The 72,089-nt window shown below is 39.7% G+C and overlaps 1 protein-coding gene across 1 annotated transcript; it reads right to left on the reverse strand.

Moving 5' to 3' along the window:
• Positions 1–476: 476 nt before the first annotated feature.
• On the reverse strand, positions 477–30,740 carry MIER3 (MIER family member 3). Its single transcript, XM_030843605.2, has 13 exons — positions 30,699–30,740; positions 29,230–29,254; positions 26,118–26,263; positions 17,610–17,744; positions 16,286–16,406; positions 15,255–15,340; positions 14,991–15,063; positions 13,076–13,227; positions 10,553–10,634; positions 9,112–9,206; positions 4,809–4,936; positions 4,583–4,725; positions 477–4,470 (listed from the first exon to the last, which is right to left on the reverse strand). Exons 1-13 carry the CDS (start codon positions 30,705–30,707, stop codon positions 4,013–4,015), a joined length of 1,653 nt encoding a protein of 550 aa, XP_030699465.1. The 5' UTR covers positions 30,708–30,740; the 3' UTR covers positions 477–4,012.
• Positions 30,741–72,089: the final 41,349 nt, after the last annotated feature.

Consider the following 72,089-nt stretch of genomic DNA (forward strand, 5'->3'; position numbering starts at 1 on the left):
AAATTAGGCTAAGGTGAGATATTTAGCTTGAAAAGATGAAGACTTAGGGAAGATATTTCTAGAGTCTACTAAACTATGAATATTATGATAAGGAAGACTAGTTTACTATAAATATATTGTCAAATAATAACATCTGATCAAATTTCAGATTTCATGTCTTCCTAAATGACAACAGTTACTGAGAAACTTGTTTGAAACATAACAGACATTCAATAAATACTTCCTGAATGAAACTAAAAGTACGTACAATCCCCACTTTGGGATAACGAGAATTTTATTATAGATGGAAATTTATTTTAGAGGAGTTAAAGAAAACTTATTTTATCTACCAATTTTATTACTTACCTATCAAATACCTTATTTACTACATCTAAAACCAACTTAACAGTGGTTAAATATCTACCCATGTGTTATAGCTTAAGAATTATTAAATAAAAATCTATTTGTGGCAAATACTCACACGAACCAAGAAAAAAAAAGATTTCCAGATTTTTATTTCTGGAACTGTACACCAGGTATTAAAGTACAACAAATACAAAATAATGCTCAAAAAAATCAGTGTTTATGTACAAATATTAAAATCAATGCAACAATAGCAACTTCCTCTTGAACATCTGATACTAAAACTTGTTCTGATTGTCACTAATCAATCTCATACTCACAGCGTACTTATTTCAAACTGGGACAATTGGAATCACTGGTCATCTAAGAGGAGTTTTAATATCTACCATATTTAACAATAAAACTAATAGTTTCCTCCTTTTAGTGAAAAAATTAAGAACTTTTTAAAAAACATAGTAATGTCAATATTTTTATAAATTATTTCGATTTCCATTTGTAGACAATGTGCTTTGAAACTCTGGGCAAACAATCTCCTTGGTGGTCAGGTTTATTTGTTGGTTTACATTCAAAGTTGAAGTATTCACTAGACACTTTGGTTAAATTAAACAGTATCACTATGCTCTATTAGATCTGACGTTCTCAAATATTATGACCCTCAATTGTAAAAATTAAAAAGGAAACAATTGCACAATTCTTTGACCTAATTGTACACACTTTAGTATTGTTTAAACAGTATTCTACATCCTTCAAGTAAATTCAGCAGTTGACCATGACAAGAGGAAAACTAAACACTGAAAAAGCTAGCATGAAAAAGTGGAGTACAACTAACAAAAGTAAAGTATTGCTATAATCACAGCACCAGTTTCACTTCTAAATGAATCCGCTGTCCTCTTCAAACCCCCTGTACATAAAAGACACATCAGCCAACACTGCAACTGCTCACCATGGATTTTTGGTTTGTTCATACAAAAATAATATGGCAAAGGAAAAAGAAAAAAGAATTTATCACAGTTTGTTATAAGAATTGTGCTTAACACTTGATAATAAAGGCATTATTGTTTCTTCTTATGACTGCAAATCAGTTATTTTCATGCTCTCAAACGCAATTCTTCTAATAAACAGTAACAAATTCTCTGTTAAGATGCTTAAACGGAAAGGAAAAAACCCAGTAAATCCAGATTTAAAAGGAAATTCAATAAATAGCTATTTTACATGAATAAAGTCATAGTGGTACAATTTATGAATGTCACATCAAGCATGCACAAAAATGGTATTATACATGGAGGAAGCAGTCAGAAAATATTGAATTAGATCTAAAAAGAGATGAAGACTTTACATATATATACAAAAATCTTGCAAATTATTGCCTCATTTTAACAAGGAATTAAAAGTAAACGTTACCAGCCAGTTAGCGCTCTCTAAGAGGCTAAAATCAGATTGGCGTTTAAAAATCCATTAAACTAGCTGGAAATTATTTTTCTCTCATATCATTTCTGGATTTTGGTCAAAAATCTTTATTTAAATAACTAAAGTGTCCATTCAACTTGCTGATAATCAAAACTTCAGATAAGAAACACTGTTTCCATCTTATATCAAGATCCCAGCAATGCATAGATAAACTGAATATATTACTGCATCAGCTACTGAGAATGGGCATGTTCATTTAAGTGCAACTGGTATTAGCATTCAGTCATCTTTGTGTAAATTATTTTATACAGACCAGCCACTGTAAACCCAGAGTAAAAATTAAAGTTATAACAATGGAAGATTATGGCCAGTATCTTACTAAATTATAGGTGTATTCATTTTTAACAAAAGAAATTAGGTTCAAAGTTTAGCACAACACCACAGCAATAAGAAGCTGACAACTTGGAAAAAAATATCTGAAAGCAACATAGAACCCAGGCTACCCATTATTTACTGTGTGCATACAGGAATGCTAGACTTTAGATGTATAAATTAGAGACTGACTTTTAAGTTATTAATTTAACTACTTTTCGTCCACTGTGCTAAACTAACTTTTATAGTAAATGTGCTAATGCGTAAACACTTCAAAGCAATCTTCATTAAAATGCTGCAAAGAAAAGAATACACATCATCCAAAACTAAGGATGTCATTGCAGTTCACAGTTTGTATAATAAATACCCTCCCTTTCCATCACTACTAAGGTAACTACATTCTATCTATTCATCAGCACAACCTTGAAGCGACTTATACTTACAAATATCAGCAATGTAGCCAAACATTTAAGTTTCTGCAAAGCAAGACAACTAGTAGAAACTGAAAAATTTAATTGACAGTGCAAAAAAAAAAAAGTAAAATTCTGTGTTTTAACTGAACTATAAAAGCAAAGCTTATCACATTCTAATACTGCATTACATATTGTTTGAATTCACCTTATAACTTAAAGATGCATGTCTATACAGCAAAAATGGCCTAAGTTTAAGACAATGGCTTCTCATTCACAATGTTTGGAATAAAAATAAAACTGAGTTTGAGATGCAACTGAACGTCAATCACTTTTTAAAACTTAAAGTGGTAACGTACCATTCTATTTCAGATAGGAACTCACATTTTTCTTGCCAGTAACTGTTCAAGCTAAACAGAAAAGTTTAAATATACTTCAAGGTTCTACTGCATTTTATGTCTAAAATCTAGAAATCCCTCCTAAATATTAACACTTTGAACTGCACCACTATAAAAAAAACCTAAGAGGTGTTCCAAAATGTAAACCAATGAGTGGCAACATCCTAGGCTTTGTAGACTGTGCCCTGCAAGTCAACTGCCTCAGGATAAACTAAATTATCAATGACTGGTATGATTTTTATGATTACAATCTTGATAATGGTGGACAAAACCCCATCTAAATACCACACCTTCAAATGCCAAACTTTTAGCCAATAACTGAAGTTACACAGAAATCTTCCGGCAGTAAAATGACCAATTCTGTGTAAGGTAGCCCTGGTCTAGAATTCTGAAACAGGATCCAAGCAAGCGTCTTCATAATTTGCACGCAGTTCCTCGTGCTGGCTTCCATAAAGATGGACTTGCTGTTTTGTAAACTGAAGTGCTCTAGTTGAACAACATGAGAGAAGTTTCCATTTTTAAAAAAATCCTTGCATGTTTGTGCAGTTTAAAGAAACCTACCCCTGCTTTTATTTAATTAAGAAAATAAAACCAAAAAATGCTACATTGAGCAGGGATCAGGATCGGTACCTGTAAACATTGTTATTCCACTGCATCCATTACGGCAAAAGGAATTTACATGAATAGAAGCCACTCCATTCAGTTCAGAACATCTGTGCTGGTTTTGAGCTGGTGGCCTCTGTCTACAGGTTTTAAAATTGGGAGTGAGGGCAGTGGGGAACAGAAAATAGAAAAAGAAGGGAGTGGGGAAGAGGTACTGGGGATGAGGAAGAGATAAGCAGAGCTTAAAGCTGCACCACAGAGTTCAATCTTAGTCCCCAACTCTGCTGATCATAGTTCATTTCCACATTTATGGATTGAAAATGAAAATACTCTTGATAAATCAAGATATAGTTCTATACATACTGACATCACTGATGTCATAGTGAAAAAAGTTCAAACTTCCAGTGAAAGACTAAGCAAACCTGATACTTTCCTGGTACTGGTACTGCACACCCACTGTTTCTGGGCCCCTCACTCACGTCACTCAGAATGGAGGGCGGCATGCTGATGCAGAGCGTGGGCACTGATGAAACCATTGGTCTCGTTGGCAGACAGACTGCCAAAGTCAGCCACAGACACGGCCATTTTGGCACTGGTGATATGATGTGTGTGATTTTCAAAGTCCACACCCAAATTATTTGCAGAAACCTCATTCATAAAGGATTCAGGAACAGCAATGCCCATTTTCAATCTCTTTGCTGGTCTTTCTGACTCTTCACTGCACATGTTCATGGGGTTTAGCTCTGAGTGATAAAATCCAGTCTCAAATAAGTTAAAACAATCACTTTCCCCATTGCTGGGCAGGGTGAGTAACTCCTCTGTTCCAACAGGCACGTGATTGACTTGTCCACGGGGCGTGCTGCCCAGTGGAGGAAAGCTATCATCCAAACAACTCACATCCGCTGGATCGCAGACGGTCGCTACACTGCTGGTCAAAGCTAAAAAAAGAGACGGAAAATGGTTTAAGTAAGCGGTCTGACGTCATGCCACAAAGAGGATATAAGTTTGCCCCAAGCTATGGTAAAAAATGCAAAAAGATGCTCATGTTACCTGTCAAGTCACTGGCAGTGAAAGAGCTGAGAATGTTCAGCTGTTGATCAGGAACAGGCTCAGGTCGGTTAGATGTTAAGGCTGAAGGATTTACTGTCCCACCCAGAGCTTCTGTTTCATCTACCAAACGATCCATATAGTCCCTAAAAAACACACCCCAATAATTTTATGACTGCATATCACAGTTAAAAACAAAAATCCCAGAAGTCAATCCCACAGTACTTACGTAACTCCAGGGTGATGGTTATATCGTTTCTTTCCAAATCTTGTCTGTTGAGCAAAGTAATCATAACGTTCAGATTTCTTCCACATATAGTAGAATGCTACACATTCAGCAACTGTTCTAGTTCTCACCTAACAAAAAAAGTTGCATTTTTTAAAATCAACATATTCTATGCATTTTTTAATAACTATCATTTTTTACAACCCATAGGTCTTATTTTCTATCTTCCCAATTATGAAATTCTGAACTTTTTATTAGTGAACTGCCGTTACATTTACACTATTTAATAATGAGGCTGACTTCAAAAGCCCAAGGCTTTTTCTTTAAATCAGAATGTAATAATAATAATAAATGCGTATCCAGAAATTACCTTTTTTTACACCTTTACCGAAAATCTTAAAACACTGACATCCTTTACTTTTCTTCACTGAACTTTCACTGTGATGCTGACTGTAGCAGGGGTCCTTCTTAACCCTGAGGGATCCATGAATGAGCTTCGTTGGGATCTATTAATTCCCCAAATTTCATGCAGGTATACTTTTCTGGGGAGAAGGGTGCAGCTTCATCAGATTATCAAAGGGTTCCATGGCCCAAAAGAGATTAAGAACCATTTGCAAAGGGATCAGTACTCTACCGCATCTGAAATTTAAGATGATTGCCAGATAAAGGCAGAATTTTTTCCTTTAACATGCACTTGGCTCTTAGCGCCAACAGAGTTTGGTAAGAACAACAACAACAATAAAATTTGAGCCTCGTTCAACTTGGCTCCACATGCAGACTAGGGCTCTTCTAACTATATATAGGTAAAGGTATGAGTTCAGATGTACAGACAAAATTCTGTATCTTTACCCAATAAACACTTTCTCCCCTGCTTAATCAGTACCCAATAAGGACATTTCAGAATCTCTATCCTGATTAGTGAGCATGTTGTGATATAAGATCATAATATAGGAACAAGCTTTTTAAACCAAGAAATAAGGTATACCTTTCAATAAATACATTAGCCATAAATAAGTCTTCAAAAAGAATATAGGCTTCTTGGGAACAGAGACCTTTCCTGTCTTATTCACTGATGTATCTCTAGAGCTTAAAATAATATCTGGTAAATGATAAAGCTTATTTGTGAAATAAATGAATATATTTCATAAATTATTGCTAAACTGAGATTTTATTTTGACTTAAAAGGGCAACTGTTTCATCTTTCAATAAATTAAACACTTAATCTCATCTGTGAGAAAACAATAGGTTTTCATACATACAAAAAAGCACTGAAGTATTCAACATCATACTGGAAGATCTAGCTAAATGCAATAAGAAAAGAAATAAAAGGTATACAGATTGAGAAGAAAGAAATAAAACTGTTCACAGATGACATGATTGTCTATATAGAAAATCCTAAAGAAGCAACAAAAAACCCTCCTGGAACTAATAAATGATTATAGCAAGGTTGCAGGACACAAGGTTAATATGCAAAAGTCAACTGCTTTCCTACATACCAGCAATGAGCAATTGATATTTGAAATTAAAAACACAATACCATCTACATTAGCGCCAAAATGAAATACTTAGGTATATACCTAATAAAATACATGTAAGATCTATATGAGAAAATCTACAAAATTCTGATTAAAGAAATCAAAGAAGATTTAAATAAATTGAGAGATATTCCATGTTCACAGATAGGAAGACTGATTATTGTTAAGGTGTCAGTTCTTCCCAACTTGATTTATAGATTCAGTGAAATCCCAATTAAAATTCCAGCAAGTTATTTTGTAAATACTGACAAATTAATTCTAAAGTTTATATGCAAAGGCAAAAGACCCAGAATAGCCAACACAATATTGAAGGAGAAGAACAAAGTCGGAGGATAGATACTACCCAACTTCAAGACTTACTATTAAGCTATCGTAATTAAGATAGTGTGGTACTGGTGAAAAAATTAACAAATACGTTAATGGAACACAATAGAGAGCCCAGAAACAGACTCACACAAATATAGTCAACTAATCTTTGACAAAGGAGCAAAGGCAATTCAATGAAGGAAGGATCATCTTTTCAACAAACAGCGCTAGAACAAGTGGACATCTATATCCACCTTTCACAAAAACTCAAGATGGATTACAAGACCTAAAAGTACACTACAAAACTATAAAAGCTCCTAGAAGATAACACAGGAAAAAACCTAGATGACATTGGGGATAGTGATGACTTTTTAGGAACAACAATATAAACACAATCTATGAAAGAAAAATTGATAAGCTGCACTAATTAAAATTAAAAACGTCGACTCTGCAAAAGACACTGTTAAGAGAATGAAAAGACAGGCCAAAGACTGGGAGAAAATATTCAAAACTCACACATATTTTTTTGGACTGTTATCCAAAATATATAAAGAACTCTTGCAATTCAACAATAAGAAAACAAACCACCCAATTAAAAAATGTGCTAAAGACCCTAACAGACACCTCACCAAAGAAGATATATAGATGGCGAATAAGCATATGAAAAAATGACCCACATATGTCATCAGGGAAATGCAAATTAAAACAAGATACCACTACACATTTTAGAATAGCCAAAATCCAAAACAATGACACCACCAGATATTGGCAAGGATGTGGAACAACAGGAACTCTCTCATTCATTGCTGGTAGGAATGCAAAATGGCACAGACACTTTGGAAGACAGTCTGGCGGTTTCTTACAAAACTATCCATACTTGCTTAAAGAAAAAGAAAAAAAAAAAACATTGTAAAGCAATTATACTCCAATAAAGATGTTTAAAAAAACCCAAAAAAACAACAACAAAAAAATATCCATACTATTACCATATCATCCAACAATCACACTTACTGGTATTTACCCAAAGGAGTTAAAAACTTATGTCCAAAAAAACCCCTGCACACTGATGCTTACAGCTGCTTTACTCGTAACTGCCAAAACTGGAAAGCAACCAAGATGTCCTCCAAATGGTGAATGGATAAACAAATTGGTACATCCATACAATGGAATATTATTCAGTGATAAAAAGAAATGAGCCACACTAAGACTCCATGCTCCCAATGCAGGGGGCCCAGGTTCGGTCCCTGGTCAGGGAACTAGATCCTACCTGCTGCAACTAGAAGTTCACATGCTGCAACTAAAGATATTGTGTGCCGCAACTAAGACCAATATAGCCAAATAAATAAATAAATTTTTTTTTTAAAAAAAAGCGAGAGAAATGAGCCACAAAAAAACATGGAGGAACCTTAAATGCATATTACTAAGTCAAGAAGCCAATCTTCAAAGGCTACATACTGTATGATTCCAATTATATGACAAGGGATTTTTTGATCAGTGAAACTATTCTGTATGATACTACAATAGTGGATAGGTGTCGTTATAACAACAGAGTGAACCTACTGTAAACTGTGAACACTAGGGGATAAAAACATGGCAAAGTAGATTTACCAGTTGTAACAAATGCACCACTCTGGTGGGGGGGCTGGTGGGGGGAAGCCGTGTGTGGGTGGGAGCAGGAAGTACATGGGAACTCTCCATACTTTTTCCTCAATTCTGCCGTGAACCTAAAACTGCTCTAAAAATAAAGTCTATTATTTAAAAGTGTGTGTATATTCTAACAGTTTGGGATAATTAAATCTCATTAAAATATGCTTTGCTTATTCTTTCTTTTTGTCCTAAGGAACACAGGATTCTAAAATATTTAGGTGGATAGGTCAATATTCTATGCCTACTGCTTTTTAAAAATTTTAAGTTTATTTATTATATTTATTTGTTTTTGGCTGCATTGGGTCTTCGTTGCTGCACGCAGGCTTTCTCTAGTTGCGGTGAGTGGGGGCTACTCTTCCTTGCGGTGCAGAGACTTCTCATTGCGGTGGCTTCTCTTGTTGTGGAGCATGGGCTCTAGGTGCACAGGCTTCAGCAGTTGTGGCACATGGGCTCAGCAGTTGTGGCATGCAGGCTCCAGAGCGCAGGCTCAGTAGTTGTGGCGCACAGGCTTAGTTGCTCCGCGGCATGTGGGACCTTCCCAGACCAGGGCTCGAACCCATGTCCCCTGCGTTGGCAGGCGGATTCTTAACCACTGCACCACCAGGAAAGCCCCACCTATTGCTTTTTAAACTAGATTTTATATTTCAGAGCAGTTTTGGGTTTACAGAAAAATTGATCAGAAAGTAACAGAAATGTTAATAGCAGGGGAGCATTAACAAGTTATAGCTTTTATTCCCTACCCAAGAGGCTCATAAATTAGTTGCTTATATTCATTGTAATTACTAAGCAATTTCTCTATACTAATTTGCCTAACTTACCTTATTTTTCTGTATAAGATGAAAATCTTTTCCAAAAAGCATGAGTGCATGTTCAAAGCTCCGGCATTCTTCTTCTGTCCATGCAGTCATTCCTTCTAAAGAAATTTTAAAACAAAATAAATTGGCCTCAAAACTCTTATATATATAAATGACTGATTTACTTTCAGTATGTTTTCCTAATAAAAAGGCTATAAACTTCTACACACACACACACACACACACACACAGAGAGACAAGTTCTTTATGTGGAGATTTTAGTTAGTAATCTTAACTAAAAAAATCTAGAATACCAAAATATAAACAACTGGGTTTTTTTCCTCTGCATGATGAGACAAGAATTTTATATTTTCTTCTATAATTCAAGCACATTGTTTTTCTGATTTTTTTAAGCAATGAGCATTTTTTTAATTAGGGGAAAAAAAAGGTTATTTTCTTTATAGAAAAAAAAGCCTTCCTTTGGTCTTATGTCAAAACCATAAGCTCTTTAATTAGAGACCATAAATAATGAACACATATTTATTCAGAGTCAGTTTGCAAAGTGCTATACTGTAGGAATATAAAGGGAATAAAAAACAGCCCATGCTCTCAAAAGACTAAATCCCATTCAACTTCCTGGCAGATGTCAATGTTGATGAATCAAATCTACTTGGGGCAGAGGAGACTTGAAGTGCCTCACAATGGGAACCAGGTCCCCAAAGCCATTAAGAGTAGCCCACCACGAAGGTGAAAACTTTGTTCAGAGTTTTGAGAGCTTAAAGTAATTTTTTTCAAAGAAGCAGCTTTTACACGGAAACATTTCAATAGACTATCTCACCTACAAGTTTAAATGCATTGTTTCCAGCTTCTATATTTTTCCAAGTCATTTATATAATATTAGTAAGCATTATTTCACTCTATATATACTTAATGAAAGCTATGGTGCATGCAACTGATTTATATAATGACAAAAATACTGAAATTAAATTTAACCATTTTCCTTGACACACACAAACCAAAACCTAAGCACTGCAAAAATGTTATTACATGATTACTAAACATACACTTCTTGCAATAAATTGAGTGGAATATATTATACATGTTTCTTTTTTTTAATCTTTAATCTCCTTTTCATTTCCTGTCTGGTTTAAGAAAAAGAAAAAACAACTTTTTTCCCCCAATGAAATCATAAAATCATTCTTATTAATTACTTTGGATATATTGTCATCTCTGGGGTCTGCTTTGTTCTGGAGGTGACAGGGGGGTAACTAATTTGTATTTGAACAATCTCTGGTACGTCTAAAAATAGAGGGCAAGAAAAGGAAAAAATTATTTGCTATGAAGATAAAAATAGATCTTATACAAAAGTGTTATAGGATTGCTCCGTCCTTTATACTTTGCTTATTCTGATCCCCAAATGACCATCCCCTATCATTTCCCTCTCTTGATCCCAAGTGTTTCTTACCTTGAGAGGCCTTTCCGTTGCAGCAGTACCTTTCAATTGCTTCCTTTATATTATGGTTACACTTGAGAAGTTCATATAATGCCTTAGGGCAAGGGAAAAAAAACTATTCAATAAAACTTACCAAAAGTTCATACTTAAAAAAAAAAACTCAAAAACAAACAAACAAACAAAAACAGGTGTATTGTAAGAGTCCTGACAAATACTAGCTGAAGTGCTCTCTAATTTCAGGACATTTGAAGCGTATGTTTGCCCAGACATTTAATCTACGTAACTATCCTGTATATTGACTCTGGTATCCGAAGAGTTTGTTCATTCTGATTCTACCTCTCAGAAGTTATCTACCAGTATCATTCCTCACTTTTTTTTTTCATTGCCAGGCCTTCTGAGCTGGGAGAATATCCCTATTTTAGATGATTATTTCTAGTCAGGAAAAGTCAAGAATTATGGTCTTCTCTCTTGATAGCACCTTCTGCCTGCCTTTTAGAGTTTTAATAAAAGAGAATAGCAGCAGGTCTAGAATAGAAGGATGGATATTTTAGTGACTGGAGTTTATAGTTATTTCCATCTACTATGGAAGATATCATTTTTTAAAAATTAGAATTTCTTCCCATTAAACCTGTTTGGAATTATGAATATACTAAATAGCAGCAGACAGAACTCAACTGAAAGTTAAATAATAATCCACCTTCCCAAGTACATTTCAAGAAAGGCAAGGATATTGGTAAACCTATTAATACATCAATAGGTTAATAATCAATACATTAATAATCAATCATTAAAAACAGCTGCTAAAAAAGCTTCAGATAAATCAGTACCCATTTCTATTTTTAAAAAGACAAAACCTGTAACGGTTATAAGTAGATGGATACTACCTTACTATAAGAAAGACAGCCTGTATCAAACCAAGGCTGGTATTATTCTTTTTTTAAAATTTTTGGCCACACCCCGTGGCATGTGGGATCTTAGTTCCCTCACCAGGGATTGAACCCGTGCCCCCTGCATTGGCAGGCGGAGTCTTAACCACTGGACTGCCAAGGAAGTCCCAAGGCTGGTACTATTCTTAATGTAAAAACCTTACATGTATTATCTTCCATCAAAAGCAGGCCTCAAACCACTGTAACTACCAAAAGTCTCTGCGAGTTATAGCTAATGCAGTAAAACATGTTCTAGGAATAAGAGATATAATAATGGTAAGGAAGGAACAAACGTATAATTCAGTAATGACTTTAAAACTAGAAAACCTAAGAGAGACAACTGAAAAATCATTATACTAAATTAAATAGTTTCAGTAGCTTGAGAAAAAAATTTTTTAATTTATATTTCTCTAAATCAACATATACAAATACAAATATAATAGTGATCCCATTTACAACAGTGCTAAATACTGTATTTAAAAATAATGAGGAATTAATTAAATGCATGTGATACTTAAAACAAGTAAAAACATTTGAGTGATTAAAAAAAAAGTCAAATACATAGAGAATCAGAACATGTTCTTGAAGTAGGTTTTATATTTTAAAGGTACTAATTCTTCCAAAATTAATTTATAGTTTTAATGGAATATCAATAGGAAAAGCCAATGGGATTTCTTTTTGACAGCTGACAAAACTACTTTGAAGTTCAGCTAGTTTGACTTCTCTGTGTTATTCGGAAATTCAAGTTTGAGTCCACCTATCTCTGGGCACTCATTAGCTGGGATTAGCTAGGCTGGAGATAGAGTGTAAAGGTATATGAGAGGGGCAAACAACATCAGAGAGAAAAAACCCTAATAGGCAATACTTCCACCCTTAACCCACACACCATCAGGAGCGTACTCCATCTACAAGCACACAGTATTTAACGAATGCTCCTAAAGCAAATTTATACACTGTTTTTTTTGTTTGTTTGTTTTTGCGGTACGCGGGCCTCTCTCTGTTGTGGCCTCTCCCGTTGTGGAGCACAGTCTCCGGACGCGCGGGCTCAGCGGCCAAGGCTCACGGGCACAGCCACTCCACGGCATGTGGGATCTTCCCGGACCGGGGCACGAACCCGTGTCCCCTGCATCGGCAGGCGGACTCTCAACCACTGCGCCACCAGGGAAGCCCTATACACTCTTAATAGACATGAACTTTAATCACATCCTGAATAAAGTTCAAGAATAATCCAAAAAATAACTTTAACATAAAATCTAAAAGTCCGACCACAGAGAATGTTTAAATAAACAATGGAACATACAGACATCAAGAATGAAGTATTAAAGAAATCTCAATGGCAAAGAAAATAAGACTAAGTAATTAAAAGGATATAACATGGTAGGTAAAGTAAAATATATGTGTGTGTATACAGAAAAAAAGGCCAGAAGACATGAAACAATAGAATGGTTATCATTAGGTCTTGGGATTTTTTTTAAACCAGTATTTTCCAAGTTTTAAAAATCAGAAAGAGATAGCCAGTTCATATGTAAGAAATATTTGAATCAAATATAAGAAAATCAAGAAGATACTATATTAGTTAGCTGCTGTTTCAACAAAAGTTGATGTATACCTGTTCATTGTCCCTTGTGTGCGTTCCTGCAGAAATTCTGTCCATTATTTTTTCGTTTCCAGTTCTTAATGAGGTCTCAACAAGGTACTCCTTAACTTTGCTCTCCAAAACCACACCAGGACGCCAAAGTAATTGGTCTTCATTTTCATACACTGATAAAGAAAATCCCATCAACACATTAAAAATAGTGAACACACTTTAAGATGTATACAAAACTGTTTTTCCTCTTCCTATACAAGTAACTACCTTTGAGGACACCAGTAATTTGATTGTCTGGCAAGCTGAGTCTTTCATTAGTAAAGGTTTAAAACAATTTTTTTTTTAACTTTATTAAGGTCCAAGTATTCCAGTCACTAGAGCAAGTAGCTGTTTTGGTGATTGGATTTACTAACAAGTTAGAAAGCTTTCTATGCCTAGTAGTCTAATATAAAACCTGGTAGTGGTGTCTTACATTCTTCTAATGAGGGGGTAAAAATAACCTGTGTAAATTCTTTAATAAACTTATTACAATTTTCTCTTAAACTCCCTAAATGGCTCTATGAAAATGTCTACAGGTTAAAAATTGCAAACAAATTAAAACAAACAAAAATAAATAACAATCAAAATATCTGCCAATACTGAAATACCTAGGAAAGATATAGTTTTCCTTTACTGATTTCTTCCCAAAAGGTAAATTTTTATTTTAAAAAGCAAAAAAAAAAATAAAATAAAAAGGAAGCAGACTAATTAAAAATGGAAAACAATGATAAACAGTAAGATAAGTAAACTTTCCACCTCTTAGAGAAGCTGATATTTAGTAAGCGAAATGACACTAAAACAAACTGTATATTTTATTAACGCAAACACTGTTGCCATACTGAAGGTTTCTACTTCACACAATAAAGTCATACAGATAGCCCAAGTATTTATCCCATTGCTTCCATTCTTCAATTGTAAAATAACTACTAAATATAGCGAATAAAAGTAATTTACTGAGAGCTCACTATGCAGCAGAGACGGTGGTAAGTGCTTTACATTCACAACTGTATAAGGCAGGCATTTCTATTCCCAATGAGCAGGAAAGTTAAAAATAAAGTGTGCCTGTGAAGCAATAAGACTGACTTTTGAGATAAGTTTCTGGAACCAGTTTCATAAAGAAACTTTAGTCAAAACTGAAATAGGTAATATAGTTTGAGTTTATTCCCTCAAAAGATAGAGAAGGTATACTTTCCTTTCTGAAGGTGTAGAACTGAGAGAATATTACCTCCGCTATGTTTCATCTAAGGACCAGCAGCTGCTGAGCATGTACTTTTGCCCACGGCCAAATCTACGTGTTTCCCAAGTTTGGCTAGGAAGGTGTACCTGGATTTTTACTTCCCACCACCTCACCCCTCCATATTTTCAGAACCAGCTATAGTTGGAATCTACCAAAAATGTGAGGAAAACTGATTACACTTAAGTAGGGGTATATAACAAAAGCAACAGAATCTTTACATTCTACCACCTTATCTTTCAGGGCTGGGGCAAGAGAATTTCTTCTAGCTTCTTTTTTCCTTAAGTGTTTCTTCCCAAGAGGATTATATTCCTAATGTTCTCATTATCTCAGGTGATAGGATGCTACCAACTTCCACTGCAGTGGGATGTAGGCCAAAGAGCTGTACTTTAAGAGCAGCTCCACTATTTTAACAGGTGCTTAGCATACTGAATTAAGAAGCACTGTAAGGGGCCAGGGTTGGGGGGAAGGGGGCGGTAGTTCTCTGAGTCTCATGGTTAATCAATCTCATGATACATTACTCCTAAGTCAGGCCTAATTCTTCCCTGACTCCAAAATCTGTCTTTATACTCACAGGATGAGCATACAATCAGATATTTAAATAAACATATCGAGTGGTAATTTGGCTTACCAAATATTATCAAAATTAAAAGGCTTCCTTACCTTTCTCATTACCAGCATACTCTCCAAGATAAGGTGGAATCTCTGCTTGATATTGTAAACCAATCATTATTTCCTACAGGAAAATTTAGAAGTAAAAACAACTTATTACAAAAATAAATATTGAAAAAAAATGTTCCAATTCATTAATCAGTTACTACAAATCTAAAGTTATCTCACAAAATTATCGTAAATTATTTCAGAAGTGTTTTTAAAAGCTACTTTAATCCAAATGGTCTACTAAATTATGATGGTAACTTAACATACCTTCCTCAAATCTTCAGGTGAGTTACCACTGTCTGTTTCAACATCTTCAACCTCTGATTCTTTATCTCCATCACACGTAGTATTTGCTTAAAAGAAGAAAGTTAAATTTTAAAAAAGGGTTTTGTTGCCTATTTTTGCAGCACTTGAAAGAGTGCCTGATATTTTATATTTTACTTATGATAAAAATTTGTTGAATAAATGAGATCAGCACAAATATACTAAACCTCTTGTACTATTCTCACATTTTGAAACTAGTCAAAACAAGACACTGAAAACACGAAGAAAGTGCATAATATCCTTATAATTATCTGGTGTACGGTCATATAGTTTGGAGAGGCAAGAGGAAAACCACTACGGTCCCCTTAAAAAAAGAAGGTAAAGCACTAGATTACACTGATTACATTAATCCAGAGTGAGACATACACAATGAGCTGCACATTGAGTCCATAAAAATTATCTGTTTGCACACATATGTGTATGTGTATTGGAACTTGTTATCTGAACAGTTCTTCTACCATAAAAATACCTGAGAAATAAGCAAGATTGCATATAAGAAATTATTTCAGTTCAAAGACCTTTTAAATATTACTGATATACATTAAGGGATAACACCAAGAACTAAAAGAAAAGGATTAAATAAATCGCTAAAAATAAAAAATACTTTTGGAGCAACTGATGGTAGTTTTCAAACTGACAGTAGTTTATCAGGAGAGTAAGAGCCTTTTAACAGAAACCCAAAAAATGTCTATAAAATTTCATGGCTGAACTAAGATTGGTTGCCCTAGCAACAGATGAGTCTTGGGAAAGAAAACAGCCCTGCAAAACCAAGCAAATGCTTTCGTTTTTAAAGAGCATATTAGTTTACATCTCCCCCAATAAAAAAAGGTTATAATCTTGTTCAGATTATAATAGTATTTTATTTCAATTAAGTAAAACACTCAGATATTCTGACATAACTACTGAATGTAACAAAATGTACTCAAGCTACAGTATCAGTGCTACTACTAATCAGTAATGATTGGATTTCTTACATCGTAAAGGTCTAGGGAAGAAATCGGAAGTTTCATGGGAAGTCACAGATGGTGTCAGATCATCTGCAGAAGACTGAGTTTCCTCATCATCACCTGACAATAGGTCTTTTGCTATTTCCTCCTATAAGAATAGGAATGCAATGCTAGGGTTAGAAATGATTACATCCCATCAATTTTGAAAAAAAAAGTCTTTATAACATTATTCATAAACATTATGGTATTATAATACAATTAAGAACTAACTGAAGTCTCAGTTTTGAGAAAAGTAAATTTGAAATTCTCCTATAATTTACTTCACGTACACAATTAGTTAATAACATTTACTAATTATATATAATATTAATGCTATACTATTATACATTTATGATATAACAAACAATTTGCTTAATTTGTGGGTATGTAAAGAACTTATCTGAAGCGGTAGACTAATTTTTAGTGAATTTACAACAAAAATAATCTTACTTCTAAGTGGTTAAAAATTAAACTCACTTTCTGCCAACTTAAATAACTAAAAGAAAACAAAAAAGTCTCCAAACTCTTCCGATAATTTTTTAGAAGTCCAACTAATGCACCACTCCGACCAGTGATATAATTTTAAAAGAAACAGTTCAGAATTAATTTTTATGTAAGTATATAGTCATCCTTGTGCCTGGTACATAGTAGGCACTCAATATTTGCTGAATGACTATGGTCATTAAGGTTTTTGGTACATTAATATCACATTTAATTGAAAAGTGGGAACAACATAACTCACAGGAAGATGTGGAGTCCTCTCCCTGCCTGAGACCTGAAAGATGAGGAAAGTTTCCCAGGGATCTGTTAGCAGAGACCATGACTGAATTCTCCTTGGCAGGGACTAGGCCTCCCCTACAACCAGACTATGTTAAAGATGTATCACTGAGGCCTTGGCTGCTATGGTCTCTGTCACTCCCAGAGCCCAAGAAAACAGAACTTCTCTCCAACCACTCCATGCCTAAGCCAGATTGGTTTGAAAACTTCTGGGGGATTCATTAATCAATGCATTCAAGTGTCCACAGGATCAAAAGAAGTTAGGGCAAAATCTAAGTTTAGATACAGTATGTCTACACAGGAAAGATAAAAAGTTATGGAAGAATACTCAAATATGCAAAGTATTATGAAGCTATTACTACTTCTAAAGTAGTGAGATCAAAGCCAAACAATATTCAAATCAGTCACCAAAATGATAAGAGCAATGCATCCATAAGAAGTTTACAATTCAGAATTATGAAATGCTTTAAATTGAACTAATAAAAACAGTCAATGGTAACAGATCTGGAATTTTTTTCTACATGCTTGTACTTACTTTGTCTAGTGTCATATCTGGTAGTTCATCTGCAAGTTCACTTGGGGAGCTATTTGCACTGGAATTTGCAACTGCTGGAATTGTAGGTTCATAGCCATAGAATGCCAATAAATCTTCTAGAGGCATGTTTCCTTCCTATTCAAGCCAGAACACAAACATGAACTCAGCAGATGCCACAATGCTGAACCTCAGATAAACCTTGATGCCATTAGTGTTCATAAAGCACATTATCAAAACAGCAGGACCAAATCAAAACCAAGTTTTAGTTTTGCTTTTTGTAACTGTATCCAGAAAACAGGATCAAACACCTAGAGCTATAATTAATATATGAACAAAAGTCTAACAATTAACATCTTAATTTTCATTTTCCAGCATCATTTTACTTTTTAAAAACTTCCTCAAATATTTGCCTTCATGCAGACTTTTTTTTCGCTTTTATATTACTATAATGATTCGCCTTGAAAACATTTCCGATTAATCAATCAATAACTTCACATAATTTTTAGCTTGTTTCCTTGCAATTAACAGTTGACCACTTGGTTTATTCTTCATGTTATTTGGAAGATACCTAATGAGAAAACCTTTGCTGAACATTTACTAACACTATTATGTTTATATATTAATGTTCAAGACACAGTTATCCTTTGATATTCCTACTACTGTCTCTATATTCTGTACCAGTTGTTTTTTTCCCACAACTGTCTGATGAAGTTTGCATTACCACCATCTTACAGATGAGAAAATTGAGGCTTAGTTCTGGGTTCGAATCCCAGGCCCCCAAGTTCTCTTACTGGCAGTGCTGCTTTGATAAAATTACAGACTCTGGCTGCAGGACTACCTGTGTTATGAATACTTATGCCATGCCACATAGTGGCACCCAGTCATTGTTTTTTCCCTCCACTAATCTGAAAATAAGTGCTATATTTCCTTTTTTAAAGTAGTTTAATTCAACCACTAAAATGCATAGAACTGTTTATAATTATCATTTAAATGACTTCAAAACCATATATTCATGAACTAGTTAATTTCTTAAATATTTTAAAGACGCTTATGTCCATCTATTAAGAGATTCACTTTTAAAACTAGCTTACGGTTTAATTTTCCCTTTAAAAAAAAAAATCTAAGTCATGAAGCACACAGCATGAAAGCAGAGTATGCAACACATGCCTACAGTTGATCACAAAGTGAGCTGAGGAGAGCCAGTGATGTCTCCCAGAAAGCCAGCTGGCTGCCCACCAGGGCCCACAAGGGACACAGGTTCTGGGGGTCCCTAAGAATTGGCCTTCACCTTTGCAGTACAGAACTTACATTTTTCACTATGCCTGAATGAAATAGATTCATGTTATGAGATTAGAATAAAGTATATGACAGAATGCTAATTTGTGAATCTGCAGTAGCAGACATGCACCTTTCCAATGACCATGCCACTCATGAAATCTTTTCAGCTTGGAAGTGGAATCAGTAAAAAGCTGCTTTGGGAGCATGGACAAATTCAGCACAAATTAAGTTGGATGGTCAGGATGGACAGAAATTCACCCATGCCACGGGAAAACCTCATGAAGTATTCTTCTCTCAAATGAAAGAACCCCTCGAAGGTGCCAGAACTACATTGAGAGTTTCTCCAGTCCTGCTCCTTGCAGAGTCCATGCAGTCCATTCCCTCTGGTTCACACTAGTTGTAAGAGGAGACTGGTTACAGCCTTTGCCAACCACCTGTTAGCAATATTTCTCCAAAACTTTACAGTTTCAGATTCCCTCCATGAACTGGGGAGATGGCAACTTTCACTCATCATGCACTGACAGTCCATCTTCCCATCAACACAGCATTTACTGAGCTCTAGGTACCATGTGAAGGACTACTGGCTATGGGTAAAGAAATACAATTTCCAGAAAAAAAAAAGAAATCCCAGCTCTCAAGAAATTCAGTCTTGGTGGAAGGAACTGATAAGTTAACAACTGTAAAACATGGTGCTAGCTGCTTTAATCAGTTCTGGAATTGGTGCTATGAAATGGTAGGTACAGAGAAGGGAAGACCTACGCTCCAGGAATAATAGTATATGGTAGGGAAGTATCACACAGAGGACAAAGACTGAGCTAAGTCTTGAAAGATGAAGAGGCTTTTAACAGATAGGGTTGTGTGCTAGGGACTTGTGGTTCATCGTCAGAAACACTGACTGAGCAGTGACTGTGCCAGGAGCCCACTGTGCCAGGTGCTGGTATGAAACACAGGTCTTGCCCTTCTACAACTTACAGACTAGGGGGATACTAACAATACTCAAATATGGAACTGCCAATTAAGATGCGTGCAAAAGGAATCAATAGGGTCCTGAGACACAGAATTATGTGGAGGGCCTACTGTCATAGGGTTACAGAGTCAGACAGTGAATGACTTTAGCTGAGGCCCAAAGTCTGAGAAGTGACCAATCCTGTGAGGAGCATTCCAGGCAAAGGAAACAACACACTTGAGGCCTGAATATGGTTTTCCACTAAGCCAATGGCCAGAGCACAGAGAGTAGAATGAAGAATGGCTCAAGAGGTGATTAGAAAGACAAGCAGAGGCAGATCACAAAAGGCCTCATGGGAAAGAAACTTGGACTTCATACTCCCAGGGCAATGGGAAGCCATTGGAGAATTATAAAACTGGAGTGACATGACTTTATTTCTTCTTAAATCCTGGGCAGCTGTATGAAGAAAAGTTTGGGGAGATGAAGAGGGAAGAGAAAAGCAGGGAGACCACTTAGGAGTTGCATGCTGGGTTAGGGTAGTGATACAGACATGGAGAGAAGTGAATAGATGAGATGTATTCTGAGGTGTAATCAAATGGGCTACTGGAGTAAAAGGGAGAAAGAAGGACAACTCCCCAGATTTCTATCTGAGCAACTGCCTATCGTGGTAACTTTTACTGAGGTAGAAAAGACTAAAGGAAGGAAAGGTTTATGAAGGAAAAACATTAAGAGCTCTGCAGAGGGACTTCCCTGGTGGTGCAGCGATTAAGAATCCGCCTGCCAATGCAGGGGACACGGGTTCAAGCACTGGTCCAGAAAGATCCCACATGCCGCGGAGCAACTAAGTCCGTGCACCACAACTACTGAGCCTGCGCTCTAGAGCCCGCGAGCCACAACTACTGAAGCCCGCGTGCCTAGAGACCATGCTCCACAACAAGAGAAGCCACTGCAATGAGAAGCCCACGCACCACAACGAAGAATAGGCCCCGCTCACCGCAACTAGAGAAAGCCCGTGTGCAGCAAAAAACATTCAACTCAGCCAAAAATAATTAAAAAAAACAAAATGTTTGAGAGGAAAAGAATACGGTGAATTTCATAATTTAAAAAAAAAGAGTTCTGCAGAGGACACAAAGTTAAGTTTGAGAGGACTATGAAACATCCAAGTGGAAAAGTCAAGTTGGCTAAGAGCCTGGAGCTCAGAGGATCAGGCTGGGCTAAAGATATAAATCTGGCATTCATTAGCATCTAGATGATATTTAAAGCCACAGGAGTAGATGAGCTCACTCAGGGAGAGAGTAAAGAGAAGGGGATCTATGCTTTATTAGAAGAATTTTCAGATATATTACCCTATAGGCAATGGGACACGTCTAGAAAATTTTAGATATGATTTGCATTTTGAAAAAGACATCCTAGGGGGAGTAGAAGAATAAGAGCCTGAACTAAGAAGGGAATTAAAGAATCTATTTCTTGACTTACGTGATAGAGGGAATGTAGGTAACACAGGAGTCTAAGTGGATTGCCCATTTCTGGCCTGAGAAGGTTAAATAGCTACAGCATCATTATAAGACCAAAACAAAAGACAAATAAACTTAAGGGTAGAGGGTGGGACAGTAGATGATTTAAGGTGAAAGTCGAAGCACTGGGCTTGAATGAGTTATCCAGAAGAGGAATACAGAGTGAGAAGACAAAAGCTAGAGCCCTGGGGAATACCATCAATTAAAATGAGGGTAAAGAAAGAAAAGTCCGTAAGTACTACAGAGGGAAACACAGAGGGTAGAAGTAGAACTAGGAGAAAATGCAGGATTATGTAAGTTAAGAAAGAAGCAAGGGTGGAGAAACCACGGATGGTCACTTGGGTCAAATATCAAAGAGAGATCAAGCAAGATAAAGCAGACATGAATTCTTTGTATCTGTCAATCAAGAATTATTGGTGACCTTACAACCTGTTGGGAGAAGCAAAGCTGAGGACTGAATGGGAGGGGAGAAAGTACATACACTATAAGAAGAGAATGTTGAAGGGCAACACAGGGTCAAAACAGAATTTCCAAATGTGGGAAATATATGAGTAGGAGGCCATACTGAAATAAAAAAAATAAGTAGAAGAATAAACTGAGGGCTAAAGGGGTGGAATCTAGGGACTAGCCTGGGATGTGGAAGATACTTTTGGGACCGGAGAGAAGGAAGGAAGAATTAGCATAAAAGTTAAGTTTGCATGTGTGAGGCAAACAGGAGGTTCTGGGTAGTCATTCACGAAAATCCTACTTTCTCTACAAACACACAAGCATGATCATCTGTTGAGGGAGAAGGTGACCTTCTTTGTGGAAACCTCCTTAATACAGTCAAAGGATGACACTGTAATGACCCCTAGAAGGGGCTGGTGCCAAAACACAGAAATTATCTGTACTAAAACTTTGAAGCAAAACTGGAGAAGATTAATCCAGTCTCTGAAGCACTTTACAAATGAGCTTTCTGTTAGAGCCTATTAATAAAGCACTTAGTCCTTTGAAGCACAGAAGAAATGTTTTCAAAATTGAATTAGCAAATCTCAAAGTCTCTGAGGATCTGTGGTGGCTAGATCAGCTTAGAAGTTTGATCTAGCACCTTATCCCAGGGATGAGGATTTTTCTCTTCTACAATATTTCTCAGGCATTTTGTTGAACCTATTTAAATTTCAAGGGACACATCTGAGTCCAGTCACACTTATAAATGAACTGTTTTGTAAGTCAAAGGATTTGTAACAGGAAGAGCACAATATTTAGAGGCAGAGGACTCACTAATTGCTAACTACTACCGTGGGCAAATCACCTAACCTCTCTCACCTCTATTTCCTCATCTGTAAATAGAAAAACACATTATTTCATTAATCCTATGATGCATAACCTCACATATCAGAAATCAGGATGCACCTCATTACCACTGTACAAATTTCTCATAGTAATGTCCCTCCCTGCTCCCATCTATGCTGCTTCTAAATCTACGGTACATCTTACAATCAACAAGGCCTCGGAGCCAAGGAAATAACGCTAATACTTGTCTGACACACCTGATGGTGTTGCTGAATGGGTCAAATGACACTGTCTAAATGAGGTACAAATTAATTTTCACATAACACCAGTCTGGTATCTTATAATACTGGATGCAAAACCGCATACATATAACTTTTTAAAATGCTTTAAAAATAAATCAGTAAGGACCTAGATCAAAGTCTCATTTCACAATGCATATCAGAGGAGAAATCTATATATTAATAAAGGCAGAAATGTAAATTACTTTTTTAAAAGTTATAGGTCTAAATCTAGGATTATTAAATTAAAACCTCTCAGGAAACAGTAATGTGAATAAATTAAAATGTAGAACGATATAACATAAACCTTATTTTAGTATGGTTAATAACTAAAATCTTGTCACGTAATCTATTCTCTATACTTACCAAAGTGCTACCGTAAGAAAACTGATTTTGTACCGCTCTTATTTTCCATAACATATAATGTACTAAAAATTTGTAAGCACCAAAATAAAGGCCATATGTATAGACTATCAAATTTATTTACTATGAGCATAACAACTTGTAGTTTTCTAAAACATTAACACCAAGGCTCTAAGGCTGTTACCATGTACCAACACCTAAATCACTGTTCCAATAATATAAGATTAATACATTATTTTAAATTGTATAGAAATAATTTCAAACTTCTTCTAAAAATACAATGATCTTTACTCTTTATATTTGTGTCTCTATCTACTCTTTCTTTTCTTTGTTTTCATGTTTCATTAAACATCAATAAAGAACAGAGACCACATCTACACAGTTATGCTTTACTGCAGATAAGAATCACAGTTCAGATGAAGTGAGCAGTCAGTCACTCTTAGAAACAGCTCCTCTTGTCCCTTGCTCAATGAGAGAAGGATTAGCCTTCTGAGCAAGGACACAGCTCTTAGGTCTTCACTAGAATTTGTTTAAAAATTACCTGGATTGTTCTGTCTCAATTTCCAAGAATGCGACAAAATGCCAAGAAGCAAAACTGCCTAAGTACAGAGAAGTTGAAACATTTAAAGGCCTGTAATTTTTCAGAATCTACAAATTCAGTGACAGGTATCATTACAAAGATTTAATTACTGGAGTTTACTAAACAAAATGAAAATCACAGGAATAGAAACTAGGTATTTCTGTGAACAGCTAAGTGAGTAACTCTTTGCTGTTGATTATTTCTCTATATCTTTCCTATTTTCTTTTAAAACTCACCACACAGATTAAAGCAGCTATTACTATAATCTCTGGGAGAAGAAAACCTACAAATCTGAAAAACAAAATTTTACCAGCCCATAAAAATCTCTACGAGATTACCCATACTCAAGTAGGAACTACATTAACACATTAAATGAAATTTTAAATTCTTACTAGTTTACTGACAAAACATCTATTTGTGTGGTTAAAGCACAGTCTAGCACATTTATATTATTTTCTTACGTCATGCTGTAAATAGACTGCTGTCTCCCTATCTTTAACAGCAAACACATAATTAAGGAAGGTGCATTATGAGACCACCTGGGACTTTTGACCAAGCCCACAGCAGTGTCCTGACATAAAAAACTACAGGAGAGAAGTATGTATTCTAAGAAGCCTTCCATGAACTTCCACATGAGGCTAAACACCTTTTACTAGACATAAATCCTTTCTCCCATAGCTCTCACTGCTTACTGCTTTCATAGTTCTTAGCAGAGGACATCAAAAAAATCTTTGCTCTCATTTGTCACCCCACACTAGACCATAAGCTCCCAGAGATCAGAAACATTGTCAAATTGCTCATTTTTGCCATCCCAGGACCCACCACAGTCCTTGGCTTAGTGATAATGCTAGCTGGATTATAATTCTCAATTTTTCTAGGCTACCTACTCATAAGAGGTAGAAACGAATTCCCTGAATAAAGTCAAGGCAGAGCTTGAGACTCTTGGGTATCTTCTCTCATCAACAGGCAACAACTTATCATCACCCCTGAAAGAAGTGATAGGTAAGACTTTTCTTCTTGATTATTTCCTAACAATTTTATCTCTATATTCCCAAATCTGTTTGGCTTTTATAGGAGATATATGTATTTTTTTTAATGATTAAATCTAACCGCAACCATGTTGGATTAATCTGCCAAAGGAATAAACATGTTTAGAAGATTTCAGGTCTACAGGAGCAAGCCTGGGGTCTAGGCCCTGAAGACTCTGCTTCTGTTTCCCTGTGTGTTAAAATGAAAGAAGAAATGCCATAATAGCACAGCCCTGCCTCACAAAGATAGCAGAAGAGATTACTTAAGAATGTGCTTTGTCTTCTTCAAGAAAAAGAAGTATGAAAACTCAGTATTATTCCTGAAAACTTTTGTTATTCTGGGCTGATTAGAAATTTGCAAATAAGGTTAATTTACAGATAAGTATAATCTTTTCAAGGAACCCCTCTCTCTGTAGTTCCTGGTATAAATATATGTTTAAAATCCAGTTCATTTGAATTTATACTGATTTGGGGTTTTAAAAGTTATAAACTACATTTACCTTCCCGACTTTCTAAAAGATGACTGGGTGGGAAGGAAACAGGATATTACTAATTCAAATTTAAAAACAGAGTAAAACTTTTTCTCTCTCAATTTCCTTATAGTAATCCATCAGATTTTAAGTTTCTTGAAGGAGAACTTCTCCCGGTATCTACTGCAGTGCAGTGCTTAGTTAAACTCAAGTTTGCCCCTCAGTAAAATAGTGTGATATAATGCAAAGAGGCTGGGCTAGGATTCAGAACTAAGTTTCCTACAGTTCTCTATATCTCAATATTCTCATCTGTAAATGTACCTAGTTCATTGTCCTGGTATAAACTTAAAAACAGGTTAACAAACATAAAATAATTTTTAAAAGTTATATGAAAATGTACTTATTAGGCTATCCTTCAAAATAATAAGAAAAGCAGTAACTTTCTGTACAAGTTAGGTCAAAAGGAAATACGCTGATACTATTTTTTTAATTGAAGTATAGTTGACTTACAATGTTGTGTTAGTTTCAGGTGTACAGCCAAGTGATTCAGCTATTTATATATATGTGTGTGTGTATATATCTTCTTATAAATATGTGTATATATATATTCTTCTTCAGATTCTTTTCCATTATACACTATTACAAGATACAGTTCCCTGTGCTATACAGTAGATCCTTTGATACTATTTTTATTTCAGGTAGGTTATAAATAATTTATAATAGAATGTCAAAATCTTTACTATAAGTTTGTATTAAAATACTAAAGTAAAATCCTTTACCTTTTCTAAGTCTTCAATTTCAGAACTGAAGTTTTTACCCTCATCCATCATTTCCTCTTCTTCAAGAGTTCTTTCATCATCATAGTCATGGACCAACATCTCAGCAGTGGGGTCAAAATCATGATCCTCAGACGACAAAGACCCAACTGGAAGGAAACAAACTGAATCACTTTACAGGTTCACAAGGCTATTTACAAAAGAAAATAACTTGTGTTCTACTGCCAGTTCCTTAATACACTTGTCTAAAAGCAGTAGAAAAATGTGAGATGGATTATGAAAGGAAGACTTCACAAGAGTCTTACATAGTGAGGCTAAAAACTTCAGTAGAAGGGAATATTAACTTTACTCAAATTCTAACCCTCAAATAAAGGTTCAAATCACAACAGAAATGTGGTTTTTAGAACAAATACAAATTTCTGTGAAGCAGCTATACAGCAATTCAGTCTTCAAAAGCACTACCTCACTTTTCACGTCTATAACAGTATTTCAAGCTCCCCAGCATTAAACCATAAAAGCATGCTTTTCTTTGGACTACTAATAAAGTTCTTAAGGTTATATGAAGGGAATACAGAAAATCATATCTAAGAGCTTTGGAAGAGGTATCCCATTGCAAGTTGTTTTAGTCAATTCCAACTTGTTTATAAGATGGTAATGCTTGGGAATTCCCTGGTGGTCCAGTGGTTAGGACTCTGCACTTCCACCACAGGGGGGATGGGTTCGATCCCTGGTTGGTAACTAAGATCCTGCAAGCCACGTGGTGTGGCCAAAAAAAAAAAAAAAAAAAAAAAAAAAAAGATGGTAATGCTTTTTAATGGCAAATCTGAAGTCAACAGGATACCCTGAAAACCAAATGGAGAAATGAATACTATCCATAATCCCGAGAAAATGAAGTCAAATTTATGAAAAACAGGATTTTCTCCATTTGTTTTACTCTACTATGTAATTTAATTAGATCACTCTCAGAGCAGGCAAGGAAAGAAGTATTAGAAACTTGGAGTGGAGAAAGGGAGAAGTGGAAGGAAGCATATTCAACACAAAAAGTTTGATGTGTTTTTAGTCAAGCTATTTAATATTTTAAACATTTAAGGACATTAAGATCATTACCAAAACACTGAACTAGACCAAAGATTTTTCACTATGGAAAAAAACACAGACAATTCAATGTTTCTGATTCTGAGTTCAGAGAACTCTAATCATTAGCCCCAAAAATAATAAAATTCCTATGGGACTCTATTCTTTAGGAGGTTTACATTATAATGTTATTTTCTGAATGCTGAAAGATATTAACCTGCTCATTTTAAAAGCCTGTTGAAGTATAGGTAGTTTAAGTTAATTTTAGAGAAAGATGAATATTTGTTAAATAGCTGAAAAGCAGAACATCAACCATTACAAATTTTCTTTGAGGAATTCCAGGAAACTTTTGGGGTATGCCAAAGTGTAAGGTATGAAGTAGATGGTAACTTTTCTACCTCTTTGAAAGCAGAGCTCTACCCTCTTTCTAATCCACGTATCACTTGGCACACTTTAAGGCTTCCCCTGAAAGACGAAAGTATTCATTCAATAACAGCCAGAAACAGAAGGGCCTGAGGGTCTACTCTTGGCTTTGTCCCTGGCTTTCTGGGACCTGAGGCAAGTCATTTAAACCGTCGGGGCCTGGGTCTAGTTTTTCATTTATAAAATTCATAGGGTTGGTTTAATGACCTCTAGTCTCTTCTGGTTCTAAAATGTTCTTAAAAATTGGCTAATTGATTATAAACAAGTTATAAGTTTGTTTAAACACCAAAACCACACTTTTTGCTTTTTATTTAGATTGCAACTTCTTAAAAGCAGACAGTGATACAAAATGGAAAAATTCCATTATCATCCAGATGTTTGGCATCATGTACATAAATATTCTTTCCCTGAAATCAGCTATAACAAAGAAATGTTTGTCTCAAAATTAGAGAAACTTAAAACAATTTTTAAATGTAAAGACATAGCTATTTTCAAAATAGCCACAAATTTCTTCTACTTGATGTTAATTATTTTATAATACCTTAAACGATAATCAAGTGAGACATTAAAGGTTGACTAAAGACACGAAGTAATATGCAAGGAAATGGACTCTAAGGCAACATGTAGTAACAGAAGACTTGGGAGCCCATCCAGACTCTGCTATTAACTAGGTAACTCTCGGTAGAGTTATTTAGAAGTCTCCTCAAGTGTAAAATAAGGGAGTTGAACTAGTTCAGAGGCACTTTTCCTGGAGACTATGAGAGGGAAAAGAGGCAGCCAAAAGGGGGCTGGAAAGAGAATAAGAAACTGAAACAAAGCTGTCCTTAACATTTAAGCACATGAGGAAAGGTCTCTGCCATAGATGGGTTTCAGGGGTTCCACAAACCCCAAGGTATATGCAATTATCCATTATGTGCAGAGTTCTGGAGACAGAGTCCCTTGCTTTCATCAGATCCTGACAGGGGTTTCTAACACCAAAATGGTTAAGAAACACTGTCCTAGATGATCTAATGTTGTCTCACCTCAAAAATTCTGTATTACCACTTTTCTTTGCCAAACTCATAAAGTATGTGTTTCTTTTAATTAGGACAGCTTTACGTAACTCTCAATTTTGCATTTAATACAATCCACAGACACTTCTCAATTATGAAAAATGTATGAGACAAAACAAGGGGAGATGGAGAGTCAGGATTAATGATCAATATAAGCACCCCCAAAGTTCTGACAAATTAAAGAGACAATTTCTCAAAAAAATTAAAATCTAAATTAAACTGCTAAAGTTAGTGGAAAGTTTGGGAAAGATTTGGGATTAACCGTTTCAGACTTGGAGAAAAAAACACGATATGTGAGAATTAAAGATCTATTACTTAAAAAGAACGTTTGTCAATTAGCAGCTCTGTAACAAAAGTATTTTTTTCAACATGCCAGATAAAAGTGAGAAAAGAGTGTAACTGTTCCTTCCTCCAACAGCTTAATTACCAAAATGAACACTGAAACCTCTTAAAAACAAATGATGAAAAACTCGCAAGACAAATTTCTGTTGGAAAAATTGAGCAATAGATCTTTGGGTCCCCATCACCCTTTGGGACCCACTGAAAAGTAAGAAAAGGGGACAAACCTGGGCTCGAACTTCCAAAAGAAGCCTAGGAGAGAAAAGAAAACGTGCGGTTAGATCGCGCAGCCAGGGAAAGAGGCAGCGCCGGCAACAGGGCGCAGAGGAGGCGGAGCCCAGCGCTCCTCCGCAGCTGCCAAAAGTGCAAGACGTAGCTTCGCTCCAATCGCTCCCGGCCCCTTTCGGGCCCCTCTTGGCTGCCTCGCCTTCCTCCCCGAGTCCGTAGTGTACAAACTCGCACACCGGGGACGAAGCCCGGTGTCTAACTGGCAACTCCAAGACTCCGCTTGGAGCTCAGCAAGTTACAAAGTAGAGAAGCACAACCCAGAGCAGTCGGCTCACAGCATCGGTCCCCCATACCCCGGCATCTCAGGAGTCCCCCAAATCCCACCTGGCTCTCCACGGCCCCAAACAACAACTCGCAACCTAACACCCTTTCCTGGAAGGGACTCACCCTGCGCATCCAGTCCACCTCCTGGGGCCCGGTAGCCCCAATTCCTGTGCTGTCCTCTGCCCCCGAGCGTAGCCAGCTCTCAACCGGACACTCGCCCCCAAACCAAAGCTCAAGCCCCCCCATACTCTCTGCGGCGTCCGGAGACGCGGATCCGCAGTCCCAGAGATGCTGGTTCCTTCCAGAGTGTTCAGTCGCTCCCCGGGCCCGCCAGCGAGCCCCTCGCCCTAGCGTGCTCCTGCCGAGGGGCTTCTGCTGCGCCACCCCCTCCCCCCAAGCTCACTAGTCCCGGGGGACACGGCCAGGGCAGCTCCGCTCGCCCTGCCTCCCCCCTTAAGCTCGGAGGAAAGTGGGGCTACCGAGAGTCCGTGGAGAGAGCGTCGAGGGTCTTGGTCCTCCCCGTTTACCCACAGGAGCTCCCGCACCTCCCGGGCTGCGGGGCGGGGAGTCCCGCTCGCCTCTCGCGAAGCCCAGCGACCGCGCATCCCGCTCGCCTCCGCGCCCGGAGCAAAGTGGAGCTTGAGGTTCCTTCGCACCGCAGCCTGGACCCAATGGGCCGGGGGCACAGAACACTCCTCCAGCAGGGCAGTGGCGCAGCCCGCTCCCCGCTTTGCAATCCGGCCGCGGAGGGGGGGGATCGGCCGGTTTCCACCCACCCCGGCCCCAGGAGGCGGCGCGGAGGCTCCGGCGGCCCGCGTCAGCTGCCCGGGGGCACGGCACGGCGGCGTCCGCGGGCCGGGGTTCGCTGCCGCCGGCCGCCGCCTCCCGTCCGGCCCCGTCGCCCGGCCGGGTCGGGGCAGGAGCCGCCGCGGCCTAGTCCCGGAGGGAGACAGCTCCCGCGCCCGCTCCCGCCCCCCGGCCGGCCCCGCCGCCGCCCGTCGCCGCCCCGCGGCCCCGCGCCGCCACGCCGCCCCCCGTAGGGCCGCGGGAAGGGCCCCGGATCCCCCAAGCCGGCTCGGGGACCGCGGGAGGCCGCCGGGCACCCGCTCCAGCCCGGCCGCTCCTGCCCGGTTTCCCTGCTCACCTCCGCCATATTGGTACCTTTAGGGCGAACGAGCAGCGCCGAGCCCAGTCCCCGGATGGGGAGCCTGAGCCAATAGCAGCCGCCGCCGCCGCCGCCGCCGCCGCGGTCCGCCCGGCACCCGCCCGGCGGCGGAGGCGGCTCGGCCCCTTATAGGGCAGGGCGGCCCGCGACACCCCCGGCCCGCTCGCAAGCCCACCCCATCCGGCGCCCCTCGCCGCGCCCCGCGCCCGCTGCGGGCGCCTCGACCCGCACCCGCACTCACCCGCCCTTCGCCTCTCGGCTGGAGTAAAGTTCCTGCCGAATTGGAGGCAGACGGGGGACGGATGGAAACATCGGCGCAGGACAGACCCATGTCCACCCAGTCGAGGCCCAAGAACCGGCCGGGGTGGCTGCGGACCGACCGACAGACGCTCCGGTCCGGGAGGGCGTTGGGGAGAGGGGCAAGAGACTTGGAGGGACAACTCGACAGACTTCCCTAAGTAAGAAGAGAGGAGGTGGTGGATGGCCGAGAGGAAGCCCCGAGAAATGGAAGAAGTGGCTGATGGACTGCAGTGTCAGTCCAGAATGAGAGGACAGCGACCAGGCATTTTGCGGTTTCCCCTAAGAGACCTGCAGGAATGGGGGATGCAGATCAGCGTACACTGGCCCATGGAGTGGACGGTGGAAGTGGTCATTTGCCAAACAGGTTTGGAAGATAGTGACAGTACGGAAGAAAAGGCAAAAGATCAACAGGGCAAAGAAGTGATAGTGAATAGAGTTGCACGATTCAAAGAAGATGCTTGTAAAATACAAACTCTGCACGTTCGGGAAAAAAAATTAGAACAGTACTAGAGGTTGTTAATTGCCAAATAGGGTGGTAAGGGAATAGGGTTGATCCCAAATAGGGATGACCCAGAGGTACACACTTGATAGACCTGTGGAAGAGCAGGAATACTCAAGGGCCTGAAACTGACCCACCTCCCACCTCCCTCCCAAAAGGTCAAACATTTGCTTAGGGTCAAATGGGAAAGTAGACCTGTGGGCAAGTGGATGGGTTGAGGATGGAGGACAAGGTTTAAGAGGTGTACCTTCTCCTAGGCATGTCTTATGGCCGTTTGGTCTTCATTGGGAGACCTAAGTCTAACTCCTGGCAGTTCCATTTTCACACTGAACAACTCTGAGCAAAGTACACAAAAATATTCACCAACAACTCGTTGGTAGCCCACAGAGGTAAATCCTGCAAGAAGTTCGAGTCCGTATTCCTAGTTGCCTTGGCACACAGGTGTCTTGAGGCAGGAGGCCAGAAATAATATGTATGGAAAACAAAGTAAAAAAAAAGAAAAAGTGGAAAAGAGAAGTCGACTGTTAGGTCCTGGATAAGTGAGATGCAAACACAATTAGAAAAGTATAGCAGGGCCCTATAGAAACTTGGAGAAGAGTGTAATCTCAGACACCAGAGCTCTTCTATCAACTATTGCTAAAACACGTAATATTAAATAATAGAATTGAGGTTATTTGCCGTAATCTCACAAATTGAGAGACTTTTTAGAAGCTTAAACTTTCCATTCTTTTAGTCCAAACATGAAAGGTCTGGATTTTAATCCGGGGTTGCCTTCTATTCTCCCCTCCAATGGTGGAGACTGGATTATGGATAGGAGGGGAGATGATTACTTTCAACCTTTTTAAGCAAGGCATCTCAAAATTAAAGTTATTCCACTGGTGAACGTTATTTATTTATGGAAATTTTAGGAGAAAAGTCACCTCAACCATTTCAAAACATCATAAAGACATGGAAAATTACACTTTCCCTGCTGTGAAAGATATCTTTCGACATTTTGTCCAGTCAAATAACTCAAAAACAGCTGAACTTTGAAACCAGAGGGCTTGGCACACATTGTATGTACTGTCCTCAATGAGGCGTTTAGAGTTTTCAAAGTAAAAAATGGCTTGAAATTAAGTGATTAACTTTAGAAAAGTGGTAGTGAACACATCCCATGGACAGAGCCATTAAACAATGCCCTGAGCTGGACCACAGGCCACGCCACCACAGAATGGGGTTGGGATCGAGTCATGAAGAAAGTGTCTCCAGCAGCCTGTCTTGTCATACTTAACACTAAGGAGAAACGTTTGCTTCATAGCAAAACGTGGCTAATCCAAACTATAAATGTGGCCTTAGGTTCCATTTTGCCCTATCTAAGAAATATACAGACTCCTGCACTTGCGTAAACTTAGTAGAGAGTCTGCAGATTCTCTTTTTATTAAACTATAAAGATTTTGCACAGGCACTTGTAATTTTGGCTGCTTATATGCTCTCCATCCTAGTACGTAATTCATGTAGTCTATGTCCAGGCTATTAAATAAGGATTCATAGAAAGATAAGTGAAGCTAAATTAATTTGCAGATTAAGGAAATACAGCCACTTTCCACTCCTAATCCCCAGAGAAAAAGTATACCACCCAGTCTTACATAACACATTCCTTTTATGATAAAGTGTGTAAAGTCTACTGTTTGTACATGGATCTTTCATTCTTTTTGATGACAAGGCTTCTAGCAGTTGGTACAGATAAAAAGTCCCCTTGTTCTAGGGAGTTGAAATAAAAAATTACTTTTTACTGTTGTTATTATTATATACAACAGGTGGCATTATATAGAAAGTAAGTCCTATGCTGGACTCTGGGCACAATGGGATCACCGTAAAAGTCCTTGTCAAAGCTTACCGTGTAACTGAGTAATTTTTATACGTGGTGGATGGGAATCAGAGCAAGGAAAACTCAAAACTGAAACCACAGTAACATCCAAGGAGAACCAAAATGTAATAACATCCTCCAGCCATCTTTAGAAATGAAATAAATCAAGAAAAGATTATAAATGTATGGTTTAAGATGTCTTACAATATATACAATAAAATAAGAAAATGTACGTATAAAAAATGAGGGCCAGTGAAACTAATTAGCCTAGGAGATTAACACCAGAGAAGAAGTCAGAACAAGAATATGCAGGTAATGAGGTGTGATACACAACATGAGAGTTAAACCATAAATTTGGCTTAGCGCTTTCTGGAGCTAAAGCAAAAAATAAATACAATCGTTGCTTGATTCTCACTGTCCTTGAGAAGAAATGTACAAATTCTTCCATGGAAACAAAGCTTTTCAGAACCTTTAAAGAAATGTCTTGCCTGAGCTACATAATAATGTAGTACTGTAGAGGGCAATATCCTCTACCAGATCCTCAAAGGGCACTGGCAGGGTTTGCAACACTGTTTCTTTTAGTGACCATCCATGAAAGTTGAGGGCATCCTATAAATGTATGACCTACTGAAAGCAGTTTTAACAGGGCCACGGTATGCAATACAAATATTTAGCTTTCTACAGATTCCATCTAACCCAAATAGACTATCCAAAGTTAATGTCTCAATCTCAAGTGCCTGTGCTAGTCAGGCAGGCGCAACGAATAAGTGAAGCTGGCCATTGTGAAGACTAAAGTAGGGGCAATAGCAAACCAGTAGACAGTAACCCTACCGGAACGGAGCAGCCACTAACTCAGTCTCAGCAGACTGGCTCTAGCCTTGTGAGAATGTGGGCCCAGTGCTTCCAGGCATTCTCAATTTCCAAGAACATCTGGAAAGCCAGATTTTTATGTGACATCTCCTGGTTTTCAAAATTTATCAACTAATTTTTAAAAAATGTTCAACACAATGTAGATTAAATAAACCACGTTAAATAAATCACGTGAACTGTGAGCTTCCAGTTTGCAGACTCTTAGAATCTCTTAACCTTACCTCTCAACATGGCTTCGGGTAAGACTGTAATACCAACATTTCAGCTTGCTATCACATCAAACTTCTTGCATTTTTCTAAACATATCCATTTTTCCTGGGTGAAACTCAAATATTTCTTGACGGAATGGATGACTGCTCTCTGAGAAAGCTAATTCACTGTAGTAAGCTTTGCCTAAACAAAGATTGTTAACAGAAGGGAGATGGTCTATGTAGTTATTAAAAAAAAAAAAAAAGAGGGCTTCCCTGGTGGCGCAGTGGTTGAGAGTCCGCCTGCCGACGCAGTGGACACGGGTTCGTGCCCCGGTCCGGGAAGATCCCACATTCCGTGGAACAGCTGGGCCCGTGAGCCAAAAAAAAAAAAAAGAAAAGAAAAAATAATTCTTATTTCTCTAAGATTGACCAAAACAGGTTGAACAAAACAACCATAAGTACTGACAATTGCTTTGTAGTTGTATGTTGTACTGTATTAGAATGGAAGCTAGAGAAAGTTCTGAAAAAGCTGAACTCAACAACGTCAGAATTTTAGCAAAAACTAACTGGGGCAACCAGCTTGGAGAACTGGCTTTGAGATGGAACACACAGGGCAAGGATATAGGGACTTCTCTTGATGGAGGTACATTGCCACTTCCCAAGGCAAGTATTAGCAGAACTAATTTAATGGCTGCATAACTTATCTTGAAGAAAGAATGCACACGGGGCTTCCCTGGTGGTGCAGTGGTTGAGAGTCCACCTGCCAATGCAGGGGTCACGGATTCGAGCCCTGGTCCGGGAGGATTCCACATGCTGCGGAGCGACTGGGCCCATGAGCCACAGCTACTGAGCCTGTGCTCTGGAGCCCATGAGCCACAACTACTGAAGCCCCCGCACCTAGAGCCCGTGCAATGGGAGAAGCCACTGCAATGAGAAGCCCGCGCATCGCAGCGAAGAGTAGTCCCCGCTCGCCGCAGCTGGAGAAAGCCCGCGCACAGCAACGAAGACCCAACGCAGCCAAAACTAAATAAATAAAATAAAAATTTTTTTAAAAAAAGAATGCACAACTCAAGGAGTGCCAGTGACTTTGCTCTCCATTTCCCTCAATCAATATACTCTGGGTTTACCTTGAAATGGGAGACTCCAATCTTCTGTACTCTTGGTTGGCTTCTCACAGTGTGAGCACCTTGCTGCCCTGAGTATAATTCTGGTGTTTAAAGATACATTCTTTTTTTTTGGTACAGTATGACCTATAAATACAAGCCATAGTATTTAGGCTTAAAGTATAGACACTTTCCTAAGCCTTTTTTTTTTTCAGTTCAATTTCTTCTAAAATTATTATCATGAAATGTTTCAGGAATATCAAAATATATGCTATTTAAATAGTTTTTCCTCCTTTTTCATTTAGTTGCACAACCAAATGTAAATACAGTGTGATTCCACATTACATGCATTTATTGAGTACCTATATATATATTTTTTTGGCCGCACCATATGGCACGTGGGATCCTAGTTCCCCGACCAGGGATCCAACTCGTACCCCCTGCAGGGGAAGTGCAGTGTCTTAACCACTGGACCGCCAGGGAAGTCCCTTGAGTACCTATTAAGTACATATTTTTTCCGTATAGTCTTCTTCATCATCACCTTGGAGGTAGCTGTTATTGTCTCCAGCTTATATATAAGGAAACTAAGGCTCAGAGAAATTCAAACTTATCCAGCTTTTAAATGACAGAGCTGAATTTGGGCCCAAGGCTGCTTGAATTTAAAGCCTGAGCTCTTTTCTTCATATTAAGATGTTAACGAGTGAACCAAGAACCATTAGAAAACAAAAAGATAGGATTTAAGTGAAATCTTGATAATTTTATAAACGAGACTAAGCAATCTCTCTTGGGAAAAAACAAGTGCTAAACTAAGGGACCAACTTTTAGAATAACCTATGAAACTGGATAAAAGAAAAATGTGTTTCAGATCAACTTATTGTAACAATACAGTAAGGAAAATAATCTGAGTTATACAGTACTTAAAAGATGGTAAGCGGAGGGCGCAGAGACCATGTCCATCTCAGTCCATTTTTTTGCAAACATCTGGCCTAGCACACTGCTTGGCACACAGTGCATGTACACTCAGTAAATATATTTGAATGAATGAATCAGGATCTAGTTCAATGGTAGCCACTTCCTTAGAGAGAAATGACCTAAGGTATACAATAATGATGATAATAGGCAATGAGTCCTAATGCATCATTAGGAACAGTATTACAAAGGCAACAGTCATTCACTTATTAATCCATTTACAAACCATTTCCATCCCTGGCCTTTGGTTAGATTGGGACTGCCCATGTGGTACACGTACCAGGAAGCCCAGCCACAGACACCAGCCCTCTGACTTCACTGTGCAGTCAGGCAGCCCTACTGCTCACTTGTTCTGACCTGTTGTGGTCCTTTCTCCTTCCTCCACCTCAGATACCCAACTCTCCTCGATGTCATACCACAGAGTAACGTCCCACAGGGATCCCTTACCTGTGTCACTCACTGGGACATGCTTCTTTGGCTTTTACTCTCAGCATCTCCCTAAGACCTCCACTCACCCATAACTGAAAGTTTTTCCTGGCCCTTACTGGCCACATCAGCTCTACCTGGCCTTCTATCCGGGAGAAGAAGGGACATATGATCTCACTGTGCTGGGATCTATAAGGAGATTCATCATAAGTCTACACTGCAAAACAGCTCTCCTCATTCACTAACTTGTATTTCACCTTTTGAAATACTTATGCCCCGACATTTATATTTACACACAAATGAATTCACCACACCACTGGGTGGATTTCTCTCCAAAATTACCAAGTCAAAGTTGTACAAGAACAAGCTTATACTTTGGGAGAACTTCTCTCAATAGAAGGAATTTTAGGAACTGATTGTATCAGAAACATCTTATGTGCTGTGTTAGTTTGCTAGGGCCACCATAACATAGTACCCCAGGCTCGGTGGCTTAAATAACAGAAATTTATTTTCCCACAGTTCTGGAGCTAGAAGTCAAAGGCCAAGGTGTCGGCAGGTTTGGCTTCTCCTGAGGCCTCCCTCCTTGGTTTGCAGATGGCTGCCGTCTCACTGTATACTCACATGGCCTTTCCTCTGTGCACACGTATCCCTGGTGTCTCTTTGTGTGTCCAAATTTCCAATTATAAGGACATCAGTCAGATTGGATTAGGCCCACCCTAATAGCCTCATTTTAACTTAGTTATGTTTTGAGAGGCCCTATCTCCAAATATAGTCATAGCCTGCAGTACTGGGAGATCAGGACTTCAACATATTAATTCGGGGGAGGGGGGAAATGATTCAATCCATAACACACGCCCCCTCAGATTCTTTCCACCCAATCTGCCTCTCACACTCGCAGCCTCCACTGTGGAAGGCCAATTCCATGCACACAGCTCCTGCTGGTATCTGGCTTCTTCTGCCATTTCTGCACTCAGACAATAAATAGCTGCAAAGCATGGAATCTGGCTTCCTGAGTGACTGTTAGGGGGATTGGATGGTGTAAGCCAAAAACGTGGAGGTTTGAATTCCATAGGAGGCAAGCTTAGATGAATGGGGATGTGGGAGACTGCAGGGCGCCAGGCAATTAAATTCCCTTTCCTCCCGCCCTTGGGTGGATGACTCTGGGGCACAGTTTCTCCACCCAGCCTGTCCTGAGATGTCCAGTGGTTGAGCAGATGTACTTGCTGAGTGACCTGCTGGGTCTCCTGTGGCTTTGTCAAGAAGCAATGACCAGCATGGTTACGTATCGCCTTGCACTGCTTCCCATCCTTCCCTGTTTAACTTCCCTCTTTCTTCACTCTTGCTACCATGGCTTTGCACTTCCCCAAATCATCATCTCTTAATCCTTGTCTCAGGCTCTATTTTCTAGGGAACCCAGGAGAGAACACTGGCATACGTGCCTGCTGGAAAATGAGACTGAAAAAGCAAAAACAAAAACAAAAAAACAACCCTGTTAATTAAAGACAAACATTGACAAGGAATCTTGGGGCTGATGCAGAGCTGAATACCATGTAATCAATAACATGCTCCTGCATGATATACATCATGTTCAGAGGACTCATCACTCTTTATGAAATAGGAGATTAGAAAGTATATCAGTTGGTTCCAACTGGGAACCATTCTAAGATTTAAAACAAAGGAAATTAATCCATGAATTGGTTACATAAGCCATAGGTTTGGCTGAGATGCCAAACAGAGGACTGTGAAGCAATCCATAGATTTGCAAAAGCAGAAAGTGTTATGTCTTCTAAGCTGGAAAGACAAAAGGAAGAATCAATGTTACCACAGCCCAGAGGCCAGTCACTGGGGGAAGCTGGCACTACTGTATGCTTGACTAGCTACAGCTGAAGATACAGCTGTGCTGGAGATGCAACTAGGCATAGAGAGAAAAGGACAAATACCCTGGTTTTTCTCTTCCCCCTCCAATTTCCTGCCAGTGCCTCCCATTCCCTGAACTGGGAAGAAGCCAGCGGACCCAGGAGCTTGGAAAATGCAGACTGCAGGAATTGGCACCTGTCATATGGAGCAGTTCAAGGGAAGGCTATAGAGTGAAATTAACAGCACAGGGTAAGGACTGGCCCAGAAAACAAGACAGGTTAACTTGGATAAGTTGTTAGAAGGTCAATAACTTTACAGGTCAAGGTACTGTACCTTAGGGGAAAAATATATATGTAACACAGCTATAGCAGAGTGCACATTGGAATAAAACAGCCCTGAGTTCAAATGTTATTCGCACATGTGACCTTGGAAAAGTCATTTAATTTATCTGAATCTCAGTTTCCTCTTGTCGATCTGTGTTGTAACCCTCTTAGAAACGATGTGTAATGCTTTAGCATTGTCCCACTGAGGGGTGAGGAAGTTGGAATTTTATCCACTAATTCCCATCCCCATTAAAGGTCATTCCTGGCATTTACTCCTGGGCACTTTTGGCCTGCCCTTCCTTCAGGAGGGCCAGGCCCACTGTCTCAGGCAGAGAACAACCTTAGGCAGAGAGATGCGGGAACCAGGTGTGAACAGGTACTGTCCAAAGACAACTCCAGGGTAGACTGAGGAATATGGATCAAACATTGGCAGTATCTGTTGCTGATATATAACTGAAAAAGATCTGGGAATCATAATGGACCACAATCCAGCCTTAAATCAGCACAGTTGTGCTTTCATGTTTCCCTAGACCAGTGCTTTTCAAACTTTTCTGACCAATATCCCCAGTTAGAAATATAATTTTACATTGTGACCCAGTACACCTGTGTTTGTATACTTATATATAACTTAAACAAAAGTTTCATTAAACAATATTTATTCTAAGTAGCATGGACTCTGATATCTTTTTATTTCATTAGACATTTTTAAAGAAAGGTTGCAAGTCACAAAATTGATTTCATGACCCTCTAAAACCCTCAGTGTATTTTCTTAGCTACTCTAAGCGTGGGCTGCTGCCGTGACAAGTTAAGGAACTGGAGCCAGAATGTAAGTAAACTTGGTCACTATGCACTAAAGTCATTAAGCACTAAATTCAGCTGACATTTTTTCACAGCAAGATATTCTCAATGAAGGAAGCAGTATGTGTTGATTCATATTTTGGCTCAAGCTCCTCTAGTCAGAGACCAACAGCTCATGGATCCATCCTTTGAGTAGTACTACCCTAGACCACATTTTAAAAATGGCTTGTTTTAAGGGTAAACAAAGAAGTTTTCTAACATTTGCCCTTCTCTCTTGTTAAAAGATCCTTAGTCCTCCAAACTCTTCCTCAATTTTTTCTTGGGGTCTCTAAGGGTCATCTCTGATGATGTCATCAAACCACATTTACAGATGGTCCCGACCCTCTCCTTAGTGCCTAAGGCTAGAAGCGAGGGTGAAGACGACTGCCCACCCCCTCTGCTCACCCCTGCAAGAAGGACCACGTGGTCCATGCTCCTGGTTCCCTGTTCCTGCTGCCACCCAGCCTATGGGGAAATGAGATTCGAGTTCCACTTCTGTGGACCAGAAAAGGAGGAAAACGGGGTCCCACACTGCAACTGTGGGCCCCTTCTCCAGGCTGCAGGTGAGTTCTGTGAAGCTACTATCTTCCAGGACAGCAATCCTCAAACTGGAGGATGCTAGGGCAGTGGGCCTCAACCAGCAGCGGTTCTGCCGCGTCCCCCCACCCCCGCCCAGCCCCTGGAACATTTAACAATATCTGGAGATGTTTTTGGTAGTCAAGCTGGGGCGAGGGGGTTGCCACTGGCATTTTAGTAAGCAGAGGTCAAGGATGTCGGTAAATATCCTACAATCCACAGGATAGTCCCCACAACAAAGAATTAGATAACCCAAAACACCAGTAGTGCTGAGACTGAGAAACCCCACCCCCAGGGTACATGCAGGCTTCCCAGGGGTGAGCACGCAGATTGTTCTAAGCTGATTGGTTACTTATCTTCAATTCCATTTGTAATCTTTCCTAAATTTGGTCTTCCACAGCCTGCCAATTCTCCTTTTCCACCTCCCTTTTTTTTTTTTTTTTTTTTTTGCGGTACGCGGGCCTCTCACTGTTGTGGCCTCTCCCGTTGCGGAGCACAGGCTCCGGACGCGCAGGCCCAGTGGCCATGGCTCACGGGCCCAGCCGCTCCGCGGCATGTGGGATCTTCCCGGACCGGGGCACAAACCCGTGTCCCCTGCATCGGCAGGCAGACTCTCAACCACTGCACCACCAGGGAAGACCCCCACCTCCCTTTTACAATGACCCTTTCCCCAAATCCCAAATAAACATTCCCAGGTATAAAAACTTCCAAGACACCCCGTAAGGGACAATTTGAGTCTACAGCTCCCTCCTGTGAGAAGCAACTGTGAGGCAGTTCCCTGGGTGCAAAGCAAAAGAGCTTCATAAAAACACTAAAGCAGCAGCATCTTGTTTCGTGCAGGTGACAAACTCCTGCAAGCCTCTGAACCTTATGCAGCCATCTATATGTCTTAGAATTACAATCCAAAAGTAAGATAAGTTGATCACAGGGAGACATATGAACACATTTATATTAATTGATAAATGATGTCATATTTTTTTTCTGACTGAAAAATTCAATCTGGTTAATGGGTCTGACAATGAGGACTGGCTTCGCCATTTCAATTATACAGGAGACATTTCCATAAACTAAATTGGCTAACTCTGCAGGCCAAGGTACAATATATGATGTGCCAGAAATGACATCTTTTTCAATTATTCAGATTTATAATAGAAATATTTACATGTTAACTTAAAGATGTGAAAGGAGGGTGACACTGTTGGTGTGAATGTAAGCTGGTGCAGCCACTGTGGAAAAAAGTATGGAGGTTCCTCAAAAAACTAAAAATAGAATTAACACATGATCCAGCAATCCCATTCCTGGGCATATATCTGGACAAAACTATAATTCAAAAAGATGCATGCACCCCTATGTTCATAGCAGCACTATTCACAACAGCCAAGACATGGAAACAACCTAAATGTCCATTGACAGATGAATGGATAAAGAAGATGTAGTACTAAGATCAGGAACAAGGCAAGGTTGCCCACTCTCACCACTATTATTCAACAGAGTTTTGGAAGTTTTAGCCACAGCAATCAGAGAAGAAAAAGAAATAAAAGGAATACAAATTGGAAAAGAAGAAGTAAAGCTGTCACTGTTTGCAGATGACATGATACTATACATAGAGAATCCCAAAGATGCTACCAGAAAGCTACTAGAGCTAATCAATGAATCTGGTAAAGTAGCAGGATACAAAATTAATGCACAGAAATCTCTGGCATTCCTATACACTAATGATGAAAAATCTGAAAGTGAAATTAAGAAAACACTGCCATTTACCATTGCAACAAAAAGAATAAAATATCTAGGAATAAACCTATGTAAGGAGACAAAAGACCTGTATGCAGAAAATTATAAGACACTGATGAAAGAAATTAAAGATGATACAAACAGATGGAGAGATATACCATGTTTTTGGATTGGAAGAATCAACATTGTGAAAATGACTCTACTGCCCAAAGCAATCTACAGATTCAATGCAATCCCTATCAAACTGCCACTGGCATTTTTCACAGGACTAGAACAAAAAAATTACACAATTTGTATGGAAACACAAAAGACACCGAATAGCCAAGGCAATCTTGAGAAAGAAAAAAGGAGCTGGAGGAATCAGGCTCCCTGACTTCAGACCATACTACAAAGCTACAGCAATCAAGACAGTATGGTACTGGCACAAAAACAGAAATATAGATCAATGGAACAGGATAGAAAGCCCAGAGATAAACCCACACACATATGGTCACTTTACCTTTGATAAAGAAGGCAAGAATATACAGTGGAGAAAAGACAGCCTCTTCAATAAGTGGTGCTGGGAAAACTGGACAGCTACATGTAAAAGAATGCAATTAGAACACTCCCTAACACCATACACAAAAATAAGCTCAAAATGGATTAAAGACCTAAATGTAAGGCCAGACACCATCAAACTCTTAGAGGAAAACATAGGCAGAACACTCTATGACATAAATCACAGCAAGATCCTTTTGACCCACCTCCTAGAGAAATGGAAATAAAAATAAAATAAACAAATGGGACCTAGTGAAACTTAAAAACTTTTGCACAGCAAAGGAAACCATAAACAAGACCAAAAGACAACCCTCAGAATGGGAGAAAATATTTGCAAATGAAGCAACTGACAAAGGATTAATCTCCAAAATTTACAAGCAGCTCATGCAGCTCAATAACAAAAAAACAAACAACCCAATCCAAAAATGGGCAGAAGACCTAAATAGACATTTCTCCAAAGAAGATATACAGATTGCCAACAAACACATGAAAGAATGCTCAACATCATTAATCATCAGAGAAATGCAAATCAAAACTACCCAGTCAGAATGGCCATCATCAAAAAATCTACAAACAATAAATGCTGGAGAGGGTGTGGAGAAAAGGGAACTCTCTTGCACTGTTGGTGGGAATGTAAACTGATAGAGCCACTATGGAGAACAGTATGGAGGTTCTTTAAGAAACTAAAAATAGAACTACCATACGACCCAGCAATCCCACTCCTGGGCATATACGGTGAGAAAACCATAATTCAAAAAGAGTCACATACCACAATGTTCACTGCAGCTCTATTTACAATAGCTAGGGCATGGAAGCAACCTAACTGTCCATCAACAGATGAATGGATAAAGAAGATGTGGTACATATATACAATGGAATACTACTCAGCCATAAAAAGAAACGAAATTGAGCTATTTGTAGTGAGGTGGATGGACCTAGAGTCTGTCAAACAGAGTTAAGTAAGTCAGAAAGAGAAAAACAAATACCGTATGCTAACACATATATATGGAATCTAAAAAAAAAAAAACTGGTCATGAAGAACCTAGGGGCAAGATGGGAATAAAGACACAGACTTGGGCTCCCCTGGTGGCGCAGTGGTTGGGGGTCCGCCTGCCAATGCAGGGGACGGGGGTTCGTGCCCCGGTCCGGGAGGATCCCACTTGCCGCGGGGCGGCTGGGCCCGTGGGCCGTGGCCGCTGGGCCTGCGCGTCCGGAGCCTGTGCTCCGCGGCGGGGGAGGCCGCAACAGTGAGAGGCCCGCATACCGCAAAAAAAAAAAAAAAAAAGACACAGACTTACTAGAGAATGGACTTGAGGATACAGGGTGGGGGAAGGGTAAGCTGGGAAAACGTTGAGAGAGTGGCATGGACATATATACACTACCAAATGTAAAATAGATAGCTAGTGGGAAGCAGCCACATAGCACAGGGAGATCAGCTCGGTGCTTTGTGACCACCTAGAGGGGTGGGATAGGGAGGGTGGGAGGGAGATGCAAGAGGGAGGAGATATGGGGATATATGTATATGTATAGCTGATTCACTTTGTTATAAAGCAGAAACTAACACACCATTGTAAAGCAATTATACTCCAATAAAGATGTTTTAAAAATAAATTAAAATGTATGGATAAAGAAAAAACGATATGGTACATATATACAGTGGAATACTACTCAACCATAAAAAAAGAATGAAATAATGTCATTTGCAGTAACATGGATGGAACTAGAGATTATCATACTAAGTGAAGTCAGTCCGAAAGAGAAAAACTAATACCATACAATATCATTCATATGTGGAATCTAAAATATTACACAAATGAACGTATCTATGAAACAGAAACAGACTCTCAGACATAGAGAACAGACTTGTGGTTGCCAAGGGGGAAGGAGGTGGGGGAGGGATGGATTGGGAGTCTGGGGTTAGTAGATGCAATCTATCACATATAGAATGGATAAACAAGGTTCTACTGTACAGCACAGAGAACTGTATTCAATATCCTAAGATAAACCATAATGGAAAAGAATATAAAAAGAATGTACATACATGTGTAACTGAATCACTTTGCTGTACAGCAGAAATTAATACAACATTGTACTATAAATCAACTGTAATTCAACTTAAAAAAATGTGAGAGGAAGGGTGATAGAAGCCAGAATAGAGGTTACCTATGGGTAAGAGAGGGCAGGTATCAATAAGAAGGGAGCATGAGGGAGCCTGCTAAGGTGCTGGAAATGTTCTACGTCTTGATTTTGGTGGTGGTAACGTGAGTGTATAAATATGGAAAAATTCATTGAGTCTTACACTTAATATCTGTGTACTTTAGAAAAGTTATATTTTAATAAAAGCAAGAAAAAAGTAAAGGTTTTTTTTCAAAATTCTTTTGTGAGAGTATTCAAGCAAAAAATGTTGCAGACTACTGCTGTGGGAGAATGAGAGGACTAGATTTTCCTGGTTTTCCTTGTTTTCCTTTAGCCATGGTCTAAAACATGTCTCTTCTGTCCTCCATCCTCAAGACTTCTTCCTAACCTGTCTCATTTGCTTCCCAAGCCCTTCCACTAAGCCCCTGGGAGTTATATTCTGTGATCAACACACCCCTACACCATGAATCACTTCCCAGGCATTTCCCTCCACCACCTGACTTAACTGAAATCTACCTCCTCTCCTTGACTGCTCCCGCCCAGGACACCATCTTTTCAGACTGCACAGACCTCAGAGTCAGGAGGGGAGGTCTATGGCCTTGCTCTTCTGATAGGAAGCAGGGTGCTGCACCCTCTGAGAATCCTAGCACTCAGTCATACAACCTTCTCCCCCATCACTGTCATTTACTGACTGCCTGGCCACTGCCCTTCACCCACCGAGGATTTGGTGTACACACAGCCTTCTCGGCCTCAATCCCTGCTATTCTCTTGATTACATTTACACTTAACAGCAGATTTCAATTTCGATAAAGTCCAGTGTATCCCTTTTTTTATTTTTATTTTTATTTTTGGCGGTATGCAGGCCTCTCACTGTTGTGGCCTCTCCCGTTGCGGAGCACAGGCTCCGGACGTGCAGGCTCAGCGGCCATGGCTCACGGGCCCAGCCGCTCTCCGGACCGGGGCACAAACCCGTGTCCCCTGCATTGGCAGGCGGACTCTCAACCACTGCGCCACTAGGGAAGCCCGTATCCCTTTTTTTAAATGGTTAGTGCTTTTGTAGCTTATGTAATTTTTGCCCACTCCAGGTTTTCAGAGATTTTCTCCAATATCTTCTTTTCAAAATATGTTATAGTTTTAACTTTAACATTTAGGTCTATGATCTAGTTTGAGTTAATTTTTATGTATTGTGTGAGTTAAAGGTCAAGATTAATTTTTTCTATATAGATATACAGTTGTCCCAGCACCATTTGTTGAAAAGCTTTCCCCATTGAAATAACTTGGCACTTTTGTCAAAAATCAACTGAGTACAGTGGTCCCTCAGTATCTGTTAGGGGTTGGTTCCAGGACACCCCCCCCCACTCCCACCCCCGCTTAGATACCAAAATCCACAGATGCTCAAGTCCCTTATGTAAAATGGTATGGTATTTGCATATAACCTAAATCCTCCCATACACTTTAAATCATCTCTAGATTACTTACAGTACCTAATATTGATACTGTAAATGTTATGTTAGTAGTTGCAAATACAATGTAAATGCTATGTAAATTGTTACTGAAGTGTGGCAAATTTAAGTTTTGCTTTTGGGAAATTTTTGGAATTTTTAAAAAATATTTTCAATCTGGGACTTCCCCGGTGGTCCAGTGGCTAAGACTCCACACTCCCAATGCAGGGAGCCCGGGTTCAATCCCTGGTCAGGGAACTAGATCCCACATGCCGCAACTAAGAGTTCGCATTCCACAACTTAAAGATCCTGCATGCCACAACTAAAGATCCCACATGCCACCGCTAAAGATCCTGCATGCCACAATGAAGATCCCGCATGCTGCAACTAAGGCATGGCAGAGCCAAATAAATAAATAAATATTTAAAAAAATTTTTTTGATCTGAGGTTGGTTGAATGTGTGGATGTGGAACCCACCGATACAAAGGGCAAACCGTACTATGCAGTTTTACACGAGGGACTTGAGCATATGTGGATTTTGGTATCCTTAGGCAGTCCTGGAACCGTTCTCCCGGATACCCAGGGATGACTGTATATATAATATATATATGCAACTGGATCAACTGAGATTTTTATATTACATTTTATATATATACATATAATTCCTATTTCTGGGCCTCATATTTTGTTTCATTGTTCTATATGTCCATCCTTAAGACAATTCCACACTGTCTCGATGACTTATAGTAATAAGATGTATAAAAAATCTTGAACTCAGGTAGTGTAAACCCTTCAACTTTGCTCTTTTTCAAAATTATTTTAGCTATTCAACATCCTTTGCTTATTCCATATGAATTTTAGCATCAGTTCATCGATTTCTACAAAATGCCTACCAATATTTTCACTGAGATTGTACTGAATCTACAGATTAATCTGGAAAGAAATGACATCTGAACAACAGTGAGTTTTGCAATCCACGAACATGACATATCTCTCCATTCATTTAGGTCTAACTTTCTTTCAGGAATGTTTTACAGTTTTCAGTGTACAGGTCTTGCACATCCTTTAGTAAGCTTATCCCTAAGTATTTTATGTGTTTTCAAGACTATTTTAAATGACATTTTAAAATTTTCATTTCACCATTGGTTGTTGCCAGTATATAAAAACTTAAATTTTATATATTGACCTTGTATCCTACAACTTTGCTGAACTTATTTATTGTTTTAGTAGTTTTGTAGCATCTGTAGAATATTCTATGTTCACAAATTTGTCATCCATAGTTAAGACAGTTTTACTTCTGTCTTTCTAATCCAAATATCTTTCTCTTTTTCTTGCTGTAGTACAATGGCTAGGACCTCCAGGACAATGTTTAAAAAAAAATGTGTTAAGACTACTTATCCTTCCTTGTTCCTGATATTCCTGGGGGAAGGCATCTTATTTTTTACTGTTGTGGTGGTTATGAAATATATTCATGATTTATCTGACACTCCTCCCTTCAAAAAGTGGAGCCTTAATATTCTCCCCTTGAATGTGGGCTGTAGTTAGTGACTTGTTTCTAATGAATAGACTCTGGTGGAAATGATGGTATGTGACTTCCAAAAGACCAGGTCATAAAAGACATTGTGGCTTCCTCCTTGCTTTCCCTTTCTCTTGGATCACTCACTCTGGGGGAAGCCAGTTGCCAAGTCGTGAGAACTTTCAAGAAGCCTTGTGAAGAGATCCATATGGTAAGGACCTGAGGCTTTCTATAAACAGTGAGTAAGAACCTGAAGCTTTATCCCAACAGCTTCGTGAATGAACCATCTCGGAAGCAGATCCTTCAGCCCTAGTCAAGTCTCCAGATGACTATAGATGATGTCTTGAATGCAACCTCATGAGAGAATCTCAAGCAGAACCACCTTGCTAAGCTGCTCCCAAATCCCTAACCCTCAAAAATTGTGAGATGATAAGTATTTATTGTTTAAGCTGTTCATTTTGGGGGTAATATTTTACACAACAATAGATAAATAATACAGTCATTAAGTATCATCATGTTTCTTTATATGTCCTTTATCATCATTCCCTTCTATTACTAGTTGGCTAAGATTATTTATTGTAAATGAGTGTTGAATTTTGTCAAGTACCTTTTCTCCATACATTGAGATGATCATATGGTTTTTCACCTTATTCTGGTAATATGGTGATTTTCAACGTCTAACCAACCTTTCATTCCTGGGATAAATGCTACTTTATCATTCCCACTCTACGATACATTCATCTTGTTGAGCAGTAAAATGGAATGAACTGATACATGCAACAACATGGATGACTCTCAAAAGCACTCTGGTTCCATTTATAATAAATTCACGAAATAGCAAAACTAATCTAGAGACAGAAAGTAAGTCAGTGTTTACCTGGTGGCAGAAAGTGGGTGGGGATTGACAGCACAGGGCAGGAGGAAAGGGTGATGGAAATATTCTGTATCTTGATTATGGTAGTGCTTATACAAATTTACATTTGTAGTGGTTATACAAATGTATAACTCATTAATCAAGCCCTTAAAATGGGTGCACTTAAATGTAAGTGAATTTCACCTCCAGAGAGTTGATGTTTAAAAGTTTATACTTGAATTCTGTGAAACTAAATAGGTTGAGAATGTATTTCCTTGTCATGCCCATTAAAATAAAAATGCTAAAACAGTAGGTCTAGGTTATCTTTAAGCATGGTTATCTGTGTTACAACTAAAGCTAGCAATTTGGTTAATGACCACAGTAAAAGAGAAAACACTGGCCTAGTTAATGGATTTAATCTATTTTCCAAGTCTAAATGGTTGTTAAGTAAAGGCTTCTGCTGTGTATAGAATCATTACTGTAGGGAAGTGTACTCACTGGGCCTATTTTCCTAGGGTGAAATTCAAATGTTTGAGAAATCCAAACCCAAGTCAGTTTTCCAAGGGAGAAACCTCTACTTAAGTGATCTCAGCCTCAGAATAAAGGGTTAAACAGAAACACAATGCATGACTTTTCTGATGGTTTTTCTCATTGTGCTGAAAGCATTTCTTCTTTAGCTGCGATAATCTTGAACTCTGTCTCACCCTGAACTAGGACTCTTCAGCCTGGAACACACAGAAATGGTACAAACGCCAACACTTGTTTCTAAATAAACCAGCCATAAAACAGAAGTTGTTGATAAGAGGAACAATCAACAGTATCAATTGTAAGTTATTGTCAGTAAAAACTGTGATTTTTTATAACCAAGCCTAATGCTGACCCTCCTCTCTCTTATCTTTGCATTTGCAGAAAATGAAAAGACTGGAGGAAATGAGAGTCTGCCTCTAAATTGGTAATTGCACTGGCCATGTTCTCACCCTTGTCACTCTCAGGCTGGAATTACAGAATAGCTGCTGCCCCCAAATCAGCCCCTCCTGCACCCCTCAGCTTGTCATTCCAGCAACAAGAGCAAAAGAGAAAGAAAGGGGCTAAGATAACTGTCAGTCACATTCAACTTTCCTCTTCCTCTACTCTTTTATTTCGAGGGTGGAATCTGAGAACCTCACTATCTTTTCCTTAAGTTGGAGAAGCCAAGAGCTAGTTATGCCTCTGTGATGGAAAATATCTTTTGCAGGAAAACGTGAAGAGCCCTGATATCAAGGAAGTTCAAGACAACTAAGGTCAGGAAGCCCAGGGGAAGCCAGGAGTCAATAGCAAGAACTACGGGGACCATAATCCAAAAGACAGATAACTCTGTTATGAAGATGTGAAAAAGTTAGAACCTTCATACACCACTGGTGGGAATGTAAAATGGTGCAGCTGCTTTGAAAGGCATTCTGGCAGTTCTCAACAGGTTAAACATAGTTACCACATAACCCAGCAATTCCACTCCTAGATGTACATCCAAGAGAAAGGAAATCATGTGTCCATACAATAATTTATATACAAATGTCAGAGCAGCATTATTCATAACCACCAAAAAGTGGAAACAACTCAAATATTCATCAACTGAAGAAAGGATAAACAAAATGTTGTATATCCATACAACGGAATATTACCTGGCAATAAAAAAGGATGAAGCACTGATATAATATGGATAGATCTTGAAAACATTATTCTACATGAAAGAAGCCAGTCATAGAGGACGATATATTGTATAATTCCATTTAAATGAAACCCCCAGAATAGGCAAATCTATTGAGACAGAAAGTACAACAGATTAGTGATTGCCTAGAGTAGTGAGGGGGAACAGGCACATGGAAGGGTTGGGGGTTGTTGGCTAAGCAGTACGGTGTTTCTTTTTGGGGTGATGAAAGTATTCTAAAATTCATTGTGATGATGGTTGCACAACTCTAAATTTATTAAAAGTCATTGAATTGTACACTTCAAATGGGTGAATTGTAGGGCATGTGAATTATATTTCCATAAAGCTATTATAAGAAAAACAAAAATACCCAAAACATACAGGGGACCAGGGCAGGAATGGAAAACCTGGAAATTAGCCAGAGGGAAAGAGGAAGCAGGCAGGTGGCCTGAGGCAGTTCCTAGGCCTCACTACAGTGCAGCTGCTGTCCGTCTGTATTTGCTACAACATGAGGCATGGATGGGATGAGTTGAATTTAAAGGGCCAGGGATTGGGCTAGACACTACTGTACAGCAAGCTGCTGTTTTTATGGCAGACGACTGCTTCTATAGTTGCTATTAAAAAGTGCCAAGGGCTTCCCTGGTGGCGCAGTGGTTGAGAGTCCACCTGCCGATGCAGGGGGCACGGGTTCGTGCCCTGGTCTGGGAAGATCCCACATACGGCGGAGCGGCTGGGCCCATGAGCCATGGCCGCTGGGCCTGTGCGTCTGGAGCCTGTGCTCCACAACAGGAGAGGCCACAACAGTGAGAGGCCCGGGTACTGCAATAAAACAAAACAAACAAACAAAAAAACTGCCAAGAGGCTGCTTCTGTGTTCAGGTCTCTTTAGGGGGCAGATGGTGAGCCCCATGTTCATTTGTTTATTTAGGTCCTCACAGTCAGGAAGTTGACTTACTCATACTCAGTTTAAGACATTTTATCCTCTTCAATCCCATATGAGGCCTTTGGTGGTGGGTATATTCCTTTATATTTATTCCTTTTTACTCCTATATTCTACCCAAGCAACCATTCTAGTGGGTATAATGAACATCTTTTAGATAGTATGTGCATCCTTGCATATTGAGTGTTACTGATTTGTATGCAAGTATTCTTAAATTTAGCAAATATTATTGCCTTGGACAGCTCATTCTGGTTCTTTTTTTTTCTCCCCCTTTTTTTTCACTCAGCACACTGTTTTTAAGGCCTAGCCATGCTGTTGGGTGTACATCTTTGCTTCTAACTGGTGTGCATCCGCTACATGTTACCAAACTTCTCTCCTATATGTGACTGACATATAGGCTGCCTTCCTCTCTCTGCTACCCCCAGTAATGTGTGGCATCCGTGCGAAAGCTCCTCACAGACCTCCAGCCACAGGCAGGGTAACTGAGCAAAGGCCCCAGCTGCTGTACTCTGAAATCCGGCGCTGTGTTTCACCTGAGGTCATGTTTCCCACGGGTTGCTCCCAGCCAGTGACTAAGTGCAGCAGGGACACTAAGACAGGCCCATTTCTGGGAGACATGGGATTCCTCTCACAGCTGATTTTGGCTTGAAGACTTCCTGCTGGACTCAAAGAACCTTCCCTAGATTGTACAGCAGTCTAGGACACTTCCACCAACAGCCCTTCCGTCTCTCCTTCACTTGGGATCAGACTTGCAACATGGTATGACAGTTCTCCCAACCCTCCCCATTTTCGCTCACAGGTATATTCCCTAGTAAAATCTTTGTACATTTAATTGATTCAACCCACATCTTGGCATCTGTTTTTTGTAAGACTCAGGCTAATCCATAATGCTGTATCAAACATCCTCATACGTGTCCCCTATTAAGTTGTGTAAAGATTTCTTGGGGATGTACATCTAGGAGGGAAGTTGTTGAATCCTAAGGTGGGACCAGATTGCTCCCTGGAGGGGTTGCTCCCATCTGCATTCTCAACAGCAATACATGGGATTCTTATGTCTTCTCATCTCTGACTCTCTGTGGCATTATCCACTCATTTCTGCCCATCTAACAAGCATAGAGTAGCATCTCTTTGTTGTTTTAAATTTCTTTTCTCTGATTACTAAAATTACCGATCATTTCTTCATATGCGTTTTAGTCTTTAGGAACTCCTCTTCTGTAAATGGCCTGTTACAGTCTTTACCCATTTTTATCTTGGGATTGCTTTCTTTTCCTTTTTGGTTTTAAGGAATGCCTTGTATATTCTGGATACTGAGCCCCTGTTGATTTTAGACTTTGCAAACATCTCACAATTTACCATCTAGTAACCTTGTTCACGATATCCTTGACTGAACAGAAATCATTCATTTTAACACGAGAACATCTTTGGGGAAGGGGAGAGCTGTTAACATTTCACATCATGGTCAAAAATTTGAACCATGGCCAGAAATATCCAGACTTCATTCTAGGCTCATCATCTCCTAGATGTGTACATCTAGGCAAGTTACCTCTCTTTCAACTTTTCATCTCTAAAATGGGCATAATATAAGAGAATCCCACCCATCTGAAGCAATTGGGATAAATAGATCAACTTAAAATGGAGAATCATAAAATGCCATACCTATGTTAAATATTTTCTTTTAACTTAACACATACAAATATGTATTTATTTATACATCTTCACATAGAGCATAGGCCTTTTCTTTGGCTATACTGCACATCTGTCTTCTTACCTAATCCAATCCACAATGCATTGGCAATAATTTCCAGTTTGGGATTCTTTAAGGTGTGTCAAGAATTTATATCTTCTATATTTTTACAAGTTTTTTCTACCTGTTACAATTGTTCTTACCCATATTTAATCGACAGAAAGTTTTTTTTATAATACCTTTCCAGAGCATTCCACTTAATTTTCTTAGGAACAACTCTTCACACTCATATCTAATGTTTATATACTAATTAATCAAATTGCACAATTGTAACAAGCACAATAGGCACAAACAGGTTTGAGAGCAAAGATAGTTTCGTAAGCATATGACTCAACATGGGGGAGCAGAAGTACACAGGCAAACCAGAGTCCTTGGCTGTAAATATTCCACGTGTCATCAGAATTCACCCTTGTGGGTCACGGAGGAAAGGGAGAGCCCTGGAGAATCTGAGGAGTTGTTTCAGTGGACGCTGCTTAGGAGTTTCCATTGTTATCTGCCTTTTGGTTAGTTGTACTGAACACTGCACCTGGCACCTAGTAAGTGTTTGGTAATTGTTAATCATTATTAATACTAAACTAGTGGTTCTTTTTTTTTGTGTGTGTGGTACGTGGGCCTCTCACTGTTGTGGCCTTTCCCGTTGTGGAGCACAGGCTCCAAACGCGCAGGCTCAGCGGCCATGGCTCACGGGCTCAGCCGCTCCGCGGCATGTGGGATCTTCCCGGACCGGGGCACGAACCCGTGTCCCCTGCATCGGCAGGCGGACTCCCAACCACTGTGCCACCAGGGAAGCCCTAAACTAGTGGTTCTTAACCTGGGCAACCTGTCTCTTGCTCCTGCCACTCTGTCCCCCAGCCCAGGAATATTTGACAATGTCTGGAGACTTCTTTGGCTGTCTCAACTGGAGAGGTGGTCTAGTGTCTGGTGGAAAGGTACTAAATAGGACAGTCCTCACAACAAAATGTCAGTAGTGCCCAGGTGGAGAACCCTGTACTAGACTATGCACTTCAGGAGAACAGTAACCACATAGGTATTTATTCACAATTGTATCTCTAGTACTTAACATCTCATGGTCCATAGTAAATAATAAGTATGTGTTGATTCATGCATGCAAACTGATTAAATGAGAGAGAAGCCTTTGAGAGAATGGAGGGCACATTCCCAGAGTCGGGGCCCAAGACTTCAAAGGGGCACAAACAGACCCCTTCCCAGAAAATTAATCTAGGCTACTCTAGCATCGACGTATACACACTGCCGAATGTAAAATAGCTAGTGGGAAGCAGCCGCATAGCACAGGGAGATCAGCTCGGTGCTTTGTGATTACCTAGAGGGGTGGGATAGGGAGGGTGGGAGGGAGGCTCAAGAAGGAGGGGATATGGGGACATATGTATGCATATGGTTGATTCACTTTAGTGTACAACAGAAACTAACACAGTATTGTGAAGCGATTATACTCCAATAAAGATCTATTAAAAAAAAAATTTAGACTACTCTGTCCCTAATCCAACTTCTGCATATTACAGCTGGTCAGCTGTAGTTGGTTTGATCCTCATCTGCTTATACTGTTTTTGTCTGTCATATTTACCCACTAAGAATTTTATTATTATTCTTTTGGTAGTTGATCTCTGGCTAGATACCTGGACTTTGCTCTAACCCGGCAATTCAACGTTGGTCCACTTCTCTGGAGAGCCCAGCCCTGACATCCATTAGTGTTCAGCATCTCACCCTCCTGCCTGGCATCTGAATGCTTGCTTCAGCTCTGCCCCTGGCTGTCAGGAGATTAGATGAAGGGAGAACACAGTTATTATAACTGGTTAAAGAAAGGTCCTGAATGAAGAGAATAAAAGAGGTCTGGCCCAGGGAAGCAGAAGAACTATGTTCTCACCCTGGTTCTACTGCTTATCAGCAATATCTTGGGTAAAATCTCATAGTTACTTTTTCTTTACCTCAGTTTTTTCATCCATAAAATGGAAACAATAATGCTTTTCAACCTATTTTATATAAAGTGGTTTGTAATAAAATGATAACATGAAGGTGATTTTCAGAAAGGTTTACAAATAACCTAAAAGTCTTTAGTGACTGTCAAAGAAACCAACTTTTTAATAAATGGATATATATATATATATATATATATATATATATATATATATATATATATATATATATACCACATCCCCACACCCTGGCATTTTCCCAGGCAGGCAGAGAAATGCTCTTCCCATTTCACAGATGGGAAAACTGAGTCCCTCACAGGTTAATGTTTTGCATAGTTCAAACAACTGGTATGTTCCAGAGAGACTGGGCCGGGACACAGACCAATGCTCTTTCAACTAAGATACTAGGCTACTAAGCAGGTCCTTTGAAGACATGTGAAAATGACTTTGATAAAGTAATACAAAATCACATTATAAAAGGGTTTGGCATGAAAGGAAGCTGCACAGCATACACCCTAAGGATACTTTTATAGTCATGTCTCAGATGTAAAATTGGGAAACAGTGAAACTATGCAGCTAATTGTCATTTTTTTTTTTTTGGTTTGAAACATCCCACTCAGAGAGGATTTGCATGTGGCCCTGAAATTTCTCTGCTCATTCAAGTTTTGTCCATTCTTTTTGTGGCATGGATCTACAGAACAGCAAGGGCCATAACCTTAAATTCACACATGACTGTCTCCTGTGTCACTCTGTGGGATTCAGCCAGGCCTGACAATACTCACGGATGGATAGAAGGAAAGGAAGCAGCAGGACTTGAACGCATCTCTGTCGGGCGGGTCAAACACAAAGGAGGGAGAGGGAACCAGCAGCTGCGGCTGCAGGGAATTCCAGTTTTGTGCATGCTGCCGGGGCGGGTGGCCTGGAGAAAGCTGAGCAGGTGGCTGAGAAGGAAGAGGATCCCAGCAAGCACGTGAAGTACAGGAGTGGGGCATTCAAGGTGGAGCACACTTAGAAGTCTGGGACACCCAGCCAGGAATCTGTCAGCACTGGGGATATTTGTGATTCTGATCCCTGGGATCTGGACTGGCAAGGCCAAGGGAGGCTCCTGTTCTAAGAGGAGATGGGGACATCACCAGGTTATTGAGAACAGGCTCAAATACAGAAGCCCAGACTCAAGACATGGGGCCTGTGAAAGAAGATGGAGAATTCAGGAACAAATTAGGCACTGCTTATGGACCTCTACAGGGGTTGCTCAGCTGGAGTAGAAAGACTGCTCTCTGGGGAGAGAAAAAAGGAATAAACCAGGCGCCAGACTGGACGAAGCAGGAGGGGGCTGTCAGCTGTCAGGAGGCAGTGGGACCCTTGATCGCCTCTGTTGCCCCACTGTGAGCACAGTACCCCACACGCTAGAGTCTCTGGGCTGCAGAACATACCTGCTGCCCCTGGAGTAGCCCCATGGGTCATACCGCAGAGCTATTACTAAAGAGATAAAGGAAAACTTGGGAAACGCTCTGGGTTGAGATTTTAAATATTTACAGTATTCTCTGCAATTGATTCTCCGTCGACTTCTTTGCTCCCTGGTGCCACCTTGCACCTGCCACTAGAGCTCCTTCTAGGCAGCCAGCCCCGACCTCCTAAACCTGTAAGCATTCTCTTTGAACAAAGCCCATCAGAGGTGTCTAAATGGGAGAGAGAATTGGAAGAAAGGAATGGGGGAGGGAAAAGGACCAGCTCTAACTGAAGTCAAAGTTGGAAGGAAACTGAAAAGTAAGTGGTATAAAGAGACACTGCAGGTTGCTCTCCAAAGCATTCTGTGCTAGGATTGAGTCATCCTTGGGTATAAATCTTTTTGATGCTGATCTACAAAGGAATGAATAAATGAATGAATGGACAAATGAATAAATCAGTGAATGATTCAAAGAATCAATGGACTGATAAACAAATGACTGATGAAGATAGGAAAATGGCATTGTGCAACCATCACTATACAGATATGTGTATGATTGTGTATATGTGTGTGTGTGTATGAAGGAGGAAGAGTTCAAAGGGTTGATGGGTATAATAGGTACACAGAGGGCTACTCTGGCTCTTAGAGAGGGATTGGTGACAAAGTAAAGGGGAGTAACAAGACCTAAATTACCTCAGAAACCCTCAGCCCTCGAATGGCAACAGATATGTGTGGCAGCTGCATCCTGATAGCCGACGGTTGTCATGTTCAACTCTCTCCTTCCCCCATGGGATATGGAGCAAAGTGGGGCCCAAGTCAAAGGATGCTCCACTAAACCAGTCCTTTCTCTGACAAGCTCCTTATGTTTACTCCCTGACACTACAAAAAGAAACAGAATCACTCACAGATTTTATAACTAATGCTTTCATGCAGATGAAATCCTGTGCCTCTGAAAGACCAGCCAGCTACCCAGCATTGGCTAAAATAGTACTTGACACACGCACTAGGCAGTGGAGTGGTGAAACTGTGGCTGTGAAGAGTGGGGTGACTTCCGGCTTGATTTTATCTAGCCGGTATATAGGGGAATAATGTATCCTAATGGCCTGTTGTGGATAACCTTTTCAGAATGAACATCAAATTCTCAACTGATAGAGGGAGTGAGGACCAGGATCACCTGGGGAGCTTTGTCGAACTTCACATGCCCCAGGCATCCTAGCCCTGATTCTGGTATTTACTGCCTGAGACATAAGCTACTAGCGCGCAAGGAATTAGATCTGAAGTTGTTTGCACCCGACAGAATGCCTACCATGCAGTGTGGGCTCAATACATATTTTTATAATCATAGAATTTGGAGGGATTTGGTCTCCTCTTTGCTTGAAGGGGCCTTAGAGCTCAACCAGTGATCTTATTCAATGGCAGAAATTCGGTCTGGAGTAGTGAAGTGACTTGTCCAATATCACATGTCTAACTAATGGCTCAGCATGGCAACTGAAATTGCAGGAGAATGCAGAGAGGTTAGTATAAAAATGTATATTAACCAGTGAATGTAATTGTTTTCTGAAAAGGGCAAAGCACCAGTTTTAGGAAATTGGTCAGATGGTCTGATTGAGGGAAAGAAAAGATATGCTAGGTTCACCCATCAAATGTGGGGTGTATGGGCCATGGGTCTGTCCTATCTTTAGGTTCCTGGCCTCTCCCTCCTACTGCCAACCAAGCCTTGTCACACAATCCTAAGCCTACAAAGTAGAGGAGATGGGCATGGTTTATTAGAAGCATCTCCTGCAGCAGGAGAAAAGGAACAAGGGTCAAATGCCAATTCAGTGCTTCAGAGAAGATTCTCAGAGAGAGGTTCATTAATCAGGAACAGTTTAAGTAAGCTTCCATTTCAAGATATGTAATCTCTCTTATGAAAACTCTCACCACCATTAAAACATCTTTTCCTGAAGCAACAGCAAAATGAATATGGCTACCGATTTTAGGGGGGAGGCTACTTACTTCTATTGTCAAGAGCCAAGAAATCATTCAGCACTGAAACAGTTAGTTCTTTTTCACTGGGCAAAGGTCAACATAAAAACCGCAGCCTCGGGACTACCCTGGTGGCACAGTGATTAAGAATTGCCTGCCAACACAGGGGACACAGGTTCAATCCCTGGTCCGGGAAGATCCCACATGCCATGGAGGAACTAAGCCTGTGCGCCACAACTACTGAGCCTGTGCTCTGAAGCCCACGAGCCACAACTACTGAAGCCTGCGTGCCTAGAGCCCGTGCTCCGCAACAAGTGAAGTCACTGCAAGAAGCCGACACACTGCAACGAAGAGTAGCCCCCGCTCGCCACAACAAGAGAAAGGCCTGAGCACAGCAACGAAGACCCAAAGCAGCCATAAATAAAGTTAAATCTTTAAAAACAAAACAAAACAAAACACAGCCTCTGCTTTTAGGTTAAGTTCTTTTCAATACTTCACACTCAAAGGATTTGAAACATAAATCTGCTTGGCTTTGAGTTGCTGGAAAGCAGGTTGTTATTTAAACACACCACCAAGAGTGACACTTTGCACGTGGCCACTAAGACACCACCTAGAGAAGATATTGATGAGGTGTAATCATCTTAGACTGTGCTTTGGTGTTGGAGCAGCACAGGGAACACTGATATAGAGGGGGTGCAACTTTGTCAAGCAAATGGCCCAGTCCTTTTGTTACCCTTTTGACAATAAGGGCACCTTATGAAACTGGGCTCCGTGAAGCACTTACATCATGTCTTAGGATTCTATCCATTCATTCAAATGATTTAAACCAACACCAACATTGCCATATGAAATATTTTAAACGTACATCTGTAATCCTGATAAAAAAAATGTCTAGGAAGGCCTGTTCTTGGCCGCTGTATTTCCAAAAATATCTCTTGCATACACCAACAATTGAGCACACAATCTGTGTGATCTGTGCCTTCAACCACTTGCACCGTTCTTCATCTTTGAAGCCTGCTGTTGAAGGGCATTCATCGCAAGGTCACGCAGCCTCCAAAGAGGATCATTTGACAACGGCACACAAAGTCATCCACAGATGGAAGATAAGAGCCTTTGTAAATGTGTGGGGCCTGCATGGTTGCAAAACGTCAATGAGACGAGAGAGGTGTTACCAGGAGAGCACGGACTCCTTTCTGATATTGAAAAATGAATACTACTGCCTTTTTTGCCCTGAGATAACTGATTTGTGAAATCCACCAGTCAACTGAGCTTTAAAAACCTTCCAACGGTAAGACTTGCAGTATATACAACATTCTATGAGCTATCCTAAGATAAATAAAATCATACCCGATCCCTCATATTTTCATCTAACTCTGGTGTTAATAGTTAAAATAATCAAATTTTAAGGACTTTTTTTCTAACCAAGTAATTTCTCAAACAAATTTGAGAATAAAAGGCTCCTCTACCAGAATGATTTCTACAGAATGTTAAATGGAGCACTTGGATTAACATGTATCTCAGTATTTAACTGCACCCTTCCAGGCAGACCTCAGACAGAGGAAAGTGTGGAAGATTGGCAAAGAGTCTCTCTACCCCAGGATAGGCTTACATCTCACTTTCCAAAGAATTTCAGTTGTAATAAACTTTACCCAAAATTACGTTATGACAAGAGATTGTAATTCTAAGTAATGAAACTCAACATTTCCTTCTTCTATTGCCCATGGTATAATGATTTAAAGTTGGCAAGCCCTCCCTTGGTCACACAATCTATGAAATTAAAATATGGCTGTGGTTTTGGTCAAGGCCAATGAAATGTGGCAACCCTGAACAACTTATAAGAATAAAATGTTAAATTAGCAATTCTAGGGACTTCCCTGGTGGCACAGTGGTTAAGAATCCGCCTGCCAATGCAGGAGACACGAGCTCAAGCCCTGCTCCGGAAGATCCCACATGCCGTGGAGCAACTACGCCCATGCACCACAACTACTGAGCCTGCGCTCTAGAGCCCGTACTCCTCAACAAAGAGAAGCCACCGCGATGAGAAGCCCACACACAGCAACAAAGTGTAGCCCCCGCTTGCCGCAACTAGAGAAAGCCCGCGCACAGCAACGAAGACCCAAAACAGCCGCTAAATAAATAAATAAACAAATTTATTTTTTTAAAAAATGTTTTAAAAAACAAATTAGCGAGGAGCTTCAAGTTGGAGGAAGAGTAAGACGTGGAGATCACCTTCCCCCCCACAGATATACCAGAAATACATCGACACATGGAACAACTCCTACAGAACACCTACTGAACGCTGGCAGAAGACCTCAGACCTCCCAAAAGGCAAGAAACTCCCCACATACCTGGGTAGGGCCAAAGGAAAAAGAATAAACAGAGACAAAAGGATAGGGACGGGACCTGCACCAGTGGGAGGGAGCTGTGAAGGAGGAAAGGTTTCCACACATTAGGAAGCCCCTTCGCGGGCGGAGACTGCGGGTGGCAGAGAGGGAAAGCTTCAGAGCCGCAGAGGACAGCACAGCAACAGGGGTGCGGAGGGCAAAGCGGTGAGATTCCCGCACAGAGGATCAGGGCCGACCGGCACTCACCAGCCCGAGAAGCTTGTCTGCTCACCCGCCGGGGTGGGCAGGGCTGGGAGTTGAGGCTCGGGCTTCACTCGGAGCACCGGGAAAGGACTGGGGTTGGAGGCGTGAACACAGCCTGCAGGGGGTTGGTGCACCACGGCTAGCCGGGAGGGAGTCCGGGAAAAGTCTGGAACTGCTGAAGAGGCAAGAGACTTTTTCTTCCCTCTTTGTTTCCTGGTGCGCGAGGAGAAGGGTTAAGAGCGCTGCTTAAAGGAGCTCCAGAGACGGGCGCAAGCCGCGGCGATCAGCGCAGACCCCAGAGACGGGCATGAGACGCTAAGGCTGCTGCTGCCGCCACCAAGAAGCCTATGTGCGAGCACAGGTCACTCTCCACACCCCCCTTCCGGGGAGCCTGTGCAGCCCGCCACTGCCAGGGTCCTGGGATCCAAGGACAACTTCCCCGGGAGAACGCACGGCGCACCTCAGGCTGGTGCAACGTCATGCTGCTTCTGCCGCCGCAGGCCCGCCCCGCACTCCGTGCCCCTCCCTCCCCCCGGTTTGAGTGAGCCAGAGCCCCCGAAACAGCAGCTCCTTTAACCCCCTCCTGTCTGGGCAGGAACAGACGCCCTCAGGCGACCTACATGCAGAGGCGGGTCCAAATCCAAAGCTGAACCCCAGGAGCTGTGAGAACAAAGAAGAGAAAGGGAAATCTCTCCCAGCAGCCTCAGGAGCAGCGGATTAAATCTCCACAATCAACTTGATGTACCTGCATCTGTGGAATACATGAATAGACAACGAATCATCCCAAATTGAGGAGGTGGACTTTGGGAGCAAAGATATATATTTTTTTCCCCCTTTTTCTCTTTTTGTGAGTGTGTAAGTGTATGCTTCTGTGTGTGATTTTGTCTGTATAGCTTTGCTTTTACCATTTGTCCTAGGAATCTGTCTGTCCGGTTTTTTCTTTTAATTACTTAAAAAAATTTTTTTCTTAATACTTATTTTTATTTTAATAACTTTATTTTATTTTATCTTCTTTCTTTTTTTTCTACCTTTTATTCTGAGCCATGTGGAGGACAGGCTCTTGGTGGTCCAGCCAGGTATCAGGGTTGTGCCACTGAGGTAGGAGAGCCAAGTTCAGGACACTGGTCCACAAGAGATCTCCCAGCTCCACGTAATATCAAACAGTGAAAATCTCCCAGAGATCTCCATCTCAATGCCAAGACCCAGCTCCACTCAACGACCAGCAAGCTACAGTACAGGACACCCTATGCCAAACAACTAGCAAGACAGGAACACAACCCCACCCATTAACACAGAGGCTGCCTAAAATCATAATAAGTCCACAGACACCCCAAAACACACCACCAGACGTGGACCTGCCCACCAGAAAGACAAGATCCAGCCTCACCCACCAGAACACAGGCACTAGTCCCCTCCACCAGGAAGCCTACACAACCCACAGAACCAACCTTAGCCACTGGGGACAGACACCAAAAACAGCAGGAACTATGAACCTGCAGCCTGCAAAAAGGAGACCCCAAACACAGTAAGATAAGCAAAATGAGGAGACATAGAAACACACAGCAGATGAAGAAGCAAGGCAAAAACCCACCAGACCTAACAAATGAAGAGGAAATAGGCAGTCTACCTGAAAAAGAATTCAGAATAATGATAGTAAAGATGATCCAAAATCTTGGAAATAGAATGGAGAAAATACAAGAAACATTTAACAAGGACCTAGAAGTACTAAAGAGCAAACAAACAGAGATGAACAGCACAATAAATGAAATTAAAAATTCTCTACAAGGGATCAATAGCAGAATAACTGAGTCAGAAGAACAGATAAGTGACCTGGAAGATAAAATAGTGGAAATAACTACTGAAGAGCAGAATAAAGAAAAAAGAATGAAAAGAACTGAGGACAGTCTCAGAGACCTCTGGGACAACATTAAATGCATCAACATTCGAATTATAGGGGTCCCAGAAGAAGAAGAGAAAAAGAAAGGGACTGAGAAAATATTTGAAGAGATTATAGTTGAAAACTTCCCTAATATGGGAAAGGAAATAGTTAATAAAGTCCAGGAAGCACAGAGAGTCCCATACAGGATAAATCCAAGGAGAAACACAAGAAGACACATATTAAACAAACTATCAAAAATTAAATACAAAGAACAAATATTAAAAGCAGCAAGGGAAAAACAACAAGTAACACATAAGGGAATCCCCATAAGGTTAACAGCTGAACTTTCAGCAGAAACTCTGCAAGCCAGAAGGGAGTGGCAGGACATATTTAAAGTGATGAAGGAGAAAAATCTACAACCAAGATTACTGTACCCAGCAAGGATCTCATTCAGATTTGATGGAGAAATTAAAAGCTTTACAGAAAAGCAAAACCTAAGAGAGTTCAGCACCACCAAACCAGCTTTACAACAAATCCTAAAAGAACTTCTCTAGGCAGGAAACAGAAGAAAAGGAAAAGACGTACAATAATAAACCCAAAACAATTAAGAAAATGGTAATAGGAATATAAATATTGATAATTACCTTAAATGTAAATGGATTAAATGCTCCCACCAAAAGACACAGACTGGCTGAATGGATACAAAAACAAGACCCATATATAGGCTGTCTACAAAAGACCCACTTCAGACCTAGGGACACATACAGACTGAAAGTGAGGGGATGGAAAAAGATATTCCATGCAAATGGAAATCAAAAGAAAGCTGGAGTAGCAATTCTCTTATCAGACAAAATAGACTTTAAAACAAAGACTATTACAAGAGACAAAGAAGGACACTACATAATGATCAAGGGATCAATCCAAGAAGAAGATATAACAGTTGTAAATATTTATGCACCCAACATAGGATCACCTCAATACATAAGGCAAATACTAACAGCCATAAAAGGGGAAATCGACAGTAACACAATCATAGTAGGGAACTTTAACACCCCACTTTCACCAATGGACAGATCATCCAAAATGAAAATAAATAAAGAAACACAAGCTTTAAACGACACATTAAACAAGATGGACTTAATTGATATTTATAGGACATTCCATCCAGAAACAACAGAATACACATTCTTCTCAAGTGCTCATGCAACATTCTCCACGATAGATCATATCTTGGATAACAAATCAAGCCTTGGTAAATTTAAGAAAATCTTTTCTGACCACAACGCTATGAGACTAGGTGTCAATTAAGGAAAAAATCTGTAAGAAACACAAACACATGGAGGCTAAACAACACACTACTTAATAACCAAGGGATCACTGAAGAAATCAAAGAGGAAATCAAAAAGTATCTAGAAACAAATGACAATGAAAACATAATGAACCAAAACCTATGGGATGCAGCAAAAGCAGTTCTAAGAGGGAAGTTTATAGCTATACAAGCCTACCTTAAGAAACAAGAAACATCTCAAATAAACAACCTAACCTTACACCTAAAGCAATTAGAGAAAGAAGAACAAAAAAACCCCAAAGTTAGCAGAAGGAAAGAAATCATAAAGATCAGATCAGAAATAAATGAAAAAGAAATGAAGGAAACGATAGCAAAAATCAATAAAACTAAAAGCTGGTTCTTTGAGAAAATAAACAAAATTGATAAACCATTAGCAGACTTATCAAGAAAAAAAGGGAGAAGACTCAAATCAATAGAATTAGAAATGAAAAAGGAGAAGTAACAAATGACACTGTAGATATACAAAGGATCATGAGAGATTATTACAAGCAACTATATGCCAATAAAATAGACAAATTCTTAGAAATGCACAACCTTCCAACACTGAACCAGGAAGAAACAGAAAATATGAACAGACCATTCACAAGCACTGAAATTGAAACTGTGATTAAAAATCTTCCAACAAACAAAAGCCCAGGACCAGATGGCTTCACAGGCGAATTCTATCAAACATTTAGAGAAGAGCTAACACCTATCCTTCTCAAACTCTTCCAAAATATAGCAGAGGGAGGAACACGCCCAAACTCATTCTACGAGGCCACCATCTGATAACAAAACCAGACAAAGATGTCACAAAGAAAGAAAACTACAGACCAATATCACTGATGAACATAGATGCAAAAATCCTCAACAAAATACTAGCAAATGGAATCCAACAGCACATTAAAAGGATCATACATTATGATCAAATGGGGTTTAACCCAGGAATGCAAGGATTCTTCAATATATGCAAGTCAATCAACGTGATACACCATATTAACAAATTGAAGGAGAAAAAACATATAATCATCTCAATAGATGCAGAGAAAGCTTTTGACAAAATTCAACACCCATTTATGATTAAAAAAAAAAAAAACCCTCCAGAAAGTAGGCATAGAGGGAACTTTCCTCAACATAATAAAGGCCATATACAACAAACCCACAGCCAACATCATTCTCAATGGTGAAACACTGAAAGCATTTCCACTAAGATCAGGAACAAGACAACATTGCCCACTCTCACCACCATTATTCAACATAGTTTGGAAGTTTTAGCCGTACCAATCAGAGAAGAAAAAGAAATAAAAGGAATCCAAATTGGATAAGAAGAAGTAAAGCTGTCACTGTTTGCAGATGACACGATACTGTACATAGAGAATCCTAAAGATGCTACCAGAAAACTACTAGAGCTAATCAATGAATTTGGTAAAGTAGCAGGATACAAAATTAATGCACAGAAATCTCTGGCATTCCTATACACTAATGATGAAAAATCTGAAAGTGAAATTAAGAAAACACTGCCATTTACCATTGCAACAAAAAGAATAAAATATCTAGGAATAAACCTACCTAAGAAGACAAAAGACCTGTATGCAGAAAATTATAAATCACTGATGAAAGAAATTAAAGATGATACCAACAGTTGGAGAGATATACCATGTTCTTGGATTGGAAGAATCAACATTGTGAAAATGACTCTATTACCCAAAGCAATCTATAGATTCAATGCAATCCCTATCAAACTACCACTGGCATTTTTCACAGGACTAGAACAAAAAAATCTCACAATTTGTATGGAAACACAAAAGACCCTGAACAGCCAAAGCAATCTTGAGAAAGAAAATCAGAGCTGGAGGAATCAGGCTCCCTGACTTCAGACTATACTACAAAGCTACAGTAATCAAGACAGTGTGGTACTGGCACAAAAACAGAAATATAGATCAATCGAACAGGATAGAAAGCCCAGAGATAAACCCACACACATATGGTCACCTTATCTTTGATAAAGGAGGCAAGAATATACAGTGGAGAAAAGACAGCCTCTTCAATAAGTGGTGCTGGGAAAACTGGACAGCTACATGTAAAAGAATGCAATTAGAACACTCCCTAACACCATACACAAAAATAAACTCAAAATGGATTAAAGACCTAAATGTAAGGCCAGACACCATCAAACTCTTAGAGAAAAACATAGGCAGAACACTCTATGACATAAATCACAGCAAGATCCTTTTTGACCCACCTACTAGAGAAATGGAAATGAAAACAAAAATAAACAAATGGGCCCTAATGAAACTTAAAAGTTTTTGCATAGCAAAGGACACCATAAACAAGACCAAAAGACAACCCTCAGAATGGGAGAAAATATTTGCAAATGAAGCAACTGACAAAGGATTAATCTCCAAAATTTACAAGCAGCTCATGCAGCTCAATTACAAAAAACCAAACAACCCAATCCAAAAATGGGCAGAAGACCTAAATAGACATTTCTCCAAAGAAGATATACAGACTGCCAACAAACACATGAAAGAATGCTCAACATCATTAATCATTAGAGAAATGCAAATCAAAACTACAATGAGATATCAACTCACACTGGTCAGAATGGCCATCATCAAAAAATCTACAAACAATAAATGCTGGAGAGGGTGTGGAGAAAAGGGAACTCTCTTGCACTGTTGGTGGGAATGTCAATTGATACAGCCACTATGGAGAACAATATGGAGGTTCCTTAAAAAACTAAAAATAAAACTACCATACAACTCAGCAATCCCACTACTGGGCATATACCCTGAGAAAACCATTATTCAAAAAGAGTCATGTACCAAAATGTTCATTGCAGCTCTATTTACAATAGCCAGGACATGGAAGGAACCTAAGTGTCCATCAACAAATGAACAGATCAAGAAGATGTGGCACATATATACAATGCAATATTACTTAGCCATAAAAAAGGAACGAAACTGAGTTATCTGTAGTGAGGTGGATGGACCTAGAGACTGTCATGCAGAGTGAAGTAAGCCAGAAAGAGAAAAACAAATACCGCATGCTAACACATATATATGGAATCTAAAAAAAAAAAGAGAAAATGGTCAGAAGAACCTAGGGGCAAGACGGGAATAAAGATGCAGACCTACTGGAGAATGGATTTGAGGATACGGGGAGGGGGAGGGGTAAGCTGGGAAAACGTGAGAGAGTGGCACGGACCTATATACACTACTAAGCGTAAAATAGATAGCTAGTGGGAAGCAGCCACATAGCTCAGGGAGATCAGCTCGGTGCTTTGTGATCACCTAGAGGGGTGGGATAGGGAGGGTGGGAGGGAGGGAGATGCAAGAGGGAAGAGATATGGGAACATATGTATATGTATAACTGATTCACTGTTATAAAGCAGAAACTGACACATCATTGTAAAGCAATTATAGTCTAATAAAGATGTTAAAAAATTAGCAATTCCACTTCAATTAATTTATCTTAAGAAAATAAAGATGTGAGCAAAGATTAATGTACAAGGATATTCATAACAGTATTTGTTTTATAGGAAAAATTGAGAACAATTTTAATGCTCAGTAACATAACACTAAATACAGTAAGTGCCAATGTGCACTCCCATGTCCAATCACATAAGTTATTTCACGTGTCTGGTGTACATTTTCACGTGCGTGCATTCTCTACAAGTGGTTATGCTTTTGCGTACTTTACTGTACAGTATTGTATAAAGTACAGTATCTTTATCTCAAGCCCAGGATGTCTGGAGTCAAGCAAAAAAGCAGAGGTGATGTAGCTGGTACTACTGCACTTTTCAAGGTATACTGTACTGTAAGATTAAAAATATTTTCTTTATTTTTTGTGTTTGTTTTTTATGTATTATTTGTGTGAAAAGTATTATAAACCTATTACAGTACAGACTGTATAGCCGAATGTGTTAGTTGGGTACCTAGGCTAATTTTGTTGGGCTTAATGAGCAAATTGGACTTACGAACGTGCTCTCGGAACGGAACTCGTTCGTATGTCGGGGACTTACTGTAGATGATGGTATAGCCATTAAAAAGGATGATCAAAATGTAATAGTATTACCTTAAATATTAAATAATGGGGAAAGTTATAAAATACTAAAGACAGACAAGCTAATTTTTATGGGAAAATGTACCTATATACATAAATAGTCCAGAAGAATATACGGTATAATTATGGCTTATTTTAACATTCTTCCTTCTTTCTAAATTTTCTGGAATAAATATATAAAGACTTGTATAACTTTATTATTAAAAACACATTTTATTTAAAAAAAGAATAAAAGTATCAGAGACCAAAAATGCTACTGGCCAAATGTTTGTCATTGATACCTGCAGCCCCTCCTTTCTACTTGAAAAGTCAGGATAGGCTAACTGATGAAACAGATAAACCCTAAAGCTTGGCAGCTCTTCTCTGAGCAGTGACTTAGGAACCAAGGCTCTTTCAATCTACAGCCTTCACTAAATCCTTTGCATTAGAAGAGAGAATATTTAGGGTTACACAGGTTTTCTTAGACAAGCCCAGATGGAATTCACAATATCACCCAATTCCACTGGCCATACCTCGGTCATAATGCCATGTCTAACTACAAGGAAGACTGAGAAACAACTAGTTACATGACTTGGAGGAAAAAGAGAATAATTTGGTCATCAACTAGCCAGTTGCAGCTATACTAGCATAACCAATACCAGGACAACTTCCACATGGAAACTCTACTTGTTACATAGAGTTGGGAGTGAGGCATCCTTCCAAGAACTAGAAAATGAGAAAATGAAAATTAACCTAGCTAAAGCCAACCCCAGTACATAAAAGTGTATCCAGTTCCTACCTTTTTGAGCAATGAACAGGAGAGAATCAAATGGATATTGCAGAAGAGGGCAGGCATTCTCACCTATACTCTGTGCTCCAGGGCTTATTTTTTCAACCACCAACTCATGACCACGTTGCCAGAACATAAGGGTTTCACACTATCCATGACTGTAACCCAACAGACGATAGATAGGCTAAAGATAGACCAGCATTATGCTTATTTTGATAGACTCAGAATGAATCGGGCTCATAGGGTCCAGTCTTCAGAAACATGACTGGACCAATAGATCTGAAATTGTAGCACAATCAAACATTAATGTAGTCAAATATTTTAACCCAAAATCTAACAATATGAAACACTCTGTCTAAAGAAAGAATGTATTGATAGATATTATCTTCAGAGAATTTAGTAAAAGAAAGAGCTAAGAGTAAGAATTTGGCAGTTTATCCATCAACGTTCAGTAACAGACATTAAATCATAATTTTAGCGAATATTCATTGAACTCTGTGGCTCTCAGGCTTCTAAATATTTCACACACATTGTATCACCTAATTCTGTAACAACTCTGTGAAATAACTTCTGTCATCATACCCTTTCAATAGAGGAAGAAACAAATGGTTAGGGAGTGTAAGTGACCTGCTTAAGTTTTCAGTTTGTGCCAGAGTCAGGAGCGAACCAAAGGTTTCTGATACCAGGAGCTGAGAGTCAGTTCACTCACAGCATCACATGGGACATGAAAATCATGGTCACCCAAGAGGTGTACCCTGTGGCAGAGCAGAAATAATTCATCATGTTCTACCTTGGCCTGGATGAAATATTTCCCCAACCGATTGTTTCTAAACTTGGCTGGTGTCACCGGGGAGCTTATAAAAAATACAGTTCCCAAGCCCTATCCCAGCCATTACTAAATGAAAATCTCTACAAGCAGGGCTCGAGGATCCATACTCTTACAAAGCTCCTATGGTGATTCTGATGTGCAATTACCTTCGGGAATTAATACTCCAGAATTTCCCTCCCTTGGCTCTGATTCACACAATTGAAAGATTCTATTTAAAAATTCAGCCATGTTGGGCTTCCCTGGTGGCGCAGTGGTTGAGAGTCCGCCTGCCGATGCAGGGCACACGGGTTCGTGCCCCGGTCCAGGAAGATCCCACATGCCGTGGAGCAGCTGGGCCCGTGAGCCATGGCCGCTGGGGCTGCGCGTCCGGAGCCTGTGCTCCGCAACGGGAGAGGCCACAACAGTGAGAGGCCCGCGTACCACACACACACAAAAAATTCAGCCATGTTGACAATGGGACACGTATCCTAGATGGTGTGCATAAAATTCCACTCACAGGAAAATTTATACTCTTTTGTAAATTAATAAGTTAGCTTTCAGTTTTATAGATGAGTCTTTTAGAAACTTGATCGACATAAGGAGAGCCCCCCGCCCCAAATCTGTTCATTTCACTTTGTGGTTTGGTTGGGTGAACAAGAGTTCTGGTTTGCCCAGATATTTTCTAGTTTTCACAATGAAAGTCTCACTTCCCAGGAGATTCCTCTGGTCAAACTGGTATGATTGGTAGGGTGACCACCGCATCCCAGTTTGCCCGAGACTGCCCCATGCTTTAAAATTGAAGGTCCCATGTTCTGGGAACTCCCTGAGTCCCAGGCGAAATGCACTGGCTGGTCACCCCTACTTGTTCACAAATCATTGCTTCCCTATAAGACTCCCTCTGCATAGTCTGATAACCTCAGACAAATTCTCTATTTTACCTTTTACTAAAATATCCCATCCCAAGACTCAATGATATCCAGAGTTTCAGGAAATAAGGATTTCACCCCTATGGAGGCCTCATGTATAGCAAAACATACAGCTTATAGGCCACAGTGGGGACTTATTCAGAGAAAAGAAAATCATCATGTAGGATTTCTCAAAATTGGAATGCTCTGTAATTTCCTCTCATCCTTTTATAAATAGGATTGAAAAAGCAAACAAAGGTGTGTTGCTATTTAGTTCCAAACACTGATGGGAAGGAATCCAAGGGTCACACCAGATATGTGATCATGGAAACTCCAAGGTCTCTGGAGTCTGCAGAAAAAACTTTGATGTCACCAAGTGTTCCCGATCAAAGAAGAGCCCCAGTGCCTCCCTCCTTGACCGAATGTCTCTCTGATGTGGGGTTCGGACTTCATTACTCATCTCTCACACTGGTTGTGTTTCAAGTGAGTGACCCAAGTGAATGAGTTTGCCTAATTAGATTTCCACTTTGTTTCTGAGACCTTTTCTTCACGCAACAATTGGTGAGCACTGGGTCAGTCATTTATAAATTAACACATCTGAATATTCATAAACAGCATCTGCTTTAGTGTTCCCAAACTCTGCTTCATGAATAATTCACGTCTGACAGCAACCTGTGTTATTCAATTTATTTAAAGACTACAATCAATACAGCACGCTGCTCTAAAACACAGCAACCAGTCCTTTAACTGGAGTGTGCTTTACAATTTCTTTCCAGTTATTTCTCCATCACACTGAACCACAAATATAGGGTAATTACTAATAATTCTATCTCCATTTGCATGTCACCACAATCAACATATTGATTGCTTTTTGATTATAATAAATGGTTGGTTAAATTGAAGGTTTGCGATTAAGAATGTTAAGTTCTGATATTTATTTAATTCAGCTGCACCAATTTAGGTTCTACACGGTAATTTCATAAAAAGCTTTTGAGAATCAAAGTAGTTATTTGAATCAAGTTATAAAGAAAACCCAGTTTCCCCAGGAGAATCTGGCATTTGAATAAATTACACCAACTAGGGGTTTGGTTTTCCCTCTTGGAGCATAAAATCATTCCAGCATTATGCTTATTTTGATATGTAAATAGAATGGAGGAAAACTTAGGGAATTTCTTTGGTTAATTTCTTATTTTAGGATTTAAAGAAATAAGCTCCAGAGAAAGACTAAATAAAGATTAAATGAAACTTTGCTCTAGGCATAAATAAGGTCTTAAACTGGCTGCGTAAAGACAAAACAAGAAATATAG

This window comes from Globicephala melas, chromosome 3 (assembly GCF_963455315.2).
Source record: "Globicephala melas chromosome 3, mGloMel1.2, whole genome shotgun sequence".
NCBI classification, from domain to species: Eukaryota; Metazoa; Chordata; class Mammalia; order Artiodactyla; family Delphinidae; genus Globicephala; species Globicephala melas.

Bases quoted from the DNA above. Each gene is read 5' to 3' on its own strand.
- MIER3 (XM_030843605.2), bottom strand. The intron at 26,264-29,229 runs GTTTGTCCCCTT...GTTTCCTTCCAG, and splicing joins TTTTGGAAGTTCGAGCCCAG to TTGGGTCTTTGTCGTCTGAG. The intron at 15,064-15,254 runs GTATGTTAAGTT...ATTTTCCTGTAG, and splicing joins CACCTGAAGATTTGAGGAAG to GAAATAATGATTGGTTTACA.